A 72,089-nucleotide genomic window follows, 5' to 3' on the forward strand; every position below is an offset into this window, starting at 1 on the left:
TGGTCCCATGGAAGCCCAGGTGAAAAAAATGGTTCAATTGGCTGTGAGCACTATGGGACTTAACATCTGAGGTCATCAGTCGCCTAGATCTTACAACTACTTAAACCTAACTAACCTAAGCACACACATCTATGCCCAAGGCAGGATTCGAACCTGCGACCGTAGTGGTTCCAGACTGAAGCGCCTAGAAGCGCTCGGGCACACCGGCTTGCGCCCAGGTGAATATCACCATAACATAATACCGCGCACATCCGACTGCATTCATGGCGCACTGGATGTTTGGAGCACCAGTCCGCCTGGATGACAGCGTACCTAGACACGACCCTCGACCTAGTTTCACAATGAACAGGTTCATCCGACCAGGTGGCACAATGCTGTCGATCTCGTGCCCACTGTAATCGTAATTGACGGTGTTACTGGGCTGGGTCGACATGTGAACAAGCAGGTGTCCTCTGCTGCAGAACACAGCGTTCGCCACTATGCGCTGAACGGGGAGCTCCAAAACACTTCTGCCTGCGCCAGCACTGTGTTGTCAGACCTGCCACACATCGCCGCCTACCCTGTTTTAAAGAACAGGCAGATCTCCGATCCCTACGTTCTGTGATGAGGTATGGACGGGCAAGTCCTTTTTTTTAACCTTGTCACCTACTCGTTGTTACAGCATTCTTCAACGATTTTCCAAATAGGTGCCCACGACAGGCCACCAGGTTTCCGGGATACTCGCCCCGAGACACTGGACCATAACTATGCGGCTTCTGCAAAGTCTCTTAATTCGTCGGATTTCCGCAAATCGTCGCTAGAATGATTCCCAGTTCGTCTTTGCTTCGCTTTAACATCGTCACGTGCTCTCACAGCCACCAGGCGGCATACAGCCCCGCGTTGGCAGTGATACTAATGTTTCGGCCCGCCAGTGTATACATCGTTTACAGAGAACGTTTCCACAGTTCATTCGGGTGGAAGCAGTATTACAGTATATTAAACGTTTCAGGAAATACTTTACCTGAACAGCGCAGGTAAATCGCCTTGTGACAATGTCGAGAGCAGAGAGACTAGGCCGTACGTGGGGGCGTACAGACAATTTTATTTTTTTCCGTGCGGACAGAATAGCTGTGACACGCTACGACAAGTATTAATACCCTGTGCTATCCATTACACATTGTCCGCCGCAGTGTGAGATGCGGCAGCAGATAGCGGCCGCCAGCCATCAGCCGGAAGCCGCGCCGCTATCTGGGCGCCCATCTGCCGCTCGCCAGCCGTTATAATCGCGGCGCAGCCCCCGACGGCACCCAGCCGCCCGCCGCAACCGCCATGGCCGCCCCCCGACACCTGCCGCTGCCTCTGCTGCTGCCGCTGCTGCTCGCCGCCACGTGCACAGCGGCGCCCAACGCCCAGTCCGTGAGTCACTGGAACACGTGTCGTGGTCTCCTACTCAGTGTTCGATTTGTGCTTTTACCAGTTGGGGGGTGGGGGGGGGGGGATGTCTTAGGGGGTTAGTATAATTATACATGTTACTAGCTTGGACCGTGGCGTTACCCATGGTTAAACAGTTATTTATAAATAGATGTTAATGCCAGAACTCGCTATTCACGCGTAAGCACTATCAGAAAATCCATCCCTTGTCATATCTTTAAAAGTACGTTATAGGTAAAGCTTATTTACAAAATCATCTACATACAGGTATACGAGGGGAATTCAAAAAGTAAAGGCACATTTGTGAAAAGCTGTACTTATTCTGATGATACAAAACTGAAACATGCGTTATTTTTCTACATAACCTCCCTGGGCTTCAGTGCAGTTTTCGCGACGTTATACGAGTTTTTTTTATTTCATCAGAAAATACGTTTATCGGTTGCACCGCACCGCAGCAATAACGTCTTCATTACTGTCAAATCTTCTTCCCTGTAGTGCTTCGGTTAAGGGTCCAAATATGTGGAAATCGCTTGGAGCTAGGTCTGGACTGTACGGTGGATGTTCCAGCACCTCGAATCTCAACTCCTTTATTGCGTCGTCTGTCCGTTTGGCAGAATGTGGGCGAACGTTATCTTGCTGTAGGATGACACCTCTTCACCGTTTCCCACGTCATTTGGATCTTATCGCAGGTTTCAATTTCGTACGCAACACATCACATCCATCATACAATACAGACCTGGCTCTAAAGCCTCGTTTACGCTGGGGCGGCGTCTTGTCGTTTTGTTCTAAATGTTTTGAAATGCTTACCTACTACATAACACTTTTTCAAAATTAATAAGCAAACATATTAATAGTAAGACTGTATTAAAAACTTTCCGTGTTCGGCTCCACAAATTTAAATTATATGTAAAGTTTTAGTCCAGAGCGTGGAAATAAACATCCCAGGTTGGGATGCATAAACTAAAACCAGAGGAGGGGGTGGTCTGATGCAGAGGGGGGGGGGGGGGGAATCCCCCCATCCGCCCCTGCAAATCGCACACTGCTCCTACTAGACTGATGGCTGACTCCCCTGCTGTGGAACTGTTAAAGCTTAGGTTCAAAAATGGCTCTGAGCACCATGGGACTTAACGACTTAACATCTGAGGTTGTCAGTCCCCTAGACAGAACTAAAACCTAACATCACACCCATCCATGCCCGAGGCGGGATTCGAACCTGCGACCATTGCGGTCACGCGGCCCCAGATTGTAGCGCCTACAACCGCTCGGGTACTCCGACCGGCGTTAAGGCTTAGCGCCGTAAAATTAAGTACTAGAGCGAAGCGACACAAGTCGTGGGGCAGCGATATGCACACATACAGTCTGCGAAAGTAGCGTGTACACGAACTATGAATGGGCCGCGGGTGTCATTTGTACTCACGTGATTCATGTGCAAAGGTTTCCGTCGTGATACTTTTATGCACGACTGGAATTAATAGGATTTGAGAGCGTACTAGTAGTTGGAGCACGGGACATTCTATTACGAAACAACGCAGTGGCCTATGGCCTGCACTTAACGACCGAGAGCAACGATGTTTCGTAGAGTAGTCAGTACTAACAGACGAGCAACATTGCTTGAAATAACCGCTGCAATCAATGTGCGACGTACGGCGAACGTATCCCTTATGGCAGTGAGGCAAAACTTGGCGTTAATGGGCTAAGGCAGCAGACACCCAAGACGAGTGCCTGCTACCAGCACGACATTATCTGCAGAGCCATACCCGTTGGACCCTACACGGCTGGAAAACTGTGGGCTGGTCATATAACTCCGAATTTCAGTTCATAGGAGCTAATGGTACGGTTAGTGTGTGGCACAGACCGTACTAAACCACGAACGCAAGTTGTCACCAACGCACTGTGCAAGCTGGTGGTGGCTCTGTAATAGTGTCAAGTGTGTTTACGTGGAATGGACTGTGTCCTTCGGTCCAACTGAACCCATGATTGGAAATGGTTATGTTCGGCCACTTGGTGACCATTTGCACCAATCATCATATTCCCAAACAACGGTAGAACTTTTATGAATGACAGTGTTCCGCGTAACTGTCCCACAATTCTTCGCGATTGGTTTGAAGAACATTTTGAACAGTTCGAGCTAATGATTTGCTCACTCAGATCTACTGACATGAATCCCATCATACATTTACAGGACATAATCGAGAGGTCACTTCTCGAACAAAATGCTGCACCGGCAACACTTTCACGACTATGAACGGCTACAGAGGCAACATGGCTCACTGATTCTGCACGGGACCCAACGAAGCGTCGAGTCCCTGCCACGCCCACCTGCTGCACCACGGCAAGCCAAACGACGCCCACGACAACACTTGCAGGTATCCCGCGACTTTCCTCACCTCGGTGTGAAGTTTGCACCGTGCACGTTCAGTCGTTATCGTCTTTGCACGTAACACTGAAGTACTCGTTACTTTTGTTACTGCGCGTCGTCATGTACAAAGAGACTGAAACATGACGTTAACGCTGAACAATGAACGCGCTCCTCTTTGTCGATAAATGAATGGGGCGCCATGTGACGTGGAGGGAACCGCAAATACAGAGGTGCCGGTTACCTATTTAGCGGCATCATACATCGCGGTTTAAAATAATTTTGCAATTCAAGCTTGAGTTCATACACTACTGGCCTTTAAAATTGCTACACCACGAAGATGACGCGCTACAGATGCGAAATTTAACCGACAGGAGGAAGATGCTGTGATATGCAAATGGTTAGCTTTTCAGAGCATTCACACAAGGTCGGTGCCGGTGGCGACACCTACAACGTGCTAACATGAGGAAAGTTTCCAACCGATTTCTCATACACAAACAGCAGTTGACCGGCGTTGCCTGGTGAAACGTTGTTGTGATGCCTCGTGTGAAGAGGACAAATGCGTACCATCACGTTTCCGCCCCTTATAATGAAATGTCGTGTGACGAGGGCCTCCCGTCGGGTAGACCGTTCGCTTGGTGCAAGTCTTTCGATTTGACGCCACTTCGGCGACTTGCGCGTCGATGGGGATGAATTGATGATGATTAGGACAACACAACACCCAGTCCCTGAGTGGAGAAAATCTCCGACGCAGCCGGGAATCGAACCCTGGCCCTTTGGATTGACAGTCTGTCGCGCTGACCACTCAGCTACCGGGGCGGACTCCGCCCCTTATAAAGTTTGGATTGTAGCCTATCGCGATTGCGGTTTATCGTATCGCGACATAGCTGCTCGCGTTGGTCGAGATCCAATGACTGTTAGCAGAATATGGACTCGCTGGGTTCAGGAAGGTAATATGGAACGCCGCGCTGGATCCCGACGGCCTCGTATCACTAGCAGTCGAGATGAAAGGTATCTTATCCGCATGGCTGTAACGGATCGTGCAGCCACGACTCGATCCCTGAGTCAACACATGGGAACGTTTGCAAGACAACAACCATCTTCACGAACAGTTCGACGACGTTTGCAGCAGCATGGACTATGAGCTCGGAGACCATTGGTGCGGTTACCCTTGACGCTGCATCACAGACAGGAGCGCCTGCGATGGTGTACTCAACGACGAACCTGGGTGCACGAATGGGAAAACCTCATTTTTTCGGATGAATCCAAACGAACCTGGACGCACGAATGGGAAAACGTCATTTTTTCGGGCGAATCCAGATTCTGTTTACAGCATCATGATCGTCGCATCCGTATTTGGCGACATCGCGGTGAACGCACATTGGAATCTTGTATTCGTCATCGCCATACTGGCGTATCAGCCGGCCTGAAGGTATAGGATGCCATTGGTTACACGTCTCGGTCACCTCTTGTTCGCAATGACGGCACTTTGAACAGTGGACGTTACATTTAAGATGTGTTACGACCCGTGGCTCTACCCTTTATTCGATCCCTGCGAAACCCTACATTTCAGCAGGATACTCCACGACCGCATGTTGCAGGCCCTGCACGGGCCATTCTGGATACAGAAAATGTTCGTCAGATATAACACTTTTATTTGTTTCCTCGCACTTCTTCGAGAAAAGCCTACAGTTTCATTCTGTTCTGTTCCATGACCATCGCACACACAATGAAGGAAAGCGCTAAATCACCGTTATTGTGAGCTCGTACAAATAGTACAATGAGTTCATAAAATAGTCTAATCTCTTTACTCACGGCAGATCTCAGTTTAATTTTGATAACAAACTGAAGCATTTGTAAAAACTGCACATAGGTCGAATAAGTGAAGTTTGCGACAGACGTGCTGCGCTCTACGGACACAGACTGGTGGGAGCAGTAGGCCTGCTGTGCTGTGGGAGACATTCTGCTGCGCTGCGTGGCACCTGTGGCAGTACTCCGGAGACAGCTGACAGCTGCGAACCGTTCCCAACGTCTTCCCCGACGACGATGTCATCTTTCAGCAGTATAACTGTCCGTGTTTCGGAGCCAGAACCGTTCTACAGTGGTTTGAGGAGCATTATAGGGGACTCACATTGACGTCTTGGCATCCAAACTCACCTGACGTTAATTCTATGGAACACATCTCGGTCGCTATCGAGCGTCATCACCGCATAAGCTAGTCAGCAGGCCATTGTTTACGCTAAGTGCGTAGACATCTGATGTCACATGCCTCCACAAACCTACCAACAAAATTTCGGATCCCTGACATACAGAATCGGTGACGCACTTCGTTCTAAAGACGGACAAACAAGCTATGAAGCAAGTAGTCATAATGTTCTGCCTCATCAGTGTATTTACATCATCGTCCTTTTCAAAAAATGGTTCAAATGGCTCTGAGCACTATGGGACTTAACATCGGAGGTCATCGGTCCCCTAGAACTTAGATATACTTAAACCTAACTAATCTAAGGATAACATACGCAGCTATGCCCGAGGCAGGATTCGAACCTGCGACCGTAGCGGTCGCGCTGTTCCAAACTGAAGCGCCTAGGACCGCTCAGCCACACCGACCGGCCGTCTTTTTCAGGTGCGACTAAGTATTTCATTTTCACTCCTGTGGAAGCTTTTTCCCTTTGTCTTCTTTCGAGCAGAACATACATATTGTTCACAACACTGATCTCCTCTCTTTTATGTAAATTTGTGCCGCTGGGGTCAGAGCCTTTGTTTATCTGCAACGCATTTGTATGTTCATCTGAAACATTTGATGGAGCTTGTATCTCTGTCTCATCTCACGTTCTTGCACATTAAGTGATAATGGATTCAACCTCTGTATTGTCTCTGGAATCAGCCACAATGAATGTCATAATACTGTCATCTATTTCTTCCGACTGAAACAGTCAAATATTGGAGAGAGATCTGCAACAAAATATTTCTTGTTCAGTCCGTCAAATGTATCAATACAGTGCTTGCAGCAAGTTTATTGACACATCTAAATTTCGTTGAATCCACATGGTAACAACGTGCTAGTCGTCGTTTTACATCATGTTATGATACAGAGCGTAACGGTTATGAGTACATATATTTCTATTGGCTATGTCTTCGTGTTGCTTAGTACCTCCAAATACATGTGGCAAGAGAAAGTCATTAAGGCTTACTTTCCCCTGAGCAGCAGGTCAGCTGCTGAAGGATGGACACATGGACGCAAAACAGTTATTCTATACTGAATGGCATAATCTACTTAGAAGGGCAGTTATGACCGTATAGGAAACATCAGGTCATATACTATCTGATATATTGTTGGATAACTGTTCGATGCAGGAAAGAAATCAGCCAACACAGTATAAAAATATCTGCACTTATACTACGTTCATAGTTCATATTTCCCTGCTTTTCCGTTCTGTAAAAAGAGTTAAAAACTCTCTTTTTTCCGACTAAAATGCTTTCTTTCCCTATAACTGTTAATTTTACAGCTGTGAAATATCTAATGATGCTTTATTATACAGTAGCAATCACAAAAATGATAGCACAACGTGGGAAATGAACTCCTGCTCATTTGGCAACCTCTCAAAGAAATATTTTCCCCTGGTAAATTCGGTAGCCAAATTGTGCGTTTCCTTCCACGATAACTACCGATTGACAACATTATGACGAATTATGATTGAGGAGTTGTTTCCTACATGTCTTGTTTGTGAAGTATTCGCAGTCGAAATAGGTCTAAAAGTTGCCAGTCCGCAGTTAGCGAGGAAAGAATCTCACCAATTTTTTCACCGACTTTATCGTGGAAAAAAAATTTGAGTAGAAACATTTTTCCCATGTTCGTTTAGTATTCGTATGATTTATATACCATAATAAAACAGCGGTAAAAATTGAATAGCTGTAGAAGTAGCAGTTTTCAAGAAAGAAAACGTTTTACTCAGAAAAAGAGGATTTTAGAGATATTTAGAAAACGGAAAAAAATTCCATTTCCAAAAATATTAAAGCCAGAGGGGTGAAATTTTAACTTAATGCACGTAACAATGCTGCCTAGCAACACTGTGTAAGACAGGAATTGATGTGCTGGTACTTTAGGGAGACATAAGGATTCAACGATATTTTCACCTGTCCTCATACTTGCTACAGTGGATGAAATGAACCAATTTTTTTTGTTCTCAAAGGTAAAGTAGTGGAAAATATTGACAGATGAAAGTATAATACATGAAATCAACAACTTTACTTACTGCCTTCTGTGCTGAAATGTATCCAGGAAAACGGATAATAAAGAACTCATTTCTCTGGTTTCGCTGAGACATTTGATACTGTTCGAAGCTTTCTTTCTCTTCTATTCCTCCACCATGAGTCGCTAATGCTTCTCCATGTTTTTCAAAATGTCACTTAGAATACTATGAAATGTAGGTTTATTAAAAGTGAAAGCACACTAGTTACGGTATAGTTTTTTCAGGTTCTTGGCGACAGGAAAATCTACAGTATTTCCTTTCCGAATCTCTGCGCCGGCCGGTGTGGCCGTGCGGTTCTAGGCGCTTCAGTCTGGAACCGCGTGACCGCTACGGTCGCAGGTTTGAATCCTTCCTCGGGCATGGATGTGTGTGATGTCCTTAGGTTAGTTAGGTTTAAGTAGTTCTAAGTTCTAGGGGACTGATGACCACAGTAGTTAAGTCCCATAGTGCTCAGAGCCAACCTAACAGCCGTTATGTCCACGTTTGGCAAGGCTAACAGAGGCGACGCGTCGTTCCATGCACGCAGTGAGGCCTTGAAGGTCACTGGCGCCAGTTGGCATCACACCTGCAAATCACCTAATTCCCCAGTTCTAGGGCGAGGCACAAAGAGGTCTGAGGCCACGTTCAGTCACACCCCAGATGTGTGTGATCGGGTTCAGATCTGGCAAGGTGAGAGGCCAGTACCTCAATTGTAACTCGGCGCTGTATTGTTCGAACCACTCCATTACACTCCAAGCCTTGTAAAATAGAGCATTATCTTGTTGAGAAACTCCACTGCCTTAGGGAAACATGATCGTCTGCAACCAGTGAACCATACACTATAGCCGTCATAGTGCCTTGTACAATCTCCACTGAACCTATGGAGCTTGCCTCCCTCCTGCATTGCAGGTGTTAACGAGCTGTTCCCCTGAAAGATGAAGGATTCGCGCCCTACCGTCGGCATGATGAAGGAAGTATCGGGATTCTTCAGACCATGGAACGCTCTGCCACTACGCCAATGCCCAGAGACAATGGTGATGTGCCCATTTCAGTCGTATTTGCCGATGGTGCGATGTTAACATGGCACATGCACGGGCTGTCGGCTGCGGAGACCCATCGTTAGGAGTGTTCGGTGCACTGTGTGTTCACACACACTTGTGCTCTACGCAGCATTAAACTCCGGTGTTAGTTCCGCCACAGTTGGCCGCCTGACTGGTTTTACGAGTATGCACAGTTTACAACATCCGACATGTGTAATGAGGGGTGGCCTCTGAACCCCACGTCCGTCTGGACGTGGTTTCGCCACGTGTTGAAGAGACTCACCACAGTAGTCCTCGAACACACAAAAAGACCTGCAGTTTCCGAAATGCTCGTGCCGCGCTTCCGGTCCATTACAATCCGGCCTCGATCGCACGCCTTCCCCGTTTTAAGCACTGACACCACACTCACTGCTTCTACACGCGCGTGTCTGACTGGCAGACATCCCTCGCCAGGTGAGGCTGATGTCGGCCGGACGGGCTTGTACCTCAGTAGGTGGGTGGTCTCAGTGTTCTGGCTGATCATTGTATGTGGAGTGAGTATTCGAAAGCGCACAACGAGAATTCCGTCTGCAACATGTCCTGCAGCTCAAGTGACGTGCCCATTTCACTTGTAGTTGCCAATGGTGTGATGTTAACATTGGCACATACGTGGGTTATCGGCTGCGGAGGCCCATCGTTAGAAGTGTTAGTCCATATACTGTTATAGATAGATCACGTTCATAACTACCGTAAAACTTTGTATACGTGCTTTAGAGAGATCTTAACAATTATACTTACATGGATATAGTTCTGCCAACACCAGCCATGACTTTCTTCTTCTGTGCGGATGCACACATATTCCCCGAACTCTTACGGGAATTGGAAAGAATGTCTTCCACAAGTAATGAGTGTGTTGGGGTGGGACACTACGAATGTAGTGTGTGGACATACAAGGTGAGAGTGTGGGTCTTGCGGGAGGCGTGCGCGAGATATTCCCTGCAGTCGTGCTATCCCCTGTGAGAGGGCTAGCTGCCCTCTGTAATAAAACAAACTGAGTTACTGGATCAACGACGAACTGAAACGGGTGTCTTGCGACGTCCGCCCTGAGCAAATGTAACTAACTAAAACGAACAAAATGAGAAAAAAAAGATGGATAGAGCGTCTGCTATGTAAGCACGAGACCCTGGGTTCGAGTCCCGGTCGGGGCACACACTTTCACCTGTCCCTTTTGATAAATATTAACGCCCGTTGGCAGCTGAAGGTATTAATGTAATTCTAATTTCGTTCATATCAATTTTATAGCAGAGACGAAAGTTCGCTTACAGATGTGAAGAGTAATACTATTTTTCGCCACAGAAACATAGCTCAGATTCCACTTCATTTACGAATTTTTAGTGACGTGATAAGAAGTGGCAGCTGAGAATATGTTTTAACTTTTTCTGTTGCACTTATTCATATTGTAGAACCTCTGTTCTAATTAATTATGTTACAATGACACTGCATATAAAACTGTCTCACGGGGAAATACTTAGATAAGCACAAAGGTTTGTAACCTGCATGAAATGGGGGAAATTGATGGGACCTTCATGTATAAGTTTTATGTGCATATTAACATAGCACCAGCACAAGCCTACAGCAAGCAAACGGGAAATTAAGTGGAAGGACTAGACGGATTGGGGTACGCATCAATCACCATTGTTCATTAAAACATACTTATTTAAGAAAAGTAACTAAAATCAGGTAGGTTAACAGGATTAGAAGCAACACTCTGAACGTCTAAAATTTAAGAAATTACACGCCTTAGTTTAGTGACAATTTAAACAAGACAATAGTTAAAGCAGTTCATAGATTTCAGACTCAAAATTTCCAAATTTACGAACCACAACTCGGAAACTGCTTCAATAAATGATCAAATAGATGGCTCTCTAGGACAAAGTAGTGGCATAACAGCTGCCTCGAGAAAACTAGGTATAATACAATACTCCCTCAAAGACATTTAGATATTTAATGAAGTAAACATTTTTTAGGGCTGCCTTCAGGCAGAGAGCGAGTTCCCTTAAATCTCGCAGTTAAGTAAAAAATGTAAATGTCGTGTGACTAGGGCCTCCCGTCGGGTAGACCATTCGCCAGGTGCAAGTCTTTCGATTTGACGCCACTCCAGTGACTTGCGCGTCGATAGGGATGAAATGATGATGATGAGGAGGACAACACAACACCCACTCCCTGAGCGGAGAAAATGTCCTACCCAGCCGGGAATCGAACCCCGGCCCTTATGATTAACATTCTGTCGCGCTGACCACCCAGCTAACGGGGGTGGACAGAAGTAATTAATAAGACAAGGAATGTGCACAAATTGATATAACTCCCTTCAGACAAACAGTGAAAATTCTCTTGAGGAAAAATACTTATGTGATTCAGTAAGCAAACGTGCATGCACAGCGGCTAAAGAACGCCATTAGAAACTTAGGAGAACCAATAATTAGTACTCAGAACCAACTTGTAGCAAAAGGTAAATATATTGCCACGTAGAAGAAGGTGTAATTAGATGAGTGGCGAACAGTAACTTCACGTAACGAAAGTTTATTCAGTACTTGCACATACAAGATCTTGGAGGCATAAAATGATTCTTGACATTTGTGAAATACTTTTAAAATGTACTCTGGCACTCTCGACAGTGCGACACATAGTGACGGACACTCCTAAAAAAACCAGGCCAGAAAAATGTCTTGAGGATTCTTTCGTATGTTTTAATAAATCCTAAATGTCTGGCCTCAGGTGTGTATTTCCAGACGTATCCAAGTTTTCTTGCAAAGTAATCCATTAACTACCTTAAACTTTCCTTTCACTTCCTCTTACCGATTTAAGGCAAGCATAATTTCACATATCTTGGCGTCCTTCTTCTGCTCATCCTAGAGATCCTGGAGTGCAGCGAGACAGTCGCTCTTATCATCAAAGTCTTGATGGTCTTGCACAGGGTTTCTTGAGAGACAGTCGGCATCTTGGTGTTTTCTTACACTTTTGTACACTATGATAACGCCATACTCTTGAAGACTGTTATGTCCGCACTATAATACAACAAATATTCCGTGATAACCAAATTTATTTGACCTTCTGTCACTCAAAACAAAACTTAAGTTCGACTACACAACACTTCGCTGGCTGTGGCGCCAAGGAGAAATCAGAGTCACTAGTAGGGAATACAAGTCCAAACCACTGCCAACCAGTCGATACCGACGCGTCGCAAGTTTCCAGCCAGGGAGGCCACAGTACGGTTCGGTCGTCGTGAATCCAGCAGCCGGGTAGTGACACAGTCATCGGCGAAGATGGAACTGGTTAAACGGGCTCAGGGAGCTCGCTTAAATCCGCAGGTCCGGCCAATCAGAGTGTCGGTAGATGGCGCCCTTATACGGTTGCTCACTCTGGTGGCGAGGGCAGCGCTGCCAGGGTAATCCGTATCGAGAGTGGCGCGTAGGCTGCCGCTAACCCCGCGACGACGCGTTCACTGGCGCCAGGTGTGGACACCGTGTGCGGCGCCAGCGGTCGTCGCTGTGTGCCGCGCGTGTTGTAGCACGCCGCTCCCAGCTGCGATTTGACAAAGACGTACTGCCCACCTGGCGAGTCTTCCTGTTGGACCCTTAAGGCGTAGAGGGTCAGTCGTCAGAGCTTTTCGTAGCACATCTAAAGAGTCTTGTTGAGCACCACCCCAGATAAATTTAGCATCAGCTTCTTACAACTCTTGGAGTGGACTGGCTTTGATACAAAAGTCTTTGATAAAAGAACATATTCCGAGGAAGGTTCTTACATCTCTAATACTTTCAGGAATAGGAAATTCCGTTATAGATCTCACCTTTTCTGGGTGTGCCCACACACCTTCGTTTGACACAAGGTGTCCAAGTACTTTTATTTCTTTTGCTCCAAAGAGACACTTTCGTGGATTAAGTTTCAGTCGGCCTTGTTAGAAATACTTAAGAATGGCCCTCAGTCTTTTTGTGTGTTCATCAAATGTCTCTGAGAACACTATAATGTCATCTAAATAGCAAAGACACATCGTCCAGTTCAGGTGACTTAGAAGATTATCCATCATCCGTTCAAAAGTTGCTGGTGCATTACACAACCTAACGGCATTACCTTAAACTCAAACAAGCCCTCATTGGTGATGAATGCAGTTTTCTCACCATCAGCCTTATCTGCTTCTATTTACCAGTATCCCGAGTACATTTTCATGGTTGAGAAAACCTTAACCCCTTTCAGACAATCTACTGTATCGTCAATTTGTGGAAGAAGGTAAACGTCCTTTTCAGTTATCTTATTAAACTTCCTGTAATCAACACAAAAACTCCAACTGCCATCCTTCTTCCTGATAAGAACCACTTGTGACGACCATGCGCTCTGCGAATGCTGAATGATGTCATTCTTCATCATTTTCTCTACCTCGTCACGAATTATTCGACGTTCCGTTGCTGACACACGGTATGCTCACTGGCTTATTGGTTGATGGTCTCCAGTACTAATCCGATGCCTCCCCGTCGATTTGTCTAATGTGCTCTTCACCTGTGGATTTAAGCACTCAGAGAACTCTTGAAGAATGGCAGTTAGCTTATTCTGCTCTTCCTTAGTGAGACCTGGTGATAGTGAGCTATAAGATCTTTCAGTGGTAGCGCTAATATCGGCCACAGACCCGGCATGGGAGGTTTCTATGAGGCTCAGCTGTTCTGCAATTAACGGCTGAGCGTTTGCTACGCACCTGCGTTTTGGAAGGATCTGCGGTTCTTGGCGACAGTTAACTATCCACTATTCACCGAATCCGTTCTTAAACGACAGAGGCTGGGATGACCAAGTTATTCTTCAATGGTATGCTTCTCTTACATTCCGCTACAAGATCAATGGGTTGATGCATGGCGTGACACATGATAGCTACCTTTCTTGTGCTGACTACAGGAATGATCACTTCATCCAGCACACATAGTCTTCCCACTCTCGGATGGATATCTTCCTGTCCACAGTATCTCATCTCGTGTAGCATATTCGTCGAGCGACCACAAACTATAATTGCCTGGGAGGCTTTCAAAAAGTCCCATCTGAGAATGGCGTCATGGCTACTGTTAAGACGATGAATTATAAGGGTTATGCATAGCCACTTATACTCACACGAATGGTACATCTTCCTGTATGTTTTACATATTTCCCATTAGCCACCTTCAACAGAGATGTTTCCTTGTCGACGAATAAGTTTCCTGCAACTGGCGACGGTAGGCGCCCTTCTCCGAACTGACTGAATATGATGCGCCAGAGTCCACAAGAGCTTGGGCTGGTCGACCATCCATGAGGGTATCGAAGTAGTTGCCTATCATTTTCGTAGTGATCGACGGCGGAGGATTTTTCTCTTCGGTGGCCTCACCTCCAAGGAAGGTCGCACCCTTTAGTTTTCCAGGTTGCGGTGGCTAGGTGATCGGCTGGAATTTCGAAACGGCGCTGGAGGCCTTGATCGAAGTGTTCATCTTCGTCGTCCCGGAGTTGGCGTAGGGAAAAATCGGTCTGCAGTCTTCTGGCGCGGGCGTCATCAAACATCCGCCGTCTTTCTCGACAACAGCGCACCATATGTCCCGGTCGTCCGCAGTGGAAACACACTGGTTGGTTATCCTCGGTCCTCCAGACTCCCCGTCTTCCTTGGTGCCCAAACTGGTTGCTCATGCGGCATTTTAGGAACTTAACTCCGCCTGGGTCTTTACCTTTTCACCCTTTTTTCAACGTGTGTTCCACTTCCTTCATTATGACCTTTTGAAGTGCCTCCGTTTTTTTCCCGCCGTGAAATCCAGCAGCCTTCTGAACTTCCTCTTTCACTATCTGACGAAGAACACTTGTGAAATCAGTTTCTTCTTCCATTACAGACATCGATACGACGTTTGGAAGCCGTTCAAACTTCTTCCGTGTAATTCTTTTTTGTAGCATTGTCTCGATATACTAGCACCATTTTGTAAAGTCGTCTGCTGTCGAAACCTCCTTCAGGAGTAGGGCTTGATACATGTCCTCAGCAACACCCTTCATGAGATGTGCATCCTTATCTTCCTCCTTCAATCTGGGAGCCGCTGTTTTATACAGCGCCAAGACGTCTTTAATGTAGGATGCTGTAGTTTTTCCTGCATGCTGTGCCCTGCACTTTAATTTATCTTCAGCCTTGCATTTCTATCACTGTATGTCGCCGAAATACTTGCGGAGTTCGGACTGGAATACTGCCCAGCTTGTGAACTTCTCCTCGTTGTTCTCATACCATTGCTTGGCAGTGCCCTCCAAGTAGAAAAATACGTTAGCCAAACACACGGTGTCATCCCATTTGTTAAATTTGGCTATGCGTTCAGCCACTTGTTTGGGTCTTGGCCATTGTCATCAGAGAACGCGGAAGGATGTCCCATGTAGTTGCACACAGTTGCTGTCACCGTAACGTCTTCTTCTGTCGCCGATATATTGCGATCTATTGTATATGGCTCTAGGGTTTCTCGCCACGTAATCGGCGGCTCTGCCACGGCCTGCTGGGAGCCACAGTGTCGTCGATAATGTGCGCTATCACAAGTTGCAATACCACCGGAATAATATCACGTGGAGGAAGGTGTGATCAGATGAGTGGCGAACACTAGCTTAACGAAGGTTTACTTAGTACTTGCACATACAAGAGCGCGGAGCGAACTGCCTCTGGCCGGGACACATACGGTGTGTAAACAGTTATACAACATTCAAGTACAGTTATTCTTGACATTTGTGTATACTTCTAGAATGTACTCGAACCGAATATAGCAATTAAAATTGTACAGTTCACGACCCTCCGTACAACAGTCTAGTATCATAACGACTGCACCACGCTGAGTGTGCTACTCAGCTTCTTCTGGGACGATATTAATAAATGAATAAACGAAAGGTGAGAATATAACACCCCATGAAAACATTTAAATAACAAACAGCTGAACAATTAAATCTAGTAAGCTGTAACTAGCCCCGAGACAGGCAACAAATTTCCTTTACTCTTCAGTCCACAATTGGCTAGTGAATGAACATATAAGCAACCTTCAGGGCATAGCAATATTTAATAGTTTCACATCATCATGCCTTTCCCACCCTTTAACCCCAAATGTGTCAGTTAGTTATCAACGGCGTTCTACGTTTTCACAAGTCCTGGCGAAGTCTCAGTACGACACGTGCGACTGGTACACAACCGACCAACATGCGGCCATTCTAGCGGGGCTCGACGCTGTGTCCAACAAGAGCACTTCACTCAGCCTAGAGCCGAACGTCAAACTGTACGCAACTTCAGTACTAATTTCAAACAGTAGTTTACGTGCCCCAGCGGCGGACGGCAGCGGTGCATCCCATGAGGCCGATGCACAGAGGCGACGCTAGCAGCCACAGCACGACGGGCAAGCCCAGGGCCCCGGTCCGAGGCAGTCAGAGCGTGCCACGGCAGCAGGAAAACCAGACTGAGGGAGCGTCTCAGCTGCACTGTCATTCGCACTCAGTACAACCCCGTGACCACAGTGCCTGAGCAGATCAACACGCATCTCAGACGACCTCCTTCATAAACTGGTCTAAGGCTAAACACAGTCGCACTTAAAACAATGTACTGGACTACCAAATCATCGACTCCACTGCTGAAAATGGGAAACTGAATTTCGATAACAGTGTCCCCGGTTGCTACACGTTAACGTATCCCGTTTCCGAGGCAACGGCACAAGTTATTAAGTCGCGAAAGACGACTCAAATCAGGCACTTCATCGGGTCGGAAAGCTCGTTGCATAACGTGGCTTCCATGGGGAAGAAGCAGCAGCAAATAGCCAAGACGACGCCTGTGTTCCGTCTTTTGATAACATTCGTGCCCACAACAACTAAACAGACAAAACGGTCAGTGGGCTACCAGTGACTCCACGGCAAGTAGGGCCCGCGGGCCGTGCGCGACCCGTCCTGCGGTCCGGCTTCCAGACACTGGCCACCCGCTGCCGCCCCTCGCCACCCCCCCCCCCCCCCACCCCTCCTTCCACCACGGCGACAAGTGACACACACATGCCAGGGGCGAGGAATGGAAATTCAAAGAGCGAGCTCACCAGTACGCATACACATACAGAGACGCTTGCAAATTTATCTGGTGTGTGCTGGTAGATAGGACAGCTTGGCTGTGGAAGTGGAAGGGTAACCCACAACATAGACAGACAACAGTATTCACAATTGCAACCGCCCAAGCTTTAATGATCTTCCAGCAATAAAGGCTCTTAACAAATCTCAACTAAGCAAGCCCATTAACTTGGTTACAAACATATCTTTAACCTTCAACAGGTGAATAACCCCAATAAAGAATTACCAATCAATAAAACGTAGATAAAGAACTGCTTTAGTCGAATTCTTAAATTATGTAAAATCATGAAACCTAAGTTACAAGTTTTATGTTAAGCTTCAACAGGTGAATATCCTCAATAAAGAATTCTCATTTAAATAAAACATAGATAGGAAAATGCCTTACCAAAATGCTGGAATTGTGTAAAATCATGAAAATCTTAGTTACAAACTACTTAGGAATTTACAGCAGGTTAAACAAGTTTGATCTGTTTAACCAGAAGGTAACTGCCAAGTCCAAGCGACCGAAGCCACTCAGAGCGGACGACCGCCCCAACGCTGGCCATCGGCCGATATCGACACGGCCCTGTGGCCACCGTGCTGAAGCAGACTAACGTTTCGGTAAGCGACCGACAGCAACACAGGGGTAACAGTGACTGAAAGTCGGCGTACCCTGAAGCGGGAGCAGGCACAGCTGATCAGCGGCCATACAACCGCGAGCAAACAAATCTCACGCCGCCTGTACTAACGCGGGAAATGACAGCGAGCGACAAGACGCCACGCGCAAAGCAGCCGCCGTGCCTACCCCTCGACCACAGAATGTGCCCTGTCTCCTTGTCTATGGTAATACAATTTATAGCACACAAGAAACGATTTGATAATGGCATTAGTTCAACGCAAGATCAGTTAACAGTTAGGTCCAATAAAGATTTACCAACGGATTTACCTTCAAAAAACTTCCGGACCTCAGGCGGAAATTAGTAAACTTGGCATAAGTTTTCACCAGACCGATAAACAAGAAATCAAATTAAACAGTTGCCAAAAAAACACTCAAGATACGCAAGCCCTTCAAGATCTTGCTATCTTACAGTTATCATTAACGGCGAAACATACACAAATGAATGACAAGAAATTCACCATTGAAAGCAAAACAACACACCACAAAGCTTAAATTAATTAATCTGCAGACGAGCCAGTCACTGAAAGCTCAGTTCCACAAGATTAGGACTAACCTCACTCGGCAGCAATATATTTGTGTGCGTGGTAACTAGGTTGTTCAAACAGGACTCCAAATCCCAAAACAACAGGTCACACGTTAGCTGTCTTGTTCTCTGATACTAGGCACCACCGGGTTAAGACAATCGCGACAAAAAATCTCTGAAATTACAGCTGCTTGCAGCAAAACAAATGAGTCAGGGTGCATGAACGTAAAGCACAAGCCACTGTTCCAGCCGGGGCGTAACCTTTTCAGTGCACATACGGACAGAACAACACACGTGGGCATAAAGGGAGCAGCAGACGCGTACGAAGCAAACTATACTGCGCCAGAATACGACCCACGTCACGTCCACAAACCGGAGCACTGCTCCCGGAGCTGGTGTCTGCTCGCTGGACTGCCGCACCTCTGTGTCCCCCGGAAGGCGATCCTGACTGCCGCCTCGCTCAACGCTCCCTTCTCGGCCGTGCACAACAACTCTTCTCTTGTCGCCTCAGAGTACGGCCGCAGTGTCCATTCTCCCCTGCTTTCCGCCCCAGACTCCGTACTCGCACTCACTCGCTCGTTAGGACCCGCTCCGACAGGAGGCGCTCGCGATCGCACATAGTGCCAACCTCAACCAGAGGAGTAATCGGTAGCGCCTCGCGCCCGAGAGCCGCGTCACGGATCATGGCACTTGAGTCATAAACACATGCCCATAAAGTCGCAGAAATGTCCTCCACAGTACAAGATTTTATAGTTCCGTGTGTCGATATTCTTCAACACATAAAGTGCCTCTAATCTGTGCGACATTTACAATTTTCCATTTGTTGTACATATCTATGAAAAGTAACTGGTCTTCCTTTCACACACTTCTCTTTACATCCATGGCAACGAAATTGTTCCACCATTACTATTACTGAAGCTCAAACGTGCAGAAACGTACTTAAAACAAGATGAATACATGTAATATTCACGTTTGCTACAACCGCAAATTTTTGGAAATTCAGTTCTTAAGGCGGTGAAGCGTTTTATGAAAAAATTTCATTGCGAAAGCATTTTTAAAGCTAAATCTTTGAAAATTAATGTGTGGCTTCTCGGCTAGAGAACGAAAAATGCGAATTTCACTGCTTTTGGAAATTGAACCCCGAACGGGGTGAAACAGGGTCAGAGTGAGTCACTATGACCCTTTTTCACCCCCTTCGAGATTCAGTTTCCAAAAGCAGTGAAACTCGCATTTTTCATTCTAATGAGTGACTGACTCACTCATCACATCCCAGACAAAACCGCCAAGGATAGAAACCTGAAGTTTGGAGAGGGCGTGGATCTTATACCGTAGGCATCGTTTAAGGGTTTGTCGGTAATTCCACACCTCACACGGTGAAATAGGCGATGAAAAGTTTTTTGAAAGTATGTCTCTATTAAGAGAATTTGAAGCTAGAACTATGGAAACTGCTTTCGTCTTTCTCAGTAGTAAAATAAAAAATACGTGTTTCAGCTTTTTTGGAAATTCAGCAGGTAAGGGAGTGCCATATGGGACGAAAATTTCTAGGAATATATTTCGTTACATTCAATGAAATTTTGAAGTTAAATTTATGAATACTGGTATTTCACTTCTCGGTTCGATATAAAGAACTATTTGTTAGTGGATGAAAGTTGTTGTGGAAACATCTCGATAAGAACGCAAAAGACATTATTAACAATAATTTCGGACTCCAACTACTATAATCACTTTTTGGTCAGAAGTACATTCCGAAAAGACCATGCTTGTGTGGCCTTAATCAGCGTGGGAAGGTTAAAAGGCATTGCAGTTTGTGAACAACATAGAAATTCTATTAACTAACAGCAAAAAGTCCCCTCAGGCCATAGGGACTACGCGAGCGAAGCAGCATGCGCTAAGCTACTTGCCTGCACCGTGCAGTATTTCCTCTGTTTCCGTACACTCATTTGGCGTTGCTACTTTCAGACAGGCAACCATCTGAGATAAGGAACAGTGGTCCGGATGTGATTAAGCAGAAAGACACGAAGCCAGAGGTGTTGTATGACAGCAGGGCGTTGTGACCGAATGGCTCTAGGCGCGGAATCGAGCGACCGCTACGGTCGCAGGTATGAATCCTGCCTAGGGCATGGATGTGTGTGATGTCCTTGGGTTAGTTAAGTTTAAGTCGTTCTAAGGTCTAGGGGCCGATGACCTCACATGTTAAGTCCCATAGTGCTCAGAGCCATTTGAACCATTTTGTTGTATGACATCGCCATTACAACTATGAATGGTTGTTCCTACAGTTTGATAAACTAACTTATTTCCTACGTAGTCCGCCCGCGGTAGCTGAGTGGTCAGCGCGACAGAATGTCAGTGCTAAGGGCCCGAGTTCGACTCCCGGCTGGGTCGGAGATTTTCTTCACTCAGGGACTGGGTGTTGTGTTGTCCTGATCATCATCATTTCATCGACGCGCAAGTCGCCGAAGTGGCGTCAAATTGAAAGACTTGCACCCGGCGTACGGTCAACCCGATGGGAGGCCCTAGTCACACGAAAAAAAGAAAAAAAAAGAAAAATTACCTACGTAGTTACTAACATTGTAGGCGAGGCGAATATGAGCAACGTGTAGCCGATATCATAGTAGGTGGGGGAGACGAACGTCCACCGATCCACTACTGAAAGCTTCATCTTAACCCATCCATTTCTTTCATACTCACTGAAGCCACAAACCATTCTTCGCAGCTTAACAGTCTGGTATTACTTTGAAGAAAGGGCCGATTTTCTAAGGAGTACTGTGGACATTTGTGCAACGAGTTCACTCCTGCATAGCAGCTGGGGAATTTCACATACGACACTTGTTGCAAATGCAGCAATGTAGTTCAGTCGAAGAATAACTAAAGCGCGTCAATCTCGATTTGCTTCACACAAATGTTAAATTGTAAATTTGTCTCATTTTCGCCTAAAATATTCCGTATTTTGTTCCCTAAGCAAACATTTCATTACTTATTATCAAGAAAAATATACTGATTGCATAAGATACCTCCAGGTTATTTTAGGGTGACGTAGTTTCCTGCGAAGTTTCGGTGATCCTAATTACATTAATCAAATGTAATGGATGAGAATATGTAGAAATTTCACAGGAGAGGTCTGTTAAGTGCTGTAGACTGGATGTGAGACAACTTTGTTTCTCAAATGGCGTATTTTATTTTGACCCAAGTTTATAGTTATTCTTCTTGCTGGAGAGTATTCTCTTGTGTTACATTAATGTTATAATGAAACCTATACTATACTTTGTATACTTTACCATACTTTTCCTTTTAGAATCATTCAATTAAAATTACTTTGCGTCAACCCTATGAAAGAACTTACGTTTAATAAAAGAATAGAATAAATAAATAAATTGACAGTACTGGTTAATTAACTGTATTAATTGCACCTGCAGCTGTAGTGTTAGAGGTGAAGAATCGAACTTTTTATCCAAAGGACCCTTTACGTGGAACAATTACGGAAAGAGTAAACACCATTAGCATTGGAAGAAGTACGTTTCGACTTCGTAACTGTGCAACTTCTAGACGAAAGTGATGCAAACTTAAGAAGCTTGTGGCTCACTGTACTTTCTTTTTGTACCACGACCAGTTTATAAACGAGCAGTCTAATAAGATCTGCGTAACTCATTCGAGACTCGTAATCCTTCCATGCAGAGTTCTATACGAGATTTATTATTTCTCCTCGACGAAGCTACTAATTTGGCTCACACCCAATATTTGCATAAATAGTGATGTAGGAAAATTAAAAGAGAAGTGTTGTACTTTTACTTTCGGTCTTCAGTAAATGCAAGAACCAAAAGAAGCGTCAACTACAGCTCTTAAAATATGAGAACTCAGAGCGTTTAGCAATATTTATTCGCCGTAGAATGTATGAAAGTATTATGATATCTGATTCCTTATCCTTACTTCAATATTTAATTTTAAAATAAAAAATCACAACACCAAAGATTGATTAATGTAGAGTAATGAAATTTCGGGAATATATTTGCCTAGGTAACTTATTTAAGTGATTAACATTGAAAGATCACAGGTTAATGTAATAGCGAGATAAGCCATCCTAATTTTGAAATGCTAGTACATTAATATCCGGTGTAACCACTAGACTCTTGAATTCAAGTATGCAAACGTGCATGCACTGTGTTGTACAGGTGCTGGATGTCAATTTGTGGGTTAGAGCTCTATGCCCGTTGCACTTGGTGGGTCAGTACAGGGACGGTTAGCGTTGATTGTGAGTGACGCTGGAGTTGCTGTCTAATGGGGTCCCACATGGCTGGAGACAGGTCTGGTGATCTGGGAGCCCGAGGCAACGCGCCGCCACTCGTTACAACAGTGTGGGCGAGCGTTATTATGTTGGAAATCACCCCCTTCAATTCTGTTCACGAATGGCAGCACAAAGAGTCAAATCACCAGATTACCGTGCAGATTTTCAGTGACGCTGCATGGGATATCCGAGATAGTGCTCCTGCTGTCATAGGAAATCGCGACTCAGGTGTAGGTTCAATGTGCCTAGAGCGCAGACGAATTGTTTGCAGATCCTCAACTGGCACCGATGCAGGACCAGTTGTCATCAGAAAACACGACAGGCATCCACCCTCCCCTCCATTGAGCCATTGAGCTCTCGTTTGACACCACTGACGTTGCAGATGGCGTTGGTTTGGGATCAGCGGAGTGCAGCTTCAGGGTCGTGGCTCGGAGCTATTCTTGAACTAACTGATTTGTAACACTTCGTTGTGGACATAGAGGAGGAGAACCTTACTACCAAAGAATCAATATGGGATGAAACCCTGGAGGCTGTGGTTGAAATAGGAGCAGTAACCGTGTGGCAAACGGAAGTAACGGATAGAATCGGGATAGAATGAGATTTTCACTCTGCAGCGGAGTGTGCGCTGATATGAATCTTCGTGGCAGATTAAAACTGTGTGCCGGACCGAGACTCGAACTCGGGACCTTTGCCTTTCGTGGGCAAGTGCTCTACCAACTGAGCTACCCAAGCACGACTCACGCCTCGTCCTCACAGCTTTACTTCTAGCCCGTCTTCGAGTTCGGGACTCGGTCCGGCACACAGTTTTAATCTGCCAGGAAGTTTCAGAATAGAGATAGTTTGCAAAAATCAGGACGAAATGCTTGGGCAATTCTATGCCAGATTTAATGCACTACAGAGCAACCGCAATCAGCACTATGATGGAGTCACAGCTGATAGTACCGTAATCGAAGGTACAGCGGCGGAGGTTTCCAAATCATCATCATCATCATCATCGTCATCAGCCAATTGAATCATCAAATGATGTGGTCTCTTCGAGTCGTGGATTCAGGTAGGCTTTCAGTAGTCTTCTGCAAGTGGGACGGTCTTGGGCAGTTCTCTGCCAGGTGTTACCAGCGATCTCCCTGATGTCTTTGTCCCACCTGTCTGGTGGTCTTCCTCTAGGCCTCCGGTGCTCTCTCGGACTCCACTCCAGTACTAGCTTCGTCCATCTGTTGTCTTTTCTTCTTGCAACGTGGCCAGCCCACTGCCATTTCAAGGAGTCTATTGTCTCTAAGATGTCCTTAACCTTCGTCACAGAACGGAAGTCATCTGCCCTTTTCCTATCATTTCTTGTATAGCCCAGCATTGATCTCTCCATGCCTCTCTGTGCTGTCCTAAGTTTCCATTTTGTAAATGAGTTCAGTGCCCATGTCTCGCAGCCATACGTCATCACAGCAAGAATGCATTGATCAAATAGTGCTTTCTTCAGATTTACTGGCATTTTTTATCTGAATACTGTTGAATTCTTCCCAAATGCTTGCCAGCCAAGATTGATGCGTCAATAGATTTCTGGCCTTATGTCTCCCTTCATACTTATAATCTGACCAAGGTAGACATATTCACTGACCTCTTCTAATAGACTGTCCTTGACTTTCACATCTCCAGCTGGGACCCATTTGTTGGAAATTACTTTTGTTTTGGAATGGTTCATGTTCAAGCCAACCAGCTGACATTCCAGTGCAAGATCTGCAACTAAGTTTTGGAGCTCAGCGAAGTCTTTGGCTAGTAAGGCAATATCATCAGCGAATCTCAAGTTGGTAAGCCTTCTTCCATTAATTCTAATTCCCTTACCTTCCCAGCTCAGCTTTGACGTAGCCAATACAGAAGAGAACAGCTTTGGGGAGATGGAATCGCCTTGCTTGACACCCCTCAAGATGCGGAATTCTTGAGATGATTCGCCGATGTTAACATAAGCTGAAGAGTTCTCGTAGATTTTCCTGAGCACTTCAATGTAGGCTGCTCCCTCTCCTTGCTGACTCGAAACTTGGAGGACAGCTACATGGCTAACGGAGTCAAATGCCTTTTCAAAGTCAACAAAGGCAATGCAGAGAGGCAGTTGGTATTCATTCGCTCTGCTTATCACTTCACTAGCGGTCAGAATGTGGTCAATCGTGCTAAAATTGCTTCGGAATCCTGCTTGTTCCAAATAGTAAGGAAAAGTTTTGGAGAACGTTTAGTGAGCGGGTCTCGCAATAGGAAGTGGCACTACGAAAGTGGGAGGACGATCTCTACCGGGTTTCCGACCTACCTGAGGTGCTTATGACCGCAGTCGAACGAGTATCTCTACAGCGTGATCGGAATTTCAGTCGTACGGACATAGAGGCAACCAGTAACGAAAACTTGCGGGAGTGGATTGTTACGGTCCCACGCGGGACGTACTTTTCATTCAATACCCAGGGCGGGTTTGATGAGATGGAAGGGTACGCTAGTGTACCCCATTTCATTTCCGTCATCTTGTATTCTGGTTACCCACATTCAGAAAGGGAGCAACACCACGCCCTCGGCCCACTCTCATGGGGACAGTGGCTTAAAAAAACAGTCTGTCTGTAGCCACTTACGAGAAGAGACAAGCTCGTGTGCATTTGACTTACGCGGAATTGAATTTCATACGAACAGTTTCGCGGCTCATTCCTTGCTTAGTGAGCCGTGCGTGGGTCGTGTTCCCGCCATCATGTATTTTACACCATTTTTAACGTACTTCCACCTCACTACGTTAATTTAAATAACTACTGTCACTGAGTTGCTGCTTTGCCTGACTGTGACCGGCGCTAGCAGTGCGTATCGATATACCCCCTCTCGTAGTATCTTCGCTCGACTGCTATTACTTCCCGGTCGTTGTCTGTCGTAAGGGAGTTCGGGTCGTGAGTTCGGGCTGCCAGTCAGTTGGACTGTGCCAGGAGTGCAGTTCGGACCTGCCAGTCGGGGAGTTGGAACGTGGCACTAGTTCAGTCAGCTTGTAGCAGCAGTGAGGCCGCATGTGCATGGCTCGCCCGACCGCTGCCGCCACACATCACTTGAGCCGGGGATTGGCTTGCCGATCGCTTGTGGGATGGCTCTGTGTGTGTATCGACTCCCAATCGGTCTTCGTGACTGCACAGCCACTGCTCAGTGTCGTTCAAGTCTTCATCCAAGTGTCTGTCAAACTGTGTGTGTAGTTGGTGTCATTTCCACTGACAACGTGTGTTAAATGTTGTCGGCGCACTGGCAGTGAGTCTGTCGGTTGCTGCAGAGGGAAGTTATCTCTGCGCAGTGCAGTCGGCTGGGTCCGCTGGCAGTCCCTGCGCAGTGTCGGAGCGTGTGTGGAGCTGTCCGATCGCTATGAGCTTCGTGGTTCACCGACCCAGGGCGTCAAAGTTGAGTAGGGGTTTCAAGTATCCAAACCACGTCCATTCATGTTGTGAGGTTCGTTTCGGTGGTTCACTGTTGGGGAGGTTTTCTTGTGAGCAACACCGAGTGTTTCTATTGCTGAAATTTAGTCGCCATGCGGTGCAATTAACTATATTGGTTGACTACAATTCGAGTGCACCAACGGAATTTTCTGGCCGTTAGTGTGCCGGTTACATGCCCTGGCTACTAACATAATTTCAGGCAGCGTCCTTTCCTCACCTGTTGTTTCTGTCCAACATGGTGTGTAGTTTTGATAGCTAATACATTTTTCATTGTGGATAATCACGTTCGTAACCTTTTGTGTTTGAGTTCTCATCTACTGATTGGTGGAAAGCAAGTCGTTGTGTCGTTCGGTCCGTGGCTGTCCCCTGGTTGGGTTCCGATAGATCAAGTGTAGTTCGGCTCATCACCTGTCTCACCTAAGTGAAAGAGGGCAGACCGACCTCCCTGGAGGCTTCTGAATGCCGTTGTTTTTTTTTACTGTCCTTCTCACTGGTGTTTAATTGTCTGTTTATAATCAATCATAGCCAATGATTTAAAAAATCTAGTTTTTTGCTGAATTTTATGTCGGCAGACTACTATTGCTGGGTGAAATAAGGAAGACTGCGAGTTGTTGTTCGCACTGCTGCAGTGACTTGGCTGTGATCGTAAGGCGCAGGAGCGTGGACAAGGAGCAGCGCTGGCTGCTGCCCCGCCCTCACGCAGTTTAGGAATGATGATGGCAGAAACAACGGACATCTTTACTGCAATAATGGGTGAGGTGATAGGAGAAATTACCCCCACGCACCCATCACAATCGTGGATGGATGCATGATCGCCGGTACTCGAGTCCGAATTTTGATGACCGGAGCAGGTTTGGAGGTGACGCGCGACCTCCGAACGAGGTTACGCCACTGTGACTAATTAAGATTCGTGGCCCGCATCCATGTGGTAACGAAAGTAGTGAATAAGGAACTGTGAACAGATCATTACTAACAAGGGGAGTAGCTAATAATCTGCACGTGCTTGCTTCAGATGTGACAGGAACGGAGGTTGCGAATATAGGTTTCGAGGTTACGTTAGAACAGGTAAATGAGGCTGGAGAAGAGTGTCGACCAATAGTGCGTAAAAGCCGGGACTTGGCGGTGTCCTATCAACCATCATCAGAAGACGATAGGGTCAAATATAATCACTGGGGGGAAGAATCGAGCGTAGGGTCGGAATTAGGAGATGCCGTGGCGACAATTTTCCGAAGCGATGAGTCGATTGCAAAGGTATCATCGGCTTTGTATGTACAGTTCGAAATTGTTAGAGAGATACTTTTAGAAGAGGATGAGGTGACTGTACCCACCGTAAGTTCAATGTGTGCTGGACACAGGGTGTCAAGCGTCAGTTATCAGAGTGGTCGTTCTCCAGGAATGTACTGAGAGGGAGGTGTCGCCTACTTTGTCAATGATAAGACGAGAGTAGTCGTGGCTCTACTTAGGAGAATCCTATAGGTAACTGAGCCGATGCAGAATAACGTTACATGCCTTACGCAATATTTTTTTTCTGTGTGTCTGTACTCACGATGGAAACAATAGTAGAAGTAGACTTGTTAGATGATGATGTCTTTGTGTATGTATGGGGGAGATGTGTTCCATAATTTTAACGAGTGTGTAGATGAGGATAGAAAAGAGGGTGATTTTCTAGGGTTACTATTTCATACCGACAAGCACCCTGTAAGTGAAGTGTGTATAAATCATTATTCAACGAATCTGCCTCTAGTTCGGGGAATCAACGAGAAGAGTTTAGAAGAGATGATGATCGAGAAAATGTGTCACATATCTGACTCTGGTGAGTTAATACTAAATACATATTAGTAAATACTAAACACTAAATACTAAATACATATAGGTACGTTTTCTAGGAAGCACCAGTAACTAAAAAGGATTTTGTGTATGAGTTAAAAATTAAAGAACAGGATGAGTTATTCTTGAGGCCGTACCAAAACCGTGGCTGTATTGAGAGCAAAACTAAATTCTCTAACTCTTCTGTTGAAAACTTTGTGCAATTGTCCGGAATTTAAAAAAAAAAAAAAAAAAAAAAAAAACAAATTGGGCCAAGTAGTTAAACAATTAAAAGTTTTACGAAAGTTCTCTAGATGTTCTGGAAGACTACTGCAGATACACGTCTGCGACATGTTTTATTAGATTCACGAGACCAATAACATCTAACTAAATGCAAATCGTGCTTTACTTTGACCTCGTACAGTTTTGCGGTGGCTTCACATTAGCGAAGTTGCTAAATTTCAGGCAAAATCTTTTATTAGCCGTAACTCCGTAACTAAACAATTGCGGGCCTATGTTTATCTGAACTTTAATCTTTAGTTTTACTTTTAGAATAAAAAAATAACATTTGCATGTCATCGTGAATCACCCCGTGTATCAAATGGCGAAACCAACTACTCGCCCAGTTATTCCAGATTTTACGAGTTCTTACGAAGGAATTTGCTCGTATGGTCCTTTACTGATCCTTCCCCCGAACAAAAAAGGATGTTCAGTATGTTTTCAAAGCAGCTGAGCCAGTGTAAGAATTCGTCATTGTTAAGCCGCGGTGAAGCACGGACGGACGCGCCCTCTTGACCACGCTCCCTAGACATTTTGTGCTGGGTGGTGGGCAAGTGGAGATCACTTTCCTTCTAGCATACGGCAAGCGGAACCTGAAAAATTTAACCAGTGTATATCGCATGTTACCATGCTGTATCAAACTCGTCAGCCCCTACGCTTCGAGAACTGGATAATCTCCATTGTATTTACTGTTGGAAGCAGCACGGAACATGGGATGTCTTCCTCAAAGATTTTGGAAGCATCCTGAGTGAGTTACCTAACAGGTCCACTGGACTGGCCCCACTCTTACATCTGAAAAACAGAACACTTCCCAACGAATCGGGGAACTGGTTAGGTATCCATCCACTAAATAAATGAGGCACAAGGACGTTGCCGAACTTGCTATCGCAAACATCTGCAATGAAGCTGAGAAAAGAAAGTGCCGGTAAAAGAGGACCATTGTGGAGAAGGAAGGATCCGGTAGTCGGTCAGCAGGTCTTGTTGGTGAAGGCTCGCAGGTTGTCAAAGAACCAAAAGTTTTCGTCTAAAACGTTTTCCAGTGTTTATAATCGGCCATTCCAGGTATGTGGGGTCGTAGCTCAATATATGCGGCAGAACGAGAAACCCTACGATCAAAGCGATCAAAAGCAGCACAGCGCAGCACATACCGCACATAAAGTTGTACGTAAAGAGCCGGCAGGCGTAGGTGTCGAGACATTTCATTTTGTGTGACTTCTAAATTTATTTTTTGAATCAGCGTTGGTATTTCTCTTAGTGATGATTTGTGCGATACTTTTTTTTAGGGTTGTTCTTGTCGCAGCGATTTCTTTACTTGTATCATGCGGATTTGCTGTTGATTAGAATTTCTTCACAATTCACTGATGTGTCATCCTTATTACTATGAGGGTAAGTGTAGCTGGTTGATTAGAGACCTTTTTTATGAACGACAGTGAAAAATGAAAGTCTTTTGTGTAGCGCGATGTCTTACAGCATGTTTCAGAATGAAACTTCCTGGCAGATCAAAACTATGTGCCCGACCGAGACTCGAACTCGGGACCTTTGCCTTTCGCGGGCAAGTGCTCTACCATCTGAGCTACCGAAGCACGACTCACGCCCGGTCCTCACAGCTTTACTTCTGCCAGTATCTCGTCTCCTACCTTTGAGTCTCGGTCGGGCACACAGTTTTGATCTGCCAGGAAGTTTCATATCAGCGCACACTCCGCTGCAGAGTGAAAATCTCATTCTGGAAACATCCCCCAGGCTGTGGCAAAGCCATGTCTCCGCTATATCCTTTCTTTCAGGAGTGCTAGTTCTGCACAGTTCGCAGGAGAGCTTCTGTAAAGTTTGGAAGGTAGGAGACAAGATACTGGCAGAAGTAAAGCTGTGAGGACCGGGCGTGAGTCGTGCTTCGGTAGCTCAGATGCTAGAGCACTTGCCCGCGAAAGGCAAAGGTCCCGAGTTCGAGTCTCGGTCGTGCTCACAGTTTTGATCTGCCAGGAAGTTTCATATCAGCGCACACTCCGCTGCAGAGTGAAAATCTCATTCTGGAAATGTTTCAGAATGTTAAGGAACTGAAAATGTTAACATATGATGATTTTAGAAGTTTTGTTTATTGCCAGCCTGGTAAAGGTGCTGTCACTAAAGTTTCTTTTTTGTGTTGCTGGATAAAGTGTCATGTCGGTCGTATTACTGTAAGTCCAAGGGAAATGTAACGTGAAGGCGAGTTGATTTTGCGAGTAATTGAACATAGAAGTTCATAAAGAGTGAACACTAGAAGTTAAATTCTGTAGTTGTTTATGAAATAATGATACTTTTTGCAAAAGATCGACAAGTCATAGTATGAATGATAGCTGTACCACCAGAAACAGAAAATCTATGTAATATCCATGAGTTTTCCAACGCAGTTGGCCATAGGATGTGCTCACAATGAAGTGTCCAAACTCGTACAAGTAAAAGTAAAACTAGCCATCATAACTATTATAACGCAATTAACACTGTAGAGGAATAGATGAAGCTAAAGTATGAAAGCAGATACGCGTTTTGTCAGTGACAGAACTAGAGTACACAATGTGTATAAAGTGTCTCGCGAGGTCCATGTCTTGTACATGTTTTATGTATTAATTTACACGTTCTGTGTTGTGCAGGCCTCTGGTAAGCGCTCTGTTAATTTTCTGTGCAAAGATCCGAGGCTGTTATGTAGCCTTATTCAATTCCAGTGTACAAACTGTAGACTTCAGTGAACTTGTGTTAGATTTTCAACTGTGTAGGTTGTAAAACGTTTCTTGTGGACATACGTGTAAAAGCTCGTAGTTTTAACTTGTTTTGTTTGTAATCTCCCTCTCTGGTGTAGTGGCCTTCAGCCGACCACATGATCTTTACTTCCTATGAGTGTAGAAAGCTTAGAAAATTCTTGAGTGTGTTACGTTAAGCTTGGTGATATATTATTTCCGTATGAATTTTCGTAATTTTAAATAGTTTTCCTTATGATCCCCGTCTTTTGTTATTGTGGCGTTCAGGCAACTATGCTGTCCTTAGTCTGTATGCTGTTACTATAGAACGATTAGAAAATGATTGGATGTGTTATGATAAATATGATGACATACAATTTGCGTGTGAAACTCAACTGATTCCGTATGTTATAATAAGCTTAATGATATGCAACTGCCGTTTGGAGTCTCGTATTGTTGAATAATTTCAAAAAATGGTTCAGATGGCTCTGAGCACTATGGGACTTAACGGCTGAGGTCATCAGTCCCCTAGAACGTAGAACTACTTAAACCTAACTAACCTAAGGACATCACACACATCCATGCCGGAGGCAGGATTCGAGCCTGCGACCGTAAGGGTCGCGCGGTGAAAAATTTCCTTGTGACTGATGCTCTTACTGCGGCCCAAGATTGAACCAGGTGGTAGTCAGTTCATAAGTCGATGATTATAGGTTTAGTGGAGAATTTCTGAGAATTTGTATCAGCCGTACATCAACTGTTCAAATTTTTCTGTTTGAATCACTTTATCCATGTTTTCAATTTCTACGCCAAGTATCGACATTAAGTTTGCAGGTGCGGCATGCTGAGTACATGTCCCGTCATCAGCTGTTGTGTCCCGGTATCTGGTGCATGTGAAAGCTGAGTGGTAATCTACCACTGGATGTTTTCTGGTTTTTGAATCCACGCATACTTATCACTTCATCACCACTAACCAGTACCGTGCAAGGTTAAATGAATCAAAGTCTGCCTGTTTTATCACAAACGTTTCAGCATGTCAAGTCTGGTTTTTCTTTGGTTCAGCCGGTCGCTGTGAACGAGCGTTTCTAGGCGCTTCAGTCCCGAACCGAGCTGCTGCTACGGTCGCAGTTTCGAATCCTGCCTCGGACATGGACGTGTGTGATGTCCTTGGCTTAATGAGGTTTAACTAGTTCTACGTCTAGGCGACTCAGATGTTAAGTCCCATCGTGGTTAGAGCCATTTGAACCATCTTAGGTATAACTAAACAGTTCATGTTAAATGAATCCACTTTACATGGCACTTGGCCCAAATTACTTCTTTTCTCGTCATGTCCTCCATATAAGCAACTTAAAAGCAGTATCTATTACGATATTATGTGTAGTACAAATGACAGAAGGACACTATTAGATACCTGTATTAAGAGAATGATAGAACGTCTGCCACGTTTATGATGCCACTTTCACCAGTCCTTACATTCCTCTAATTATTCACGCAGATCAACATCCACATTGTCTGTTGTGTCATTAAATAATTTATTAATGATCATTACACCATTATTTTTTTATGTAGCAAGACATTTCTTTCAAAATGGCTCTGAGCATTATGGGATATAACTTCTGAGGTCATCAGTCCTCTAGAACTTAGAACTACTTAAATCTAACTAACCTAAGGACGTCACACACATCCATGCCCGAGGTAGGATTGGAACCTGCGACGGTAGCGGTCACGCGGTTCCAGACTGAAGCGTCTAGAACCGCTCGGCCACACTGTCCGGCGAGACATTTGGTTTTGGAGCTAAAAGCTCAGCAGCGTATGCATCGAAAGTGGATCTGGCGTACATAAATGCAATGAGGGCGATTTAGAGTATTTTGTTCGCAAATGTAACTAAATAAAAGTAAGTGAGTGTTCATATCCCGCATTTAGGCGTGTACACTGGTGTCAGGGAAGGTACAGCGGCCTTTCACTCCTAACCGATCCATTCTTCTTCAAAAGTTCTGTCACAAATTACTTTTCCCCCAGTTCGATTCCAAACTCTTCCCTCAGTTACTCGATCAACTATTTCAATCTACAACATTGTGGTGTAGTATGATATTTCTAAAACTTCACTTCTCATTTTGTCTGAGATGTTTTGTATCTTGAGTCCATAACCTTTACACGTAAAGAAAAGCCGTCGCAGCACCTCCAAGAGCGCACTCTGTCCGCCTCTGCTTACGGTAGGGCGAAGCGCACGGCAGCGGTTAGCAGTGGCCCACCTGTTGGTAGGGCGCGTACGTGGTGCAGCTGCGGTACGTCGACTCCTGCGGGGACGACGGCTCGCTGGTCGACTTCGACCTCGACGTGGAGGAGAGCGACGGCCGGTCCATCCTCGCGGGAACCTTCACCGTGAGCGAGCGCCTCGAGGCCATCACCGTACGTACCTAGGCCAGCGGCCTGCGGCACGCCTCTGCCAACTTTCGTCTTTCACTTTATCGGCACTCTGACGTTTCTGGACATGCAAACACCAGCGATAAACTCCCTATAAGTAACTTTATTACTCGGATAAGACACACGCAAACACCGTGGACTGAGACCATCTGGGCTCTGGAGGAGACAAGTGATCTGAGCACCCAAACAGACCGTAGATTCTACAGCCCTGATCACATTTTAAGATTTTCTGGTCACATTAAAATTTTTGACGTAGTGGTTTCCTTTTTCATCAGCTTTCTTATGCCTGATTCGACTACTTTCTCTCCTGCGTGCTCCTCTTCATTTGACAGTATTACGGGAAAGTTGGGTAAAGTGGACACCCCAAGGAAGATGTTGTGTTTCCCTGATGTCATGCTATATAGAAGCAAATGGAATCCGATAGGTGTCCAATAAGTAAGTTCCCTTATTTTACAAAAACAACAGTGCACACAATTTATCATTTTCAAATAATTTTACTCATATTGTAGAATGCTTCTATTACTTTTCTAAACAGTCGCTATCTTTTTGCAAGCATTTTTGGTAACGTGGCACAAGCTCTTCCAAATCACTTTTTCCCATGTTGGGTCCTGTGCTTATAGTATAGCCAGCTGTTGATGTGATTTTATATCAGTGTTGAAGTGCTCACCTCCAAGATGTCCATTGACTTGGGGAAACACGTGGGGATTCGTGTATACTTCCCAGGATGAACCTTGAGACCTCCGCCTCGGTCATTCCACCTGTATAAGGCCGAGCTTTCTCACGAAGAAAGAGAACTCTGCGTCACAAAAGTTCAGGGCGTTTTCTTTTGATGACAGCTCAAATTTTTCTACAGACATTACAGTGCCTCTCTACATTCACTTTGGTGTTCGAGGCAAGCAGTGAAATAGCAAAACCCGCTGACAGTCCCAAAAGATAGTTGCTACAACTTTCTCTACTGAAGGTATGACCCTTGTCTTTTCTGGGGCACTCTCGACAGGTTTCTTCCACATCGTTTCCCGACGTTTCGTCCCAGGAGTAGAATGATGAAGTCAGGTCTCATCCCCAGTGACAAGCCCTTTGAACAGCAGATGTCCCTTTCTCTCATGGATTTCAGAAACATTCTGGCCGAATCCATCCGTTTCCGTTCGTGGACATCACTCAGCAAACGAATCATCCATCTTGCAAAAACTTTATTGTACGGAAAATGGCCTGCACTCTGACACCCCTACCCATAGTAAGCCAGTGTCAATGTTCTCAACATTTACCAGTCTAACTCGTCAGCCCTCAAATGTCACAAGCACACTTTACTTTGTAGAGAAATAAAATAGGGAACCTACTTACTGGACAATCTTCGTATAACTCTGTAAACAGTACAAATTCCCTAACCATAAAGCAATTGTATTATTATTCAACTCTTTCTCTTGTACTAGAACGGTAGGCTTAACTGAAAGTAGATCAAAACTGAAAAACATTTCAAAATGGTAGGAAATTCAGGAGATGGAACATGGATAAGTTAAAAGAACCATACGTTGATTACAGTATCTGACGGGCCAATGGGCAACAATTCACTAGCACAGGGGAAAGGAATGCCACAGAAGGCGAATGGTTGCCTTTCACAAGCGAAATAATGAAAGCAGCAGAGGATGAAGTAGGAAAAGAGACAACGCCTAGTGGGAACCGTTGTGTATCACAGAAGATGACGAATTTAACTGATGAAAGGAGAAAAAATAAAAATGCTGCAAATGAATCAGGAGAAAGGGAACACACACATAAAAAATGACATTGGTAGGATGTGCAGAATGGCTAAGAAGAAATATCTGGAGGATTAATGTATCGATTTAGAAGCGTATTTCACTTGAGGAAGAATCATTACCGCCTACAGGAAAATTAAGGAGGCCCTTGGAGAAGAAAGAATTAACTATATGACTATGAAAAGTCAGTACCAAGCAAAGAAGGGAAAGCTGAGAGGTAGAAGTGATATATATAGAAGATCTACAAAAAGGAGATGAACTTGAAAGCAGTATTGTAGAAATGGGAGAGTGCATACAATGTAAATACTTTAGAATTAAAGCAGACCAATCAACGAAAAGCACCAGCGTTAAGTTGTCGACAGATGCACAAAAGAACGACTTAGAGTAAAATACGCATATACATACATACGTGAGAATGTGTGTGTGTGTGTGTGTGTGTGTGTGTGTGTGTGTGTGTGTGTGTGTATGTGAGTCTGTACGTGTGTGTAATTTGCTCTAGCTCAGTCAAAGGATAACAGCGAAATTAACAAGTCGTCTTTCTTTTGGGTGTGTCTATCAAAAACTCAAAGTTTCTGCTTTTGGTGAGTGGTCGCTTTTTATTCTAAAGTATTTACATTCTGCAACAACCTCCATACAGTGTTTACAACGCGAAGAAGACATAGATGAATATGAGATGGTAGATTTGACAAAATGACAAGAATTTAACAGAGCACAGAAAGACCTAACTCAAACAAGGTCGAGGAGTAGACGACATTACGTCGAAACTACAGATAGCCCCGGAAATACCAGCCATGACAAAACTATTCCATCTGGCCTGCAAGATGTATGGGACAGACGAACTATTTGCTTAATAAATCATGTCAGCAAAATACCTTCACGAATTCCTTACAGAAGACTGGAGAAACAGGTAGAAGCAGACCTCGGGGAAGATCACTCTGGATTCCGGAGAAATGAAGGAACACGCCCATCGATACTGACAACACGAATTATCTTCGAAGATAGATAAAGGAAAGGCAAACATTTTTATACTCAGAGAAAGCTTTTGACACTGTTGACTGGAATACGCTGAAATCCTGAAGGTAGCAGGGGCAAAATACAGGAAGTGTAAGGCTATTTACAACTTGTACAGAAAACAGGCGGCGGTTATAAGAGTCGAGGGGCATGTAAGGAAAGCAATAGTTGGGAAGGGATTGAGACAGTGTTGTACCCTATCCCCAGTGTTATTCAATCTGTACACTAAGCAAACAGTAAAGAAGACCAAAGAAAAATTTGGAGTAGGAAATACGGAGGAGGGAGAAGCTATAAAATACTTTGTCATTTGCCAATGACATTGTTATTCCATCAGAGACATCAAAGGATTTGGAAGACCAGATGAACGGAATGGACAGAGTCTAGAAAGGAGCATATAAGACACATATTAAAAATGCAAAACGAGTATAATGGATAGTAGAGTTAAATAAAATGATGCTGAGGGAATTGATTAGGACACTAGACACTAGAAACAGTAGATGAGTTTTGCCATTTTGGCAGGAAAATAACTGATGATGGCTTAAATAAGGGGGATATAGAATGCAGACTGGCAATAAAAAGAAAAGGGTTAGTGAAGAAGAGAAATTAGGTAACATGAAATATAGGAGATCTGTTATGGGATTATTCGTCTTTCTGTTATCTGAATACGCGTCTGAAGAAGCAAAGGTTCTTCTTGTCTTCAATTATGTCAATGTTTTTTATTTTAAAGAACTCTTCTTTTAATCGTATATCTTGATACACAAAGAGATCAGCTGTTGTAGCAAATGGCATTTTTCGTTTTCCTCACAGCATCCATTGACTCTTGCATAGCTTTGGCATTCCTAAACGATATGATGACATCTTAACATATACCTGTGATAAGAGAACATGTTTTTTTACCAAGATGGTAGTGCCTTAGTATAATTATTTTACGAAATACTTTCGTATTATTGCCAAATCAGTTGCCTCGAAACAAGATAAATACTTTACAACAGGCTGACCACTACGGCCGAGTGGACGCAATTGCGCTAAATGTTGTGTCGATACGAAATTACGTTCCCTACGCAATTTCATCCGTAGTCTATGCGACGCCGGCAAGGTATCTCAGGGCGTTAATAAAAAAAATATAAAAAAAACTGAGTGAATGGATGAACGATGTATTGAACAAGCGTCATGGAACGACCACCAACGAACAAAATGAGACTGGAATCAAAAGATGTGGATGGCGTCGTCGTGCCCGGGTTCGAGACTCGCCGCCAATTGTATTTTGATTAATAATCAGCATTGGCAGCCGAAGAATTCCAGCATAAGAAGTCAGCCTCATTCTGCCAACGGCCTTGTCGAAGAGGGCGGAAGAGCGGAAAGAGGTTCAGGGCACTCCTTTGTCCTACGGATGAGAAATTGCCCCTGAAAGCCGAAGAACAAGTAGCTGTCAACGGCATGAGGATGCAGAAGTCAATGGAAACAACCGCAATAAAGACAAATCTCGTATATCTACAGGACATGGGGCCTGTCACTGAGAAACTTCCATGCTGATCTCTCCATTGGCAAAAGGTTCCGGAGCAGTCCCCCATTCGGATATCCAGGAAGGGACTGCCAATAAGGAGGTGGTCATGAGAAAAATATTGAATAACCGACGAAAGGACAACGTTCTACGAGTCGAGGCGTGGAAATGTCGGAAGTTTGAATGTAATAGGCACGCTATAAAATCTGAAAATGGAAATGCAAAGGCTCAATCTAGATATAGTTGGGGTCAATGAAGTAAAATGGAAAGAAGACAAGGATTTCTGGACAGATGAGTATACGGTAGTATAAACAGCAGCAGGAAATGCTGTAACAGGAGTAGAATTCGTTATGAATAGGATGGTGTGGCGGAGAGTTTGTTACTGTGAACAGATTAGTGATAGAGTTGCTTTATCAGAATCGACAACGAATCAACACCAACAGCGATAGTTCAGATATACATGTCGACGTCGCAAGCTGAAGATGAAGAGATAGAGAAAATATATGAGGATATTGAAGGGGTAATACAGCACTTGAAGGAAGATGAAAATCTAATAGTCATGAAGGACTGGAATGCAGTTGTAAGGGAAGGAGCAGAAGAAAAGGTTACAGGAGAATATGAGCTTGGGACAAGGATTAAGAGAGGAGAAAGAGTAATTGAGTTCTGTACTAAATTTCAGTTAATAATAGCTATTACTCTGTTCAAGAATCACAAGAGGAGGAGGTATACTTGGAAAAGGCCGGGTGGAGCAGGAAAATTTCTGTTACATTCCTTCATAATCAGGCAGAGATTCCGAAATCAGATACTGGATTGCAAGGCGTACCCAGTAGCAGATATAGACACAGATCACAATGTAGTAGCGATGAAGAGTAGGCTCAAGTTCAAGAGGTTAGGCAGGAAGAATCAATACGCGAAGAAGTGGGATACGGAAGTAGTAATAAATACATGTTGCCGAGGAATGAAATAAGTACGAAGTGTAGGAAAACTAAGACGAAATGGCTGCATGAAAAATGTGAAGAAATTGAGAAAGATATGATGGTCGGAAGGACTGACTCAGTATATAGGAAACGCAAAACAACCTTCGGTGAAATTGAAAACATAGGTGCTAGCATTAAGAGTTCAACGGGAACTCCACTGTTAAATGCAGCGGAGAGATGCGAATAGGTGAAAAGAGTACACTGAAGGCCTCTATGATGGGAAGATTTGTCTGATGTATAGAAGAAGAAATAAGAGTCGATTTAGAAGAGATACGGGATCCTGTATTAGAATTAGAATTTAAGAGAGCTTTGAAGGACAAGGAAATAAGACATAATGGATAGATAACACTCCATCAGAATTCCTAAAATCCTTAAGGGAAGTGGCAACAAAATGACTACTCACGTTGGCTTGCGGAATGTATGAGCCCGGCAATATACCATCTGACTCTCGGAAAAATATCATCCATAGAATTCCGAAGACAGCGACAGATCACAAGAGCAAGAACTATCGTACAGTCAACTTAACAGCTCATGCATCCAAGTTGCGTAGAAGAATAACGTAAAGAAGAATTGAAATAGAAAATTGAGAGTGTGTTAGATGACGATCGGTTGTGCTTTAGAAAGGTAAAGGCACCAGAGAAACAGTTCTGAGTTGCGGTTAATAATGGAAGCAAAACTAACACTTTCATAGGATTTGTTGACCTCTAAAAGCGTTCGACAATGTAACATGGTGCAATATGTTCGAAATTCTGAGAAAAATAAGGCTAAGCTGTAGGAAGAGACGGGTAATGTACAATATGTACAAGTGCCAAGAGAAAATAATAAGAGTGGACGATCAAGAACGAAATGTTCGGATTAAAAAGGGTGTAAGACAGGGATGTAGTCTTTCGCCTCTACTGTTCAATCTGTACATCGTAGAAGCAATGATGGACATAAAAGAAAAGTTCACCTGTGGCTAGCGCAGCGACATACGGTGTTGACGACTGAGGGCAGTTATGTCATTTGTCATATGTCATTATAGCTATTAGGATTAGTATGTTTTTCGGTTGGTTAGTACCTGCAAGTAAATTTGGCAAGAGCAAGCCATTAAAGCCTATTTTTCCCTGGGAAAGAGGTCAGGTGTTGCAGCGTGGATGTGTGGATGCAAAACGCCTAGTCGATACTGACACGTGTAGGCCACTTAGTGGTGCAGTTACGACAGATCAGGAAACATCAGGTAGTGAATTACGCGACGTCAATATTGTTAGACAAAAGGAGGAGCAACTAACACGCTGAAGTGGGTGTATATAAAAGTGCCAATGATCACAGTATCTGGACTTACACTTCTAACAACCTATACTGTGTGGGAAGACAAATGCCCTCTTCAACTCTGCTACACTGTTTTATATATCATAATAGCTTCGTAGTTAATGAGCAATTTTACTTTCAAGGAAGCAACATTTCTTCATTTCGTGTAAAAAGTAGACCTCGGATTTCGTTTTTGTAGACTTCATTACATACTAAAAAAATGAATTTCTTTGTACCTACACGTACTCTTGTGCTGTTGCCCTTTCTAAGGTCTGATGATTGTTACAACGTCTAAATAAGTGGAAATGTGACAAAGAAGGCGAATTCTAAAATGTACGTAAAAGACAAATGACTAGGATAACACAACGTCACACAATATCAGGCTGACATGTCTACAACAGCCTGTTAGAAGAATTACAAACCTCATATGATATCTGACTTTCAGAAAGCAGTATGGTCTGACGTTCCCTGTGTTGTAAAAAAATTCTGTAGCTCTTGTAGCATGATGATACAGGAGTCCTGGATATCATCACTGTTTGGTTTTCGGAGTCTAAATATCAGATGGGTTTGCAAGCAAAATTATGGAATTTCAGGTTCGCCTATTGTGTAAACATACTCGCCCCAGCACATTTGTGTCATCATCAGTGGGTGTTGTTATTCATGTCTGTATTATATAAACCACGTCGTAAGTAGTACTAATTGCAGCGAAAATTAGGCGAGAAAATATTTTTTTGCCTGTTACAATTACTGCGTTATTCTGTAAAATGTTAGGTTATGTAGGACATCCTTGACAATATTGTATAGTTTGACGTCTGCAACGAAAAGATATTTTAGTGAGGTTGGTTGACCACTTAGCAAATCTCTTTATCTTTAAACGCAATTTTGTTTAGGTGAAAGTATTTCGCAGTTACTTACTGTCTATAGCAGTTAATTACTGTCTATCCGTCGTCATATGCATGGCCATCTGCTCCATTAATACGCATGGAAAAACATTTTTTAACACTTGCAAGTTCCAATAAATACTATTTAAAACGTGGTTTACATTTTACAGACTTGAATAATATCGTCCGCTGACGAGAGCACAAATGTGCTAAAAGATATTTCACCACAAGTAGTAGCAGTCGTTTGTGTAATAGGTGGTTTTGAATATCCGTAATTAAGTCCTGGTCATTTTCCTAGGTCTGTGTCAATAACTGTAATGTATTGATGATACATTAAGTCTCCCCTTTCCCAGATGTGTCCTACACAACCACCACCGTGAACCATCATCATAATCATTATCACCTATTTGGCTTTAAATACTGGATAAAAGTATCATTTACAATTTCTGTGCATTAAGATCTTCAGCAGTATAATTTATCCTGCATGTTTTGCAGTGCCGACTCTCGACTCTATTTAAATCTTCTTCCCTGTCCTTTCTCATGACTTGGACTGCAGCAAAGTGCTTCGTCAATGTACCTGTCCTCGGCTTTCCCGGGCGCACACACTCGTTCTAAGACCTGAGGGGAAACACCAAAGACACGACACATTACCATCTTTAATACGCTGCAGGAAACCGCTGGCGTTCGAAACAGATTCCACACGTATCGGAATAGATTACTACAGGGCCTCTGTGGTTTTTAAATGAAAGTTATACCTTTCATCCTGCAATATTTTGAGAAGCCCAGGTAGTGGCGTGGGGGTGGATATCGGTCACGTGCCATTCCCTCCAAACTAGACCACAGAGGCTCAATAATATTTAGATCTGGTGAGTCTGGAGGCCCAGTTCATCCTCGTGCTCTCAAAACCAGTGCTGTGTGAACAGGATCCTTGTGATCTCGGAACTCAGCATCACCATTGGACCACAAATATTGCATCAAGGGATGGACTTGCGATATAAAGCTTAGGTACAGTGAGTTTGGAACAGCAAGCGCTTGTGCTATCTCGGTTACCGAAGGACCCACCACACGAGCAGCAGAAATTTGCCATTAGGATGCACTTAACTCCAACTCAGTGGACTCACAGCTGCAAACAACACTACTGACCCTCACGGCGTGCTTCAGGACAGTGCGCAGGTGCCGTCATGCGGTCACACACAGCGGCGCAGCTCGCACGCTCGGCCAGCTTCTGCAGCCTCGGCCGCGACGCTGTTGCAGGGCACCATCAACTGCAGCATCCGCGGCGACGCGGGCTGGCGGGAGAACGCGGTGCAATACAGGATCCGCGACTGGTGCCAGGAGGGCGTCATCCGGCGCATCCTGGAGGCCACCAACCTCACGCTGGAGGAGGAGTGCGCCGTGCCGCCTGTAAGTCCGCACCGTAGCGTTCTGCCAGCCCAGCAACCCGGAATGCTTTGTGCATGGGTGGATGTGAATTTTCCTCTCACGTTTTGTGCTTGTGTTTCTGTATAGGGCCAAGTGCGGCGGCGATTATAGCCTACGTTACTTTGCTGTGGCTATGAGTAATTTAGGTAATAGAGGTACACTGGACCGGAGAATCGCTATCACCAGATTACATTTGTTACTAAGAGCTTATTCGCAGCGAAATGCGCTATAGATGATTCTGCACTTACCTGCGGTGCTATACTACGAAATTCCAATCTTCTGCAGAAACATAGGATCTATCACAGTTTCGCGCACTCGGAGTAAAGTCCAAAGTGTATCTGCTGAACAGAAACCCTACCAAAACGGCCAACGCGCTTAGATATGCTGCGTCAGTGGTCTCCGAAAATCTCTGTCTGAAAACTGAAAACAACTATTATTTCGTTCCAGTTGCACAGTGGTTTTGAAACTAGCTTTTTATGGTACAACATACACTTTAAAACAATTACCTATGTGAGTCGCATTTACTTTTGTCCTTGCGCCGTCGTTTTCAAGTGTGCAATGATCTAAATGACTGTTTTTTTCCCTGAACAACTCACTGTATACACAAATCTATCTTTCGCTAAATTTTTCAGAATCAGTTTCAAGAAATATTTATCAATCACAAAAGGAAAGTATTCTGCATCTATAATGACTCCTTTTAATGGGACTGAAGAAAAACTCCAACTAGCATGAACAATAACTTTCTCTCAACACTGTCGTACCATCATAAAAATTACTTTTTTCGCACTCCTTTCACTTTCAGGTGAAATACTTCCTATTAGCAGTGGTTGGGGGAACTAAATAATACAATAAACACATGTCTGATAATTCTCCCTGGACACTAACAATTGTACATTGTTACACAATGAAATCTTTACACTACAATAATTACTCATCTAGACTTTGCAGAAAAATAAACTCAAGAAGAATTACCTTTTACGAAATCTGTTGTCTCTTAAAGATGATTTCGAATAATCGTTTAACCCTAACCCTCAGTTACAGGGCATGGAGCACCTTGCGATGCCCGTGTATTTTTATTTGCTATTAAACTTGAGACTCAAGGGTAGAGGCATATGAGTGTAATGACTGAACGGTATTATTACCAACACTCAACTATCACACGGTAACTTATAAATAGTAGTTATGTAATGGGTTATAATGGTAAATTAAATCTTGAATACTCACCTTGAGATGCCTGAACAATGGGAGAAACCTCAACAGCTTTCAGACACAAATTCTGCAACTCAGCACTCATGATAACGCCTAAATATAAAATTTCTAATACACAGAATAATGTAGAATAATGTTGTAGGAAACACCGATAAACGTTGTAACGTCAATAAAGTTTGCAATAGTATTTGGTTTGTAATGTGCTGAAGGCATGAGAACAGTCTGTAATTTTAGAGAAAGTATTTTTCATGAAACTATTACTGCATGAGTTTAAGTGAGCTAATTGCTCTGATCGTAATAGTCAAACTCAGTGAAAAAGTAATTCATTACTCTTCGTTGTGTTGAAGACACTGTGATGCCTGTAAACTGTACTAATTGAACACAACAATCCATTTTACAATCTGTTTCCAATTATAAAAATGCAGCCAAGAAATATTATGCTTCATGTCATTGCACTGATGTCACGCCCTTTTTAACAGTTGGCTGAATTAACCCGAAAGGCATCTTGCCAATTCTGAATAGTATAAATATTGGCACAATAGCTGTAGTCTTCGGTATGCAGTGATGCTGTCTGCTTGTAAATGACCTCGTTGACAGTGTTTGTCTCAAATGTAAGATGACGTTAATTCATCTTTTAGAACCAAATTATTATTCTCTAACATAAACTGGAGAAAACTTGGCTGCACAATTTTAAGCAATACTGTTCAAAATCATCTCGTATGTAATGGCATCTCTGTTACATCTGATACCAGAACAGGTGTCTTATGACATCTGTCCCTACGAATAGAGCCTCATGGCACTCTCTTGTCCCTGGGGTGTGAAACTGCCCCTAAAGGCGGAAGAATCAGTAATGATGGACGGCATGAGGCTGCAGAAGTCAATGGAAACCCCTGCATTAAAGCCACATAATGTGTATCCACCACACATGTGGCCTGTAATGGAAAATGTCTCATTATGATCTCCCCATTGGTAAAAGATCACTAAATAGGCGCCCATTCGCAGTTCTGGGAGGGGACTGCCGAGGGGGAGGTGACCATGAGAAAAAGATCGAATAACTGTAGACATGAAAACGTTCTACAAGTCGTCACATGGAATGTCAGACGTTTGAATGTGGCAGGTAAGCTATAAAATCTGAAAAGGGAAATGCTGAGGTTCAATCTAGATATAGTGGGGGACATTAAAGTGAATTGGAATGAGACGAGGATTTCTGGTCGCATAAGTATAGGGTACAATCAACAGCAGCAGAAAATTGAATAATGGGAGTAGGAGTCGTTATGAATAGGAAGGTAGGGTAGAGAGTGAGCTACTGTCAACAGTTCAGTGACAGGGTTGTTCTCATCAGAACTGACAGCAAACAAACCCTACAACGACAGTTCAGGTACACATGCCGACGTCGCAAGCAGAAGACGAAGCGCCAGGGAAATTATATGAGGATACTGAACTGGTAATTTAGCAGCTAAAGGGAGGTGAAACTTCAATACTCAGGGGGACTGTAATACAGTTGTAGGGGAAGGAGTACGAGAAAGGGTGATGGGAAAACAGGGCTCGGCACTAGAAATGATAGAGAAGAATGACTAATCCAGTTCTTCAATAAATTCCAGCTAGTAACAGCGAATACTATGTTCAAGAATCACAAGAGGAGGAGATATACTTGGGTAAAGTTGGAAGATACTGGAAGACTTTAGTTATATTACATCATTCTCAGACAAAATTTCGAAATCAGATACTGGATAGTAAGCAGTTATAGACTCAGATCACAGTGTATTAGTGATGAAGAGTAAACTGAAGTTTAAGAGATTAGTCATGAAGAATCAGTACCCAAGGAACTGGGATACAGAGGTATTGAGGGATGAAGTGATACACTTGAAGTCCTCTAAGGCTATAGATAGCGCGTTAAAGAACAGCGCAGTAGGCACTTCAATAGCAGAGGAATAGACATATCTGAAAACACCAGTCACAGAAGCTAGAAAGGAAAACGTAATACAAAGAACGAATCTGCGAAGAAACCATCGGAAACAAGAGAAATACTTCAGCTGAACAATGAAAGAAGTAAGGGAAATTCAGCAATACAGAAATAAAAGGATCTGAGGAATGAAGCTAACACGAAATGGCTGCATGAAAAATGTGAATAAATCGAGAAAGAAATGATTGTCAGGACTGATTCGGCATGTAGAAAAGTCAAAACAACCATCCATGAAATTAAGAACAAGGGTTGTAACATTAAGAGTGGAATGAGAGTTCCGCTGTTAAATACAGAGGAGAGAGTAGATAGCTGGAAAGAGTATATTGAGAACCTTTATGGGTGGGAAGATTTGTCTGATGTGATAGAAGAAGAAGAAGCAAAAGACGGTTTAGAAGAGCTAGGGCATACTGTATTACAAAAAAAATGGTTCAAATGGCTCTGAGCACTATGGGACCTAACTTCTGAGATCATCAGTCCCCTAGAACCTGGAACTACTTAAACCTAACTAACCTAAGGACATCACACACATCCATGCCCGACGCAGGATTCGAACCTGCAACAGTACCTGTCGCGCGGTTCCAGACAGTAGCACTTACTGTATTACCATCAGAATTTGAAAGACCACTGGATAACTTTAGATCAAATAGGGTAGAAGGGACTGATAACATTCCATCAGAATTTCTAAAATCATTGGGGGAAGTTGCAACAAAACTATTATTCACGATGGTGTGTAGAATGCATGAGCCTTTCGGAAAAACATTAACTACACAACACCGAAGACAGCAAGAGCTGAAAGTGCGACAGCTATCGCACAATCAGCTTAACAGTTCATGTATCCAAGATGTCAACAAGTCTAATGTACAGAAGAATGGAAAAGACAATTGAGGATTTCTTAGATGACTATCAGTTTGACTTTAGGAAAGATAAAGGCACCAGAGAGACAGTCCTGACGTTTCAGTTGATAAAGCAGGCAAGACTAAAACAATCAAGACACATTCATACGATTTGTCTACTTGGAGAAAGAGTTCTACAATGTCAAATGGTGCAAGAAGCTCGAAATTCTGAGGAAAGTAAGGGTAAGCTATAGGTACAGGCAAGTAATATACAAAATAGACAAGAGCCAAGAGGGAATAATAAGAGTGGACGACCAAGAACGAAGAGCTAAGATTAAAGAAGGTGTAAACAGGGATGTGCTCGTTGTCATTCGCCTTCACTGTTCAGTCCCCACATCGAATAATCAATTACGGAAATAAAAAACAGGTTCAAGAGTGGAAATAAACTTCAAGGTGAAAAGATATCAATGAGAAGATTCGATGATGACATTGCTATACTCAGTGATAGTGATGCATAATTATAGGAAGAGCTGAACGGAATGAACAGTCCAATGATTACAGAGTAAATTGAAGAAAGACGAGTGTAATGAGAAGTAGCAGAAATGAGAACAGCGAAAAATTTAAAATCAGAATTAATGGTCACGAAGTAGATTACGTTAAGGAATTCTGCTACCTAGGTAGCAAAATAACCTGCGATGGATGGAACAAGGAGGACATCAAAAACAAACTAGCACTGCAAAAACGGCACTCCTGGATAAGCGGAATCTACTAGTATCAAACATAGGTCTCTATCTGAGGAAGATATTTCTGAGAATGTTTGTTCGCAGCACAGCATTGTATGGTAGTGATACATGGACTGTGTGAAACCCCTAACAGAAGAGAATCGAAGCGTTTGAGATATGGTGCTACAGCCGAATGTTGAAAATTAGGTGGGCTGATAACGTAAGGAATGAGGATGTTCTCAGTACAATGGGCAGGAAAGGAACATATGGGAAACAATGACAAGAAGGAGGGACAGGATGGTAGGACATCTGTTAAGACGTCAGGGAATAGCTTCCATGTTACTAGAGGGAGCTGTACAGGGTAAAAACTGTAGAGGAAAACGGAGCCTGGAATACATCCAGCAAGTAACTGAGGACGAGTGAATTTTTGGTTTTAAGTGCCACTCTGAGATGATGAGGTTGGCACATATCCCTCGACTCTATAGGCTTCCTCAATAAGAACATCTCACTTATCAATTCTAAGGTAGAATTTTTTTCTTACATTTATCTACAATTACACTTTCATTCAGTGAACAGTTTTATGTTAGACACATGATGAAGACCGCGTACGTTATAAGTCCTTAAAGTTTCCACCTCTGCAGCGTTCACATGCGCTATCCGTTAAGTTCCTGTTCTATTAGGTGAAATTATCGCAGTATGAATGTAGAATTTTAAAAAGGTCATGTTTGTCTGTCTCAGGAGAACCGTCAAATTTGCCTAATTTATCTCATACAATTTATTGTGTGTTAGCATACTCTTCACTTTGATAATAAGATGCCTTTACATTAATCATCTTAATACAGAAGGACTTATACAAAATGTGTGATTTGAATGAAGAAATAAACTTTAAACAATTCTCGTCGTCTTCCTTTGTAATACATGCCTCAAACTTCAAACACGCTAATTAATATACCATTTATTTCCAGTTATGCCTCCGTACTACTGAAGTTTCAAATCGCTTTACTTAAAATTATTTCTGTAGTAAGTAGTGGGAATAATGAAGTATTCCCCTGAAACTCATGTCCTTGACACGCAAAATCAGCCGAGTTCGGTTCCTCACATTAGCCCTCTTTCCTGTAATTACCTTTTTACGGTGCAGTGGCAATTTCAGACAGACAGCTACTTTCTCAGATTTACTGAATACACTATCACTAATACCATAAATGGGACTCGCTGAATCTAGAACGCAAGTAACGGCATCTTTCAAACCGAGACGGTGATGATAGGGTGAGCTGAAGTGTTCTGCGTTTGCCGTGTAGGCGAACAAGGCGGTTGCCGGCTGCATCACACGTCACTGTTGTGACGCATCGTGTCGATCGGATTATTACGTGGGTCTGGTGGTGTGATCTCGAACCCACGCATTCCGATCTGCACTAAACTTCTTTGATCTCTCCAGTTTCGATTAGATCTTTAGTCATAATTATTACGGCTGAAATGATTTTCGTTTCCGTATCTTCTTCGATTCCACAAGCCGCGTTCAATATTTCTGCCTCGGTAACCGCAATTGTGAAAGCTACCCCCTGGATTCCAATCGTTTTCTCGGAATAAATGGTGTCCCACTGAATGCCTCCAATCTTCCTACTTACTGCTAAACTGCCCTCCCGAATTCAAGTGGTGCGGCTGATCACTCTATGGGCAGTAATTTTATCTGAGATTAACAAAATTGTTGCTGAACGAGGTGGCTGTTTATCGTTATCAAATTCAAGCTGTCACAAGAAACCTTTAACTGCTTCCGCGTCGTTCTTGCAATGACCCGCCAAAACTATTTCTCTGAGGCGAACTGGTAATTGCGACAGAAAAATTCGCATTATTTTGGAGGGACTGTAGCGATTTGTGAATAACTCATTCTTACGCATCATGTACTCGAAAAAGCACGCAGAACTTGAGAAGTCAGAATTTTTAAAGTTCTTAACTCTTGACTCATTAAGTAACTTTCCTGTAACGTATACCTACGTTTAAAACGAGATTTAAAACGGAAACCATTTGAAATTGTAAATTTAAGTTACACAAGATTTATTTTTACAACTCCAAAGTGTTGTTTAAATACTTATTGTTGATTTAATTGCACTAAATGAATCCTGCAGTATTTTACATTTTATCACACAAAATCTCTTATTTTTGTGCTCTTTTTATATAGTACACATAAACGAACTGTTAGAGGTCTCAGTTTCACATTCTGAAAAGTTATAGTAGAACGAGTTCGAAAATTTTCTCGCGGCCTTATAGACCACACCTCGTGAGTTAAGTGTTGAGCATAATTACGCTGTAGCTGCGCTGTCCTGTGTTGTCTCTGACCAGTCAGCTGACAAGGATGCGGAACAGAAATGTTTACAAGTTTGACAGTCTCCAGCTTACGCATATATTCTTGCGACTCGTTCTCCCTCGAGATAATTGCATATAAATTCTAATTTCTGACGAACAGCTCATATAGGTGGAAGGGAATAATCAAGTTGTAGGAACCACTACATTGAGTGGATCTCGTTACCAATATTCCGGAAAATTTTAAATTTCCTAATAGTGTGAAAATGTTTGTTATCAAAACCATCATTATTGTGTGAGCATGTATTTTTCCTCGCACTATAAGTTGCTTCCCAGCTCTCTTGTGTCTGAAAACAGTCACAATGGCGGAAGAACTCTCCCACCTGCTACGTCTTTGCTTGCTCATCAGAATTTCTAATATGAAAATTGTCTCGCCTATTGACATGACACGCTTTATTGATTTTCTTGCCGATATGACAAAACTATTAATGAGTATTCTTAACTTCTTGTTTATGGTGCTGGTTAATGGACAGAGCAACGACTGAAATTCTTCCAAATCGAGAAAAGGGACTGTTTGACTATCATCATGCTGATCTCAGGTTTGTTTAGGCCCTACAATTGTTTTTTATCTCGCAGCGCCTACCTTGGCTCTGCTCTGGATGTACACTGCAAGAATGTGACGTTCTGAACTGCACGTTTCTAAAATAAATCATCTGCGCGGAAAACTGCCTTATCTTATTTTACTGCGTTGCTTTGCTGAATTAAACTTTTGTTCTTATTCTGGAAATACAGTTCACTGTCGATGCAGTAGTGAAAGGCGTAACACTTCAGATTCTGTCAAATCCACTTTCGCAGAATGCGTGAGGGCAAGCTTCACTAAATATTTATAAATGACAAAAGGAAAGTATTCTGCAATTATACTGAATCCTTGTAATGAAATCCCAACTAGCATGAAGAGTAACTTTTTCTCAGATTATATGAAGATGGTATTTATTCTTTCGGACATGTCTGAAAGAACAGATACCATCTTCATATAGTTAAGGCTAACCGGCCATTGACCTTCTTCTTCTGTGCGCATGCACATGTATTGCCGGAACTCTTACGGGACTTGGTAAGATTGTCTGTGCGAGTAATGAGTGTAATGGGCAGGGGCAGTACGAATGTAGTGTGTGGAAATTGAGTTGGGAATGTGGGTCTCACGGGAAGCGTGCAAGGGATAAGTCCCTGCAGTCGCACTATCCTGTGTGCCCTCCGTGGCTGAGATAGATGCCGGCACGGTAGCTCAGCGTGTTCGGTCGGAGGATGTAGCTACCCTCTATTATAAAGAACTGAGTGAACGGATCAACGAACAACCTGAACGGGTGTCATCGGACTTCTCCACGAACAATTTCAACGAACAATAGAGAACAAAATGAGATAAAAAAAGATGGATAGAGTGTCTACCATGTAAGAAGGAGATCCCGGGGTCGAGTCCTGGTCGGGGCACATGTTTTCAACTGTCTCTGTTGATGTATATCAATGCCTGTAGACAGCGTAGGGTCTTGATTTAATTACATTTCATTTTTTCTCACCTGTTATATCATCACAAAATTACTTTCACACACAATATTTAAATTCGTAAAATTACTCTTCGCCCTTTTAAATGATACCCATTCAACTAACAATGGTGGGAGTAAACTAAATCGTTTACAGAAAAGATGACTGATAATTCATCCTGGATACCAACATGTAGATATCGTTAGACATAATGAATCTTTAGATTGTAATAATTACTTGCCCAGAGCTTGCAGCAAAATAAATTCAATAACAAATATCTTTTCCAAACTATTGTGTCTATAAAATCATGGCAGATCATCTTTTATCCATAATGCTCAATTACAGATCATGGAGCACCAGGAAAAAAATCAATCTCTATGTTGCACGTCCGTCATACAAGCCCGTCTCTGTGCCATAACACGACACTCTTTGGCCGACAAGTGTTTCCGACTCGCTCGCTCGAGCTAGTTCAACTAAATAGCGTTACAGCCTCTACTAGCCAAAGAAAACGTATCAGTCATGTGGTGTGACATGCGAAGATACACACAGTGGTAAACATTCCAAATAAACTGTCAAATATACGAAACCACGTGTCATTTCTCATGGCATGTAGACGTTTTATAAGCATTTCTCCTAATAATACACTGATGAGCCAGAATGTTATGACCGCCTGCTTAATATCTCGTCATCAATCTTTTGAATGAAATACATCACAATTGTTCGTATCAGAAAACCTACAGTTTATTAATGGGTTTGTTAGAGGTATGCGGCGTTAGATATCAACGCACAGGTCATGTAATTCGTGTAAATAACGGGCGGCTGATTTGCATAGGCGCTGATGTCACCCGATAGCGACCCAGATGGGTCCCATAGGATTTACACCAGGCGAATTTTGACGCCGAGACATCAACGTGACTTCGCTATAATGCCCCTCAAACCACTGAGCATGGATCTGGCTCCTAGTCACGGACGACTGTATTGCTGAAAGGTGACATTGGCGTCGGGGAAACCCAGCACAAAGAGATGGAGGTGGTTCGCAGCTGTCAGCGTGTCTTTGATTACTACCACAGGTCCCCTGCGAGTGCAGGAGAATGTTCCCCATATCGATAACGTAATACCGCCCCACCAGCCTGCGTCCGTGGCGCGCTGCACGGTTCGACCCGCCGTTCACCTCCATGACGGCGCTTGTGGGGACGACAAAACCGACACGTTTCGATTGATCGACAGTCGGTCCGACTGTAACTGTATTGACGATGTCGTTGGGTCAACATCTGTACACACAGGGATGGTCGGCTGCGGAGCTTCATTATCAACAATGTACGATGAACGGTGTACTCTGAAACACTTGTGCGTGCACCAGCACAGTGCTTTTTCGGCAGACATGCCGCATGTCATAATCTATCCTACTTTACAGAGCAGACAATCTTCCGAACCCCACATTCTGTGAAGAGCCGTGGAAGTCCAACTGTTTAGCGCCTAGTGGTAGTTTCGCTGTCCTTGTAGCTACATTTTCCAGTAGATGCTCACAGCATGTGAACATCCGACCAGCCTCGCCGTTTTCGAGATACTCGTTCACAGGCTCTGCATAATAATAATTTGCCCTTTGTCAGAGCCACTTGTCTCAATGGATTTCCCCCGTCCGTAGCTGCTCCGCGTACACACTTCTGCTACCGAGTCACGTGCCCGAAACGCCACAAGGCGGCATCGAGCTTCGCGGTGGGGTGCGTCCACAATGTTTTGGCTCATCAGCGTACATCTTTCACGTGACGTAAGCGGTGGTCCTCTGCTGTGCGCCCCGCTCCGTCGCCGCGCTGTGTACATGGTACTGTGTATGGGGACGCCGAGGTGGCTGCACAACCATGTGCGCTTCTCAGCTCTAATGACGCTCCCTTGGCCACTAGAAAAATTATTAAGTATTCCTGATAAGAGGAAAAAGACAAACAGGCAGCCTCGAGACCTTCCGCGGAAAAATTGATTGTAACTTTGGCGTTACTTTTGAATATAAAAATTGAAATTGACTTTTTCATCAAACAGAAAATATTTAGTGTTGTGGATCTTAATTACTGTCTTGTTGGCTGAGAAAGAGTAAATTATTAATTTTTGCAGCAAGGAGCGGCGTCTCCGGAGTGCAATGGAGCGCACCCAAGGTTAAAGTTCTTCTTAGCAGCCGGCGTAAGAAACAGCTTTTTAAGATCTGCGTCATAATGTAGCTCTTAAAAATTCTTGACGTTGTTATTGAAGAGCAACTACTGTGACGGTAGGGCAAGCTCGACAAATACTCGCTTTTCACAAAAGATAATGTGTTTATTTCAAAAGACAGTGTTATTAAACAGGGATCGCACAGTACTACCTAGCATTCAAAATCCAAAGTCTTCTGCTTGCTTGCACTTTGTGTCGTTATTACTAGGAGAGGAAAGATGAGTATAATATTCACTTCAGAAATGAGAAAAATTTTACCTGTAGAGATAACAATACCTATTTCATGAAAACGTTCTTCTCGGTGCTCAACTATTACAGTATATATTCAACTTCTCACAAGGGCGTATACTGACAAAAATTAATATTTGCTGATATCTCGCAGCAATGGCGGCTGTCGTTTCTTTTTTAACAATAGGGGTACACCTCCTTTGAAAATACGCCCTTCGGTGTTCCAGTACAGTATCAGGGGAAAAAATCATTGCAAAGTCACGGAATACAGAAGTTTCTTAAAAATCATGGAACACTAACATGCCAAGGATGTCATTTACAATGCTGCGCTCTCGCAGGCGTAAGCGATAATTCAGGTTATTTATAAATGAGAGTGTTCTATTAATTTTGTTTCGCATAGTACATTTTCTTTTAAATTAGTGGCCATCGCTCATGTCCCCCATAATTAAGTTAGAAGAGAAAGCGGCACTGTTCTTATTAGTTAGCACCCATCGCTCATGTCCCCCATTATTAAGTTAGAAGAGAAAGCGGCACTGCTGTTCAAGATACTCTCACCGTAGCAGCCACTGCCCAGTCTCGGGTGTGCCTTGAGTCGGCCTCTGGGAAACGGCGAAGTACCGCAAGATTGACAGCACAAACGCAGAAAGACAAACCGTGAGTGAGAAAGCCAAAAAGTCGTGGCACAATATCCACAAGTTCATCAAGGCGCTGTTGGTCCCGATTGTCCCATTCCTCGGCGATGATTCGGCGTAGATCCCTCAGAGTGGCTGGTGGGTCACGTCGTCCGTAAGCAGCCCTTTTCAGTCCACCCCAGGCATGTTCGATAGGCTTCATATATGGTGGACATGCTGGTCACTTTAGTCCAGCGATGACGTTATCCTGAAGGAAGTCATTCACAAGATGTCCACGATGGGTAAGCGAATTGTCCATGAAGACGACTGCCTCGCCAATATCCTGCCGATAAGGTTGCACTATCGGTCGGAGGATGGCATTCACGTATCGTACAGCCTTTACGGCGCCTTCCATGACCACCAGCGGCGGACGTCGGCCACACGTAATGCCACCCCAAAACAGCAGGGAGCCTCCACCTTGCTGCACTCGCTGTTCGCCGTGTCTAAGACGTTCAGCCTGACCGGGTTGCCTCCAAACACGTCTCCGACGATTGTCAGCTTGAAGGCACATGCGACCCTCATCGGTGAAGAGAACGTGATGTCAATCTTGAGCGGTCCATTCGACATGTTGCTGGGCCCATCTGCACCGCGCTGCCTGGTGTCGTGGTTGCATCGATGGACGTCGGGAGTGAAGTTGTGCATGATGCAGCCATTGCGCACAGATTGAGTCGCTACACGACGTCCGGTGGTTGCACGAAAAGCATTGTTCAACATGGTAGCGTTGCTATCAGGGTGCCTCCGAGCCATAATCCATAGGTAGCGGCAATCCACTGCATTAGTAGCATTTGGGCGACCTAAGCGAGGCATGTCATCTACAGTTCCTGTCTCTCTGTATCTACTTTATGTCCTAACAACATCGCTTTGGTTCACTCGGAGACGCCTAGACACGTCCCTTGTTGAGAGCTCTTCTTGGCACAATGTAACAATGCAGTCGCTATCGAACCGCGGTTTTGACCGTCTAGGCATGGTTGAACTGCAGACAACACGAGCCGTGTACCTCCTTCCTGGTGGAATGATTGGAACTGATTGGCTGTCGGACCCCCTCCGTCTAATAGGCGCTGCTCTTGCGTGGTTGTATACATCTTTGGGCGGATTTACTGACATCTCTGGAAAAGGGACTGTGTCTGTGATACAATATCCACAGTCAACGTCTATCTTCAGGATGTGTATATAATAACGCGATACCTCAAAACAATGTAAATTTTACGAATAAAAATAATCCTTTTTTAAAAACGAAAAATTTTTAGCTCTGCTGTTATGGCTAACTGATATTTCTGTCTTGTACTTGGTTATCGCAAAGTAATAAGAAAGACTGTTATAACCGAGACCAAATAAACACCGGAAAATACAGAACTGAAGTAGAGGTATCGGCTTTAACCGGTCGCTTTTTCCTATCCCTACCAACCAGCAGCTCACGCGACCGCCATGTCGCCCGCGACGCGAACCCGGACAACTCTGTTGGCCCATGCTGGGACTCCTGTCTCCGTCTCGAGGTCCGAGATCTGCGAGTATACTCGACTTGTAGTGATCTTTATGCGACAATCATTCTGAAAGTAATGAAAGTCTTCCTCGACATATTTTTATTCATCATCATAAAAAAAATTGTTTTTCAGCATATTTTGAGATCTTAGCTACTTTTCTACTGATCTACCGTCCAAATTAAAGCATCTGTGGGAGCAGCCCTCATACTTTCCCATGCATTCCGCGTCCTGAGTGGCCGCCAGGTTGTTGAACCATTCACTAACTTCCTCTTACAAATCGCTTTCCGCAGTGGTTTCCGTCTAAAGAGCGCCTTCAGTTTCTGAAATATGACGGTAATCATTCTGAACGAAATACAGGAGTAAGGTGGACTTTCCAAAGCTTCCCATTTTAACTGCCGAGAAAATGCCCTGTCAGTGCAACGGAACGGAACGTGGACGAACTTAACAGTGAAACAGCGCAGTACCTCTGGACAACAATCCACGCCTTTTGTCGTGAAGGACGCAGCGCGCTTGCGGTCTCTCCTGGTGACGTACAGCCGTTTCGTGCGGCGATCTGTCCAGCTCACTGTGGCCGTGGCCTTTAGGGTTCAGAATTTAATCTTATTTTATTTAGTGACGATCGTGAAAGATGTCATTCTATTGACTGATGCTCTGTTTCTGGACTTTTATGAGGAAACCGAGTGTAAACAGCATGAGCTGAAAAACTTTACCCCATCATTTCGTACCGAGTAAGGAAAATTAGTGGAGCTCTCGTTCATTGTACTTTCTGTTCGTCCATCGAACTTTAAGAAATCCACCTCGCACACGCTTTTCTATAACCCAATTCACTACTAACAATTTCTTAAAGAACTGATCTTGAAATTTCGGGAGATAGTGAAGCGGAGGCTATCCCCCTAAATTTTTCCGTCAGAACTTGATTTGAGTCCATCAGTCGCAACTGGCGGTCGGCTATACCGTTACTCCTGATAAATATTCGTTTGTCCGCCATAACACGTAATGCACCATTTCAGTATTGAAGCTTCGTGCATTACATTTACGCAATTAGAAACAGCACAAAGGAACAGTGAACGACCGCTCATGCTCGCTGTTAAGAGTCGTACTGGTGACAACGAGTGAAAGCTCCGTCAAACGTATTTGGGGTGGGAGGAGAATTCTGAGGACTTTCAGACCAGAACCTTCTTAAATTTTAGAATTATTCTTCCATTTAAATTTTCAGTTGATAGGTTTAAGTTAGATTAAAAATGTTTCCTTTACATTATTTGCTATAAAATATCGTGTCGCACATTGTGCGCGTTGCTAAAGAAATGATAATGGCGATGCGACGACGACGACGAGGATGATGGTGAAATATCTGACAGCGTAGAGGTCAGCTCCCAACAGATGCTGCGTCGGTAGGATGGAAGGATCGCTGAAGCAGGGGAGGAAACACAGGAGGCTACGTCTGGAATGATGTTGGGAAGCGAGAGCAGAAAGATGGATGTGCGATGGAGGCTTGATACAAGTATACACTGCGGTAACTATATTCGTGGCGTACCTCACAACACTACGTCAGACCTCCCTTTCACCAGTGTAGTGCAGCAGCTTGGCGTGGCGTCGACTCAACCAGTCGCTGGAAGTTCCCTGCAGAAGTACTGAGGGGTGCCGCCTCTATAGCCGTCCACAATACTTGCAAGTGCCCTATGCTGTGCACGAACAGACCTCTCCTCTATGTCAAATGTTCGATGGGATATATGAAGGGAGATCGCTATGGCCAAATCATTCGCTGGAAATGTCCAGAATGCTCTTCAAACCAGCTGCGAACAATTGTGATCCAGTGACACAGAGCACTGTCATCCACAAAAATTCCATCGTCATTTGGAAAATTAAAGTCCTTGTATGGCTGCGAATAGTTTCCAACCTCCAGTCCATTCCATATAAACACGGCCCACGCCATTATGGAGTCGCCACCAGGTTGTATAGTGCCTGATTGGTATCTTGCGTCCATAGCTTCGTAGGATGTATACCACATTGGAACCCTACCAAGAGCTCTTACCAATTGAAATGAGGATTCATCTGACCAGGCGGCCGTTTACCAGTCGTCTATGGCTCAATCAGTGTGACCACTAGACCAGCAGGGAGGCTGCAGGCGGCGTCGTGCTCTTAGAAGATACACTCTCGTCTGCTGACATTGCCCATTAACGCCAAATTTCGCCATACTGTCGCAACGGTTGCGATTGTTTCTGCAGTTCTTTCGTGCAGTGTTTCTTGTCTGTTGGCAATGATTGCAACTCTACACAAACGCCGCTACTTTCGGTTGTTAAGTGGAGGCCGTCAGCCACAGCATTTTCCGTGGTGACAAGCACTACCCTAAATGTGGTATTCTCGGCACATTCTTGGCACTCTGCAATGTCCAATGCGTCCTGCTCAAACTACCATTCCGCATTCTAAGTCTTTTAATTCTCGTCATGTGGCCGTAATCACGTCGGAAATCTATTCACATGAAGCCCGAGTACAAATAAAAGCTCCGTCAGTGCACTGCCCTTTTATACGCCGTGTACGAGATACTCCAGCCATCTGTATGAGCGGATTTCGCTACCCCACGAGTTTTGTAATCTCAGTGTAACGAGCTAGGGCTGTAAGTGGTAGGATGGCTAATATTTTCCGGGTCAGGAATAGGGAATTTGTCCAAGTTCCCTCGAGATACGAAATGGAGGTGTTTGAGGTGGAGCGACGGTGCGACGAGTTGGAGCAGGGCCAACACAGAGGATGCCTAAGGTTAAGGTAGACGAGACTGCGGGATGCGATTGCAGTCTTTCTCGTCGTATTCCACTGATGAATAATTCTCGGGTTACCAGCCGAGTGGTGGAGTCGTCTTGTCGCAACGTTTCGATGAGTTTTGTACCCATCGTCACCTGGCGACGTGTTCTGTATATCTATACAGCTGCTTGGACAGCCACCGGGTCTCGACGCTGAGCCGCGCGGCGGGCCCCCACCACCACCGACGCGGTACCCCCTTCCGCAGGAACGTGATTGGCCGGCCTACAGAAGTGGAAGACGGCCAAACAGCTATATAGATATGAAGAACACAGCGTCCCGACACTTCGCCAGAAGATGATGGGTACGAAACTCATCCAAACGTTGCGACAAGACGACGCCACCAGTCGGCCGATAACCCGAGAAGAATCCATCACGACGGATGAAATGGTTCAAATGGCTCTGAGCACTATTGAACTTAACTGCTAAGGTCGTCTTAGAACTACTTAAACCTAACTAACGGAAGGACATCACACACATCCATGCCCGAGGCAGGATTCGAACCTGCGACCGTAGCGGTCACGCGGTTCCAGAAAGAAGCGCCTAGAACCTCTCGGCGACTCCGGTCAGCATTAGGACAGATCCTCAAAATAACAGACTAGTATCCTTAACATCGGTTTGCTGCAGGATTCTCGAACATATTCTCACTTCGAATATAATGAATTTCCTTGAGACAGAGAAGCTGCTGTCCGTGCATCAGCACGGCTTTAGAAAGCATCGCTCCTGCGAAACGCAACTCACCCTCTTTTCACATGATATCTTGCGAACCATGGATGAAGGGTAATAGACGGATGCCATACTCCTTGACTTCCAGAAAGTGTTTGACTCGGTGGCCCACCGCAGACTTCTAAGGTACGAGCATATGGAATTGGTTAACAAATATGTGAGTGGCTCGAAGACTTCTTAAGTAATAGAACCCAGTACGTTGTGGTGAGTGTTCATCGGAGGTGAGGGTATCATCTGGAGTGCCCCAGGGAAGTGTGGTAGGTGCGCTGTTGTTTTGTATCTACATAAATAATCTTTTGGATAGGGTGGATAACAATGTGCGGCTGTTTGCTGATGATGCTGTGGTGTACGGGAAGGTGTCGTCGTTGAGTGACTGTACGTGCATAAAAGATGACTTGGACAGGATTTGTGATTGTTGTAAAGAATGGCAGCTAACTCTAAATATAGATAGATGTAAATTAATGCAGATGAATAGGAAAAAGAATCCCGCAATGTTTGAATACTCCATTAGTAGTGCAGCGCTTGACACAGTGACGTCGATTAAATATTTGGGCCTAACATTGCGGAGTGATATGAAGTGGGGCAAGCATGTAGTGGCAGTTGTGGGGAAGGCGGATAGTCGTCTTCGGTTCATTGGTAGAATTTTTGAATATGTGGTTCATCCGTAAAGGAGACCGCCTATAAAATAGTAATACGAACTATTCTTGAGTACTGCTCGAGCGTTTGGGGTCCCTATCAGGTCGGATTGAGGGAGGACATAGAAGCAATTCAGAGGCGGGCTGCTAGATTTGCTACTGGTAGGTTTGATCACCACGCGAGCGTTACGGTAGTGCTTCAGAAACTCGGGTGGGAGTGTCTGGAGGAAAGGAGGCGTTGTTTTCGTGAATCGCTACTGTGGAAATTTAGAGAACCAGCATTTGAGGCTGACTGCAGTACAATTTTACTGCCGCCAACTTACATTTCGCGGAAAGACCACAAAGATAAGATAAGAGACATATAGGCAGTCATTTTTCCCTCGTTGTATTTGGAACAGGGAGAGGATGCTAGTTGTGGTACGAGGTACCCTCCGCCACGCACCGTATTGTGGATTGCGGAGTATGTATGTAGATGTAGACTGCGGGCAATTTTCGAAGACGCCGGATGAATGTGCTCAGAAGTGGCAATCTCATCAACTGGTTGAGGATACCTGTAGTAAGCACGAGACGCATTTGGAAGACTAGGCAGGTTGGACGGTTTCGCACAGTAAGCTGGCGCTTCGTTTCCTGCCCAGCTAACCCGCCACGGCGGCGCTGTTGTTCCAGGGGACGTACGCGGTGCTGGGGCTGGACCTGGACGAGCCGGTGCACGCGGCGGCCGGCGACTCTGCGCCGCTGGGGCTGTACCGCACGCGCCTCGCCCTGGAGGCGGGGCGGGGGGCGGCGCTCTGCTCCGCCGCTGAGCTCGAGTTCGCCTCGCCAGACGAGTAGCCGGCGCGCCCGCCCCAGCTGAACGCCAATAAAGCACCCTGAATGCGCACCCGTGTCTCTCTCTCTCTCTTTTTAATCACTCACCTGCTCCTTCCGTCGCATACGTTTGCACTGATCATCCAGAACTGATATGTCTGCGTAGGCAGAAGAAACTACGATCAAAGTTCCAAACAATTTATTGGACTGTTCGATTAACCAAAACAAATTCTCCAACACAAAACAGTCATCCGTCTTCGAATTACAACTACATACGAGAATAAGATAGAAAACAACTGAAATAATTTCCTACTAGCCTCCGCCAGAGACTTCTTCGATATACCAAGCCTAATACAGAGATCAGCGAGAAGATCCAAGCGGGGCTGCCGGGGCGGCAGCTATTCAAGTCTGCTGGCGGTCGATGAAGTGCCGATGTGCGGTTTCTTTTTTTCTTCATTGTGATTTCATTCCCCCGCCCCATATGGGCAGGGGAGGGCTGTCAGCGGCGCAATCCGCCGTTCTTCAGCCGAGTGACACGACAACTAAAACAAGAATAAATTGATACATAAGGAGATAAAAAAGGGGAACATAAAACATCCGGGAGGGGTAGACGGTGGAAGTTGTGTTGGGAAAGGAGATGGAGAGTGTGGAGATAGAGAGAAGGAGGGACACAACGGTAAAGACGCGGCAACTGTTTGGGGGTAGAGAGGAAGGGAGACACCAGAGGTTGAGGGGGGATCAAGGCAGCGGACAACATATAGTGCGCGGATGTGTTCAAGGAAATGGAGATGGTGAGGGAAGGGGATGAGGACGTAGAGGATGCGCATTGGGGGACGGAAGGCGGATGCGGAAGGCGAGGCGGAGTGCATGGCGTTCGAGGATTTGGAGGGCTTTATAGAACCGGGGAGGGTCGGAAATCCAAGCGACGCTGGCATAACAAAGGATGGGGCGGATCATGGATTTCTAGGTGTGAAGGATGGTGGAAGGATGCAGACCCCACGTCCGGCCGGACAGGAGCTTCAGGAGGCGGAGGCGGTTGTGAGCTTTGTTTTGGATGGTAAGCAGATGGGGAGTCCGGGTGAGTTGGCGGTCCGATGTGCGGCCGATCGCCGGCCCTTATAGCGCTTCGGCGGATGAGTACCTCGGAACTATTTTCCATCACGTGGTTTGACGTGTGAAAATAGTTCCGGGATCTGCAGCGACCTCTTCCTTATGTTTATGTGGCCGGTAGTGGCCCCTGGTGGCCGCTGGTGTCTTTGCTGTGGTGTTGTTGTTGTGGTTGTTGCTATGGTCGTTCAACAATATTGCCTTTCGTTTGTGTAGTGCTTCGGTGTGCCTGCGACGCGGGCAACCCGCGGCTGCAGGCTGTCAGTTTGGTTGCTGATACTCTAGGCGCCGTGATGTCTGGTGGAGAAGACCACAGCAAGAACATTACGACTACCTACCTAATAGACGGTACCTCCACCTTTGGCACAGATAACAACGGCGACTCGTCGTGGCACGGAAGCAGTGGGGCTTTGCTAGACCGCTACAAACCAAAGTCACCTAATTCCTGTAAATTCCAGGAATGGTATTCAAGAGCTCTAACGCCACGTTCACTCACATCTCTGAGGCGTCCGATCGGGTTCAGATCTGGCGCGTTGGGGGCCAGCACACTAATTGGAACACGCCACTGTGTTCTGCGAACCACTCCATCATACTACTGGCCCAGTAGCATGGTGCATTGCCTTACTCAAAAATGCCTCTGCCGTCTGGACACATAATCATGATGAAGGGATTACGTGGTCTGCAAACAGTTAATTTAACTTCTTGGCTGTCACGGTGTCTTTCACGATCTCCACTGGACCTCAGGATGCCAATGTGAATGTTCCCCACAGCACAAGGGAGCCGTCGCCAGCTTGTCTCCGCCGTGCAGTACACGTGTCGAGGAGCTGTTACCCTGGAAGACGATGGATTCGAGCCCGCTCATCAGCATGATGAGAATGTATCGTGATTCGTGAGGCCGTGCAACGCTTTGCCACTGGGCCACCGTCCAGTGTCAACGGTCACGTGCTCATTCCAGTCGTAGCTACCGATGTTTTGGCGTTAAGTCTGCCCACTTTAGTTCTGCCACAGTCCGCGGCCTGCCCTGTTTTACCAGTCTGCTCAGTTCACAACGTCGGGCATCTGTAACGAGGAGTGGCTGCCGAAACCTACGTTTGGACGTGGTTTCACCTCGGTTTGGCCACGTGTTGAACACACTCACCACAGCATTCCTCCAATGTCCGACAAGCTGTGCAGTTCCGCAAATGCTCATGCCGAGCCGCCAGGCTGTCACAATTTGCTCTCGGTCAAACACTGTCAAGCCCATTCTAAACACGGAAAGCACTCTCACTGATATTATATGCACCGTGTCTGTGACGCTGCTATCGTCTGGTTAGATTTATATCGATAGTAGGTCGATGATCATAATGTTCCAACTGATACATAGCGTTTATAGCTTTATACAGTATTGACTGCACTACATGCTTTAAAAATCTGAACCTGGCAGAGGTAATATATCTGAAGGGAAAGGTTACTTACAACTCGTACACAAACCAAACTGCAGTTACAGTAGTCAAAGGACATCAAACAGAATCAATAGCCGAGAGGAGGGCGAGATGGGGTTGTAGCCTAGCTCCAAAGTTCTTCAATCTATATAGTGAGCTAGCAGTAAAGAAAACTGAACCGTAAATTCACTTTCAAAGCCTTTTTTAAAAAAAAATCTTGCTTTATTTACTAGCGATTCATAAAGAACATTAACACATTTAATCATACTAAATTTCTTTCAACAAAAGGAAATTTTATTCCCAAAAGCCTTTTTTTTGTAACAGAATTAAAATTATGTTCTGAAAGCACCCTCTAAATATCAAGTTATAATTTATTCAGAGGCACAAACAACAAACATTGACTGTATGAGTTTTCGGGCAGAGACCCTTGCTGCTAGCTTTTGACACGGCTGCAGTCAAGACCGCGCACAGCAACCTCTGAAAGAGTACACTGGTGCAAATCTGCAACACACCAGATTACTTTAAACTAAAAATTTTAACAAATCACACAAGCACATAAACTATGCACCCTGTAGGACGGATGAAAATGGTTCGAAACACTAACATAAAAAGATTAACTTGCCACCGAAGGTGCAACTAGAAAAAAAAGTCTTATGGTGGAGGGTGGCAACTTTATTTACTAAAATGAACATTTAAATAGAAAACCCATGAAATACGGTCTTACATAAAATATACAAGGTTGGCCAAACATGCTCTACATTACACATATACCGCCTCTCAATATGATAGGGAAGATATAAACATATTTCAGGAATTCAGCCGATACACTTCAAGCAATAAATTCGTTAACACCAGACCGACACACATGACAGAGGCAGCTATTAACGTATGGCAGACCGACAGACAGACAAACACTAACTGCCTAACAAATGTGGACGGGAGACAGACGAGCAAATTGGGGACGAGAGACTGACCAAGAAAACAAGTAAAATTTAACAAGTAAATGAAACAAAATATCACTAATCACTTAACTTCGAGTTAACTGCGACTTCTCGAGAACACCTGGCGCAGCACTGCCAAAACGCTCTCCCAAACCGCCCGCTGCCAGCCGCTTCAACGGACCCAGGAAGGCGCGCCGATCTCCCGTCTCACAGCGTCGCAGCTCCCACCGGCCAGACCGATGTCGTGGATTGACTCCTGTTGCTCTCGTGTCGGCCGCGAAGCCACTACCCCTCGCTATACGCCGCGGCCCACTGGACTGACGTGGCGACATCACATGCGCCGACGCTCCAGACGGACAAGGCATCTTGTGTCTCAGTGCGCGACCGACCAACCGATCGATCCAACCGCCAATGACCGTTGCCTGAGCAAACTCGAGCAGACTGGCGGCCTGACACTTCCTAGCACTCCGGACGACAGACAAATACTGACTGCGCCACACTGACCCGGCTGACCTGCTGACTCACTGGCGAGTTTATAGCGCCCCTTAAATGCACGTGAACAGGCAACCTTTCCCCTTTCCTACCAGAGGGAGACACCAAAGCTGGGATTGCCAAAGCGGCGCCACCGCCAGGAACGGAGGGCGACTGCTTCACACTACGCGCTGCGGCGCGCTTTTCAAAACAGCAATTTTTACCACGGCTCAGAAACGAAGAAGGAATTTGGAGAGAAAATTCAGAGAAAAGAAACAGAAAGAGTTAAATTTGCCAACTTCCAGAGGCGGCAAAGAGCTCGGGTGGGAAGTTGATAGCGGCGGATAATGCCTCGAAAAGAGATTATAAGAAGTACATCGACAAAAGTAATACGATGATCATGCAGCGTGGTTTAGTTAAATGAGCCAATGTTGAGGGTATTAGATACGGGAAGGAGACTACTAAAAGTAGTTTTCTAACAAGCAAAATACGAAGCCTATTCGGAAAGGAAGAAACAATCGATCGCGAAATGAGAACCACAGTGAGAATCAAAACTGTTTTATTTGCAGCAGTTCGCTACGCAGTCGCCGCTCCAAATTTTTCCAACATCCTCTTCATAACAGCAGCCTCCTGCGCTACTGACAACCGCGCTGGACTGCAGCTCCTTGTCTGTGGCAAAATGCTGTATCCATAGCCAGCACTTCATTTATGCAGATGCGAGCAATGTCCGCATTGTATGGTGGGTGAACAGTGATCCGACACCTCCATCCAAAATGCTGCAGATGTGTCCTCGTTGTCACTGAAGTGTGCGGCCAAGAACTGTCATGAAGAAAGACCTGCACGACTGTTAAGTTATGTGCGATTGCACGAGGTCGGGTGAAATCTCTCGGCAGACACCCTTACTTGGCCGGATACAATGCTTTCTAGGCATCTTTGCGGGCTCTGTGTTCATTCAGAGCTGAGAAGAGTGACGTGACACTATCTACAGACTGTGCCCAATACATCTCTGCAAAGGTTTGTCCGATTTTCACTGTGATTTACATTTGTCGACAGACCGTTCGAGCGACCGAGGTAGCGCATTGGTTATCACACTGAAATCGCATTCGGGAGGACGACAGTTCAAACCCGTGCCCGACCATTCTGATTTGGATTTCCCGTGATTTCCCTAAATCCCTTCAGGGAAATGCTGGGATGGTTCCTTCGAAAGGGCACGGCCGACTTCCTTCCCCATCCTTCCCTAATCCGACTTTGTGCTCTGTGTAATGACCTCGTTGTCGCCGGGACGTTGAACACAAATATCCTCCTCCTCCGCCGATCGTCCCCCACTTTCTGAATAGCCATCGTAACTGATGATCCAAAATATAGAGAAAATATGAAATATAAACAATTTACAGTCATAACAACACGAGAAAAAAATGTAACTTCTCCACACCTAATGTAACATTAAGTGTTACGAAGTCCTTTCTAAAGGTATTTGAAGTGTGAACTTTAAAATTACTACTCGTTCACCAAAGGTTATTAATCACATTTAATACACAAAATGTAAAGTGGAAGTAGGTGCCAAGGAATAACTGGTGAAATTATACACAATTTTCAGTAACATTCTTTATTCAAATTTGGTGCAAGACTTAACGATATTTTAAAATAACCAACAATCATTTAACGAATAAGTCATAATTTACGATAGGAAAGGACTTTTAAACTATTAAATTATTATAAAAAATTTCACGCCAGTAAAAGGCAAGGCCGGCCGGGGGGGCCGAGCGGTTCTAGGTGCTACAGTCTGGAACGGCGCGACCACTAGGTTCGCAGGTTCGAATCCTGCCTCAGGCATGGATGTGTGTGATGTTCTTAGGTTACTTAGGTTTAAGTAGTTCTAAGTTCTAGGGGACTGATGACCTTAGAAGTTAAGTTCAAAATGGTTCAAATGGCTCTGAGCACTATGGGACTTAACTTCTTAGGTCATCAGTCCCCTAGAACTTAGAACTACTTAAACCTAACTAACCTAAGGACATCACTCTCATCCATGCCCGAAGCAGGATTCGAACCTGCGACCGTAGGGGTCGTGCGCTTCCAGACTGTAGTGCCTAGAACCTCTCGGCCACCACGGCCGGCAGAAGTTAAGTCTCATAGTGCTCAGAGCCATTTTTAAAAGGCAAGTACAGGCAAGCAGTTTAACGTATACAGCGCGACGCTGTACAATATTTCAAGCTCAGCTAAATTACAGGTGAATTTCACTCAATTAATAAATGAATACAATTTGAAAATATGAATTCACTTTTGGGCAGACAAATTTCCCATTTGGTTACAGCCGCCCACAACAGCCTCACTCAGGCTCATTAAATGGCCCAGAATCTAACTTGTCTGCAACATATAAAGACAATCCTGTTTACAAAAGTTCTCAAAATAGAAAAACCAAAACGCTTGAGTCATGCACACAGGTGGTGGTGGGGGGGGGGGGGGGGAGGGGAGACACTCACAGTTAATAAAATTAACATTTCAAAATATATAACAATAAGAAATTTTACAAATTTCTACCAGTTAACTTACGGCAAATACACACGCTCGCAAGGTAGGACTTGCAAACTTTTACAACAATCTCCTTTCAAGGCAACAGTTTCTACCCGTAATGAAATGGCAAACTTTTGCATGGCAAGAAAACACACTAATAACCAACTACCTGCATAAAACACATAAGCACGTTGAGTTAAAGCCATAGAAGGTATTGAATTGGAAAAACACACCATAGTTTTCACTGACTAGAAACAATATAAAAAATTAACAACGGCGTACGTTAACAACTTTGCTTGATTATAGCCAAATATAGATAAACACAAATGTAGGTAAGTTACAGCTTCCAGATGAGCAGGAATTCGTTATGCAATTGACTAGTTCTTACCACGAGGCAAAAGGACATTTTCTTCTTCCTTAGAGTACCTTTGACACGTAAGTCTAGTTATACTAGTTATGGCAGGCGAGAGAATGGATCAGGTCTTAATGCCTTGCATTTTAAACAGTACAGCCATTGGTACCTTAGACTCTCACAGACATGGCAGAGGCTAACAGACGAATAACCCGTAGGTAAACAGGGAGGGGAAAGAAGCAGTCCGAACCACAGATTTACTCTGACTCCTCCCTCCCCCTACTTCGTCCTCAATAGGGGACAAACGGACCACCCTTTCTAATATTAGGACCTTCCCGCGGAAGGGCAGAGGAGAATGAATGACGGGAAACCACCAAAATATACGGCTAGTATAATTAACAAGAGTAAGTAAATTGAATTCAATTAAACTTCATAAACTCTGTTCAATCAATACTCAACTTCTGGTGCGATACGACTACCAGGACTGAGCCAACGCAGCAGCTCCAAATGCTCTGCCGAGCCGCCCGCTGCCAGCCGTTTCAAGGGACGCAGGAAGGCGCGCCGATTTTCAGAACCTCCTCGCCGGTCGGCAGCATACGGCCGAACTGCAAATTAGGCCCCTTGGGGACCCACGCTCAGGAAGATTCCTTTCGCGTCGAGCAGTTAACGCCCCATACCACGGAGCCGCCGCTCGCGTCGCTTACGCTGATGCCACGGTTTGCGTGCTGTCCCCCCAGCACCGGCAGGGAAGTCGCTTCTTGATGCCCCGACTGCCAACTCTCCACGAGATCCCATACAGCCACTACTTAAAGCCACGCGAACAGCCTACTTTTCCCCTTTCCCGCTGTAGGGAGAAACCGAAGCCTTCAATTGCGACAACGGCGCCACCGCCAGAAAACGGAGGGCGACTGCTTTACGCTAGGCGCTGCGGTGCGCTTTACAAAGCTAATTTTACTGCGGCTCAGAGTGTAACCTGCTAAGGGAGTGAAACCTGGACGGCAAACAGTTTAAGTAACAAGAGAATGTAACATTTTAAAATTTACCGCTAGGGAAGAATGTTGAAGAATACATGTGTAGCTGGAATTTCAGATAAGCAGGTACTGAATCTAAAAGGGGAAAAAAAAAAATATTACGGAAAAACATTACTAACAGAATAGGTGCATTTGTAGAACACAAGAAATTATCAATTCCTTAATGGAAGAAAATGAAAGGAATAAAACTTCAGACCGAGACCAAAGCACGTTCAGATGAAATTAGGTAGTAATACTCGTGCAGAGACGAAGCTGCTTCAAACCAACCTTCGGGACGAACGGGAGAACTTTACAACACACTTGCTTTAAAGACATATTTATCCAGTACCGTGCTGCAAACGTACTGGTTGGAAATAGGTAGGCGAGCCGCAGTGGGAGAACTGACAATGTGCAGAAAAGTAGGTCGAATTCAGGCGAAGGTTATACGTCAACTGGAGAAGGGCCCGTCGTGTTTGTGCACTTCCGCCACTGTATCACGGAGAGGCAGTGTATGCAACGGCACGTTGGCGCCAGCCGGGGTGCGGTTGGCTATCAGAGCGGACACGGGCCGCAGCGCGCGAGCGGGCATCACGTCGGCCAGCACGAATGCGCCGACACGGATGGGGGCGCAGGGGGGCGTGTTGTGCGCAGCAAGCTCCACAGACCGCGCCTGTGGCAGCGACCGCCTCAAAGGACCACGTGTCGCCACTGCTGTGTCCAGCGCGGTCGCTCAACGCACCACTGTCTGCGCACCTGGCTCTGCCGAAGCGTCGGCAAACGGCAGGGACGGTCGCCGGCTGACAGTCCGCGATGTTCCAGGCAACTGCAGCAGGAAATGACAGCGGGGGTTTGTCGAGCATATCAACTGTCCCTGGAGTCAGAAGCAGAAACGGCCTCCAGCACAGAGTCGGCGCAGGGTACGCCGGCCTGTGGGCAGTGACCCGTTGTCGTCCAAAGCTGTGGGCCAGGTCATACATACATTCTGTTCCGCTTTCCCGTCTCTGATGACCTCGTTGTCGACGGGACGTTAAACACTAACCACCACCACTGTTCCGCTTTCGGCCGGGTGCAATGACAGAATCGAGGCGCATTCCCCATAATCTTTGTTAAACGATTTTACGTCAATATTTTGATAAAAAAGAACATTTTTGCGTTAGTTATAGCTTTGTATACCTGCTGCATGGTAAACTGCCCATCATTTGTGGTATTTGCAGTTAAGTAAGCCAGTGCGTGAAAACAGGAGTCGCTAGGATTTTGCGTTTCACGCATGTTACACAATGTATTGCCCCGAATGGAATTTAGGTAACATATAATTTTTCTTTAGACTTGGGTGGAGGTCTGTCTGTCACCACTCTCGAGAAAATTTATCTTACGTAGCTAGCACATTTGCGATAGCGACGAAGCCAGAAGACTTATCCACAACATTTCTCATATCTCATAAACGATTTGAGATATCGAAGCGAGATTTTGGCAAATGATGGGATGGAAATAGGAGAGTATTTTGGCATATGGTTATTACGACAAACTTCATTATCTACCGTGTTATTTCACTAACTTCAGTGGTAATCGATAGCGGGTAAAACGAGAAGTACTGTAGGTTTTGCAACAACAAGCGAAACCTCCTGGCTGATTAAAACTGTGTGCCACACCGAGGATCGGACTCCAGTCTTTTGCCTTTCGAACGGGAATATTGTTCAAACACGGCATACTATATAGAGCACAACCATGTAGAGCACAGGCATAATTGTAAAAATATATGATCTACTTCTTGTTAATGTATATTCTCCCTCCGGACGCAGCGGCAAACGAGCAAGCAGCAACCTGTTCCGCGACGAAATTGTCCCATTAACGGATTCTCGATTGCACATAATTTTGGGTGACGATTTTAACTGCGTATTGCGACCTGAATATCAAGTCCCAAACTTCAACTTTTGCGAGGAGCTGTTTTGTTAACTAACGGATTAGATATGATAGATACTTTGTGCCATCTTCGTCCGCACACCCAACGATACAAGTACGTGAAACCTGGTGGTAGTCAAGGGAAGGCACGATTCGGTTACGATTGTGGACGGAGCCGTTATCAGTTACTCTTGGTTGCCTTTTACAGTTACACACATTTATTTTTAAACTAGTAATTCCAGACTCAACAATACATAAAATACACCACACGTCATTAATGAAGGAATAAACAACTGTGTAAATAATACTGCTTTCAGTGCGTTACAGTTTAGCAAATCACCATAAAATACCAATACAGATAATGTTTTAAAAAACAAGCCACTATAATCACGGCTGAAGGCCTTACACGCCAAAAATGGCAATAAATTAAAAATGTTTCAGAACTCGCAGCAATTACAAGCACCAATGCAAGCCGCAGTACGATTCAGTACGTATCCAGTAATTCGGAAAGTAGACTAGACATACTGTATGTAACGAAAGGCATTATCCATAATGTAATCGACTGCGAAATGTGGCCCCTTCACTCCTCCGATCACTGCATTTCATATTACCGCGCAGCACACTAAACAAAAAGCATTCTTGAGAAGGGTCGTATGGCAGCTAAACGTATCACTTTTGGAGGACGCAGAACTGAAACACGAGATCCATTATACACGGCAGCGATACCTTCGGGCGTAATCCAGATATCCACCATGTGGTGGCTACAGTCTGCGAAACCGCAGATGAAAGCGTGCATCGCACGATATGGTTGCATGGAAGCGTACTGGCGAATACGCACCTTGGAGTATCACTTTCTATGCCTCCGCGAACTATATGACGACCCCATGGAGTTAGTCGCAAACAGCTCTAAAATAGAACACAATTAAGAATAATAGCGTTGGTACAACAATCTCTAAAGGGAAAATAAGTTAGAGCGCGTTCTCCTACTGAGCTGACGCAAGAGAATACGTTCGTATATCACATGATCCGGGAAGCCAAGGAAGGTCAACAAAAGTTACTCCGTGCTCTCAGTGATGAAAAGGGGAACGAACACGATTAACAAGACACAATAAAAAACTAAGTGATGCCACTTTATTCAGATTTTTACGCCGAGTCGGCAGCTGATTCGACGCCAAGTAAGCTGCTTTTATCCTACATGCAACTCACGGTCAATCCGATTGACAAAGCCGACCTTGTAGCCAATATAGGCAATATTCACCGTAATCAAAGATTCGCCTACAAAGAAATAGACTGGTTTGGATGGCCTACCCATAGAATTTTATGCTTGCTTTTGGAACGTCATAGGACCAGTGTTCACCAAAATATGCAATGGATTATACGTGCAGATGCCATCTCAGTTTACGGAAGAACTGATTGTCCTGATCCCCAAAAAACCACGTACCACTACGCTGAAGGGTTTTCGACAACTAACTACTCAATTCCGGCTATATAATCTTCACCCGACTCATAAATAGCAGGATGAAAGCTGCAATGCCGAAGGTACTTGGCCCTTATTAAATGAGTGTTGTCCCAAGGAGATCTACGTCAGATGCGTTATGTGAATAGGGATATTATGAATTTGTCGTGGTTATGTAAATGCAGCGTGTGTCTCATGATTTTTGACTCTTAAGAGGCATTCGACAGCGTCAAACACCACTTTCTGCTAGCCCTAATGCAACGGAAGGGGGTTCAGTGCTCATTTTATTCACATCATACGCAAATGTATAGTCGGGACTTCCTCTCAAATCAAAATTAGTGAGCAACTAAGTTCACCAGTCCCGATTAAGCAATCACTGAGACAAGCTTGCCCCCTTTCTATGGCACTGTACGCAGTTGCCGCAGAAACGTTACTGTTAAACCAGCATCACAGCTTCTAGGTCTACAGGTGTAGGGAACGAAAACCGTGTGTCATTCTCATCCTGAGGACATCAGTGTAATAGCTAACAAGCAATCAGGAATTGAAATCGTTCAACAATTAATTCATGCTTACGTCACTTCTACTGGAGCCAAACTCTATGAACAAAAATCGAAAATTTTACCTGTCGAACACCACGTTTAGAACATTCAAATAACATGGCTGCAAAGGACAGAGAAGACGAACCACTTAGGTATGATTTTAATGTACAACCCTCGAGCGATGACAGTTGCCAAATGAGACCATAAACTCAAT

The 72,089-nt window shown here is 44.6% G+C and overlaps 1 protein-coding gene across 1 annotated transcript; it reads left to right on the forward strand.

Moving 5' to 3' along the window:
• Nucleotides 1-1,290: 1,290 nt before the first annotated feature.
• LOC126272813 (uncharacterized) lies at nucleotides 1,291-60,241 on the forward strand. The gene is made up of 4 exons (XM_049976000.1): nucleotides 1,291-1,395; nucleotides 33,076-33,222; nucleotides 41,900-42,049; nucleotides 60,028-60,241. Exons 1-4 carry the CDS (start codon nucleotides 1,309-1,311, stop codon nucleotides 60,190-60,192), a joined length of 549 nt encoding a protein of 182 aa, XP_049831957.1. The 5' UTR covers nucleotides 1,291-1,308; the 3' UTR covers nucleotides 60,193-60,241.
• The last annotated feature ends 11,848 nt before the right edge of the window (nucleotides 60,242-72,089 follow it).

This window comes from Schistocerca gregaria, chromosome 5 (genome assembly GCF_023897955.1).
Source record: "Schistocerca gregaria isolate iqSchGreg1 chromosome 5, iqSchGreg1.2, whole genome shotgun sequence".
NCBI classification, from domain to species: domain Eukaryota; kingdom Metazoa; phylum Arthropoda; class Insecta; order Orthoptera; family Acrididae; genus Schistocerca; species Schistocerca gregaria.

Excerpts from the sequence above, each read along its gene's own strand:
- LOC126272813 (XM_049976000.1), top strand. The coding sequence starts at position 1,309 with ATGGCCGCCCCCCGACACCTGCCGCTGCCTCTGCTGCTGCCGCTGCTG. Across the intron at positions 33,223-41,899 it reads AGCGCCTCGAGGCCATCACC|GGCACCATCAACTGCAGCAT; the intron begins GTACGTACCTAG and ends ACGCTGTTGCAG. Across the intron at positions 42,050-60,027 it reads AGGAGTGCGCCGTGCCGCCT|GGGACGTACGCGGTGCTGGG; the intron begins GTAAGTCCGCAC and ends CTGTTGTTCCAG.